At 41.8% G+C, this 71,623-nt stretch overlaps 3 protein-coding genes across 12 annotated transcripts in view; all 3 read right to left on the reverse strand.

Moving 5' to 3' along the window:
- Positions 1-3,573: 3,573 nt before the first annotated feature.
- Positions 3,574-44,940, reverse strand: Zc3h11a (zinc finger CCCH-type containing 11A). 7 transcript variants are annotated; one of them, XM_028764603.1, is made up of 18 exons: positions 44,779-44,940; positions 38,874-38,927; positions 37,520-37,579; positions 31,653-31,847; positions 29,922-30,041; positions 24,563-24,686; positions 23,118-23,321; positions 22,912-23,028; positions 22,603-22,683; positions 21,445-21,555; positions 19,889-19,948; positions 18,013-18,111; positions 10,464-10,967; positions 9,680-9,765; positions 8,319-8,646; positions 6,857-7,023; positions 5,932-5,999; positions 3,574-5,542 (listed from the first exon to the last, which is right to left on the reverse strand). In XM_028764603.1, the coding sequence occupies exons 4-18, from the start codon at positions 31,704-31,706 to the stop codon at positions 5,284-5,286; spliced, it is 2,382 nt and encodes a 793-aa protein (XP_028620436.1). In that variant the 5' UTR covers positions 31,707-31,847; positions 37,520-37,579; positions 38,874-38,927; positions 44,779-44,940; the 3' UTR covers positions 3,574-5,283. The 7 variants fall into 7 exon arrangements, with proteins under 7 accessions (XP_028620436.1, XP_028620437.1, XP_028620435.1 ...); XM_028764604.1 differs by lacking the exon at positions 38,874-38,927; XM_028764602.1 differs by lacking the exon at positions 38,874-38,927 and having other exon boundaries at positions 37,520-38,000.
- Zbed6 (zinc finger BED-type containing 6) lies at positions 39,254-44,874 on the reverse strand. 2 transcript variants are annotated; one of them, XM_028764597.1, is made up of 2 exons: positions 44,779-44,874; positions 39,254-44,166 (listed from the first exon to the last, which is right to left on the reverse strand). In XM_028764597.1, the coding sequence occupies exon 2, from the start codon at positions 43,142-43,144 to the stop codon at positions 40,202-40,204; it is 2,943 nt and encodes a 980-aa protein (XP_028620430.1). In that variant the 5' UTR covers positions 43,145-44,166; positions 44,779-44,874; the 3' UTR covers positions 39,254-40,201. The 2 variants fall into 2 exon arrangements, with proteins under 2 accessions (XP_028620430.1, XP_028620431.1); XM_028764598.1 differs by having other exon boundaries at positions 44,798-44,851.
- A 19,296-nt stretch (positions 44,941-64,236) lies between the features above and the next one.
- The window catches only part of Lax1 (lymphocyte transmembrane adaptor 1), an 11,083-nt gene continuing 3,696 nt past the window's right edge, over positions 64,237-71,623 (reverse strand). For 2 of the 3 annotated variants that reach the window (XM_028764696.1, XM_028764697.1), the window contains exons 3-6: positions 69,456-69,559; positions 68,976-69,080; positions 68,419-68,489; positions 64,237-65,796 (exon numbers count right to left, since the gene is read on the reverse strand). In XM_028764696.1, coding sequence (XP_028620529.1) covers positions 64,939-65,796; positions 68,419-68,489; positions 68,976-69,080; positions 69,456-69,559 — 1,138 coding nt within the window. In that variant the 3' untranslated portion in view covers positions 64,237-64,938. Of the gene's footprint in view, positions 65,797-68,418; positions 68,490-68,975; positions 69,560-71,623 lie in introns of all 3 variants that reach the window. The other variant, XM_028764698.1, reaches the window with a different exon arrangement.

The raw sequence follows: 71,623 nt of genomic DNA on the forward strand, positions 1-71,623 counted from the left end.
AGGATTAAATCCAAGGTCTTCTGCATGAGGGAAGTACTTATAAACCAGATTCTTTTGGGGGGTGGGCAGACCATGGAAACAAGGTCTCTACATAGCTCTGACTGTCTTGAACTTACTATATATGTAGACCAGGCAGGCTTTGAACTCACCTACCTCTGACTTCTGGGTAGCTGAGATTAAAGGTGTGTACCACCATGCCCGGCTGGTAAATAACCTTCAAAAAATATAGGGTAAATGAAGTATATGCCTGGTAAGATACCTTGTTTGAGGAAAAAGGAGAATTTCTGGAAGAAGTCCAATGGTCATGGCCTTTCTTCTTTTTTAGGTAGATGGCGACAAAAACAATGAAGACAGGGACTGAAGAGATGTCTCCCAGTTAAGAGGTACTAATTTTACTTGCAAAGGACCCAGGTTTGGTTCCTAGCACCCACGTGATAGCTTACAACAATCTGTAACTCCAGTTTCAGGGCATCTAACACCCTCTTCTGGTATCTACAGGCATCCATCATACAAATGGTGCAGACATACATGCAAGCAAAATACATTAAAAATTTTTTTGACAAAGGGGCTGGGTGTAGTAGTGCATACCTTTAATCCTAGCATTGAGACAGAAGCAGCCAGAACTCTTGAGTTTTAGGACAGTCTGGTCTACAGTGAATTCCCAGACAGTCGGGGCTATGATAGAGAACCTGTACCAATAAACAAACAAACAAACAAACAAACAAATATTCAGAGGGCAAAAGACAGATCACATGTTTGAGAGTTGAGGCATTAGCAACTTTAAGCTCATCACTCTGTGGCTTAGATCATCTGTTTAAGATGAGGTGTTGGGAGAGTGTTTGCCTAACATGTTCAAAACCCTGGGTTTAATCTCCATAGACCAGACATGGTAATGTACACCTGTGATCCCAGCATTTGAGAGGCAGAGGCAAGAGGACTAAGAAGTATAAGGCCATATGAGCTCTCTTCTCAAAAAGTAAACTAAGAAATAAACAGAAAAAAGCTACTAACACTCCAGCTCATTATCTACTTAAAACTTGTATGTTAAACTGGGCATGATGGTACATACCTGTATCCTAGGATTAGAGGCAAGCAAATCTCTTAAGAGGCCAGGACAGCCTGACTTACATAGCAAGTCTCCTGCTACCCAAGGCTATGTGTAGTAAACCCTTGTCTCAGAAAATACTAAAGTACTACTCCATTCCTTATTACTCTCGTTTTTCTGAAATTCTCGTACACAGGCTAGCCTTGAACTATCCTTCTGCCTCCCTAGTGTTGGACTTACATGCATGGGCAACTAACTACTCTGGCTGACTCCTGTTTTACAATGTTTCCTAATGACACTTGCTCTTCCAGAGGACCCAAGTTCAGTCCTTAGCACCTGTGGCAGGCAGCGCACAACTGCCTGTCACTCCAGGTCCAAGGCATCCTGTGACCTGAGCTCGCCACAGGCGTCCCCACACAAGTGACATTCACACCCTCTCACAATTGTTTACAGACTTCAGGAGCAGGAATCTGACTTAAACTCATCTGTCCCTAGTGACCAAAATTAACTAATCACAGTGTAAGTTCAAAATTATTCTATGCATCCTCAAGGATGGGACTCCAAAATCCTTATGACAGTCAATGCCAACACAAAGAACTTTTCCTTCTGCTAGCCTTTCTAAAAGACAGACCAATGAGAGCTCGCCATGGCTGCTCCATCAGGTAGGAACCCTCTCTTGTTCAATGTTTCCCTAATCTGTTTAGTTCCTTATGTTATACACACAGCACCTTAAAAAAAAAAAAAAAAACAACAAAAAACCTCCTCTAGTTCCCATGACAGCAAACCAGTGTTAAGTTCAATGGACTACTGTTTCACTGCAATGAGAACAAAGTAAAAGTTTTTGTTTTTTGTTTTTTTTTTTTAAAAAGGAGAGGCAATATTGTTTTACTTCACTGCTTTTTACTTACTGTAACACTTACCTCTTCATTTTAGGAATCAAGTCCAACCAAATACTGAATAATAGACCTACTCATTAAGACTCTTGAAACTTTTCATCAAAAAAAAAAAAAAAAAAGCCAAAACCATAAAACCCCAGATTGCTGACGTGGAGTCACTGCATGTTTTGGTCATTTTACTGTAGTCTTAAGAAAATGGTAAAGATCAAATGATTCCTTTGTGCTTAGGCCCTTCAACAGTTTAAAAACTACATGTATCTCTGTGTGTTTATGGGTATGTACATGTGCCACAGCATGTGTGAGGAAGTCAACATGCAGCAGTTCAGTTCTGTCCACTGCATGTGTCTGGAGGGACGCACAAGGCCTGGGAGGCATCCAGCTGAGTCACTGGCTCTAACTTTTCTTCTTTTTTAATTTTTAGAAACTTATTTTGGGGGCAAGAGGCATGTGACATGGCACAAGCATAGGGAGTGAGAGGACAATGTTGGAGGGTTGGTTGCCTCTTTATTGGACTCTGGTTGCCAGGATTTTGTGGCAAATGCCTTCATCGGCTGAGCGATCTCTCCAGCCCCCACAGCCCTTGACATCACTTTTAAATGAAAAGTCAGCTGCAGGGTTTGGGCTGCAACTTAGCACCACACTCTGGGTTTAGTTCCTAGCACCACATGAACCTGGCCTGGTTCATGTCTTCCATCTAAGCACTTGGTGGTAGAGGCAGGAGAATCAGGAAAGCCTAAGGCCAGCCTGAGCTACACAAGCTAGTCTACAAATTGTTGGGTTTGAGCAGATGACCTTAAAAGCTAGCAGTAACCTTTCTCTGTAGCTTCAGTTTAAGAATGGGTTCCCAAAAACTGCTAATGTTAGTTTTATCTGCAAAGCATTCACACTGGAGCCCATGCACTTTCTGCTGCTAAACTGCCAAATTCAAGGGCATCACATGTTAAAAAGCTACAGAATTTTTCAGACAAAATGAACCATTAATTTCAGAGCAAGATCACAGGAATCTAATGCAAATAACTCAAGCTTCCTGTGTGACCTGCAGTTCTGTAACTTTTAGCTTCTCCCTATGGGAGCTCCTGAGACTGGCAGAGATGAGAACACACATGTAGCCATGAGATTCTACTGTTAAGGTCAGAACTTCACATTTTAATGTTTTCTTTTTTGGCCTAGAACTCAGAGATCCTTCTGCCTCTGCCATGTGCCACCACATCTGGCCTAATCTTGAAAAGATGTAAACACTAAAACTATCTCTATACTTTTCAGCAGATCCAAGCTACAACATCTGGTCCGTTACCTTTGAGTATGAAAATTGTCCAGCTTGATAGGACTTTGGGGAAAGACAGCATTAGGTTGGACTGAGGCCTCATGTACACTAGGCAAGTGGTCCACTGCTAAGCTACAACCTCAGTCTGGGGACTATTAGGCTACTAGTAGGAAAAACTCCTGTTCTTTGGTTGCTAACAACTGTTAACAGTAAGAAGTCACCATACACATTGAAAAACCCTGTACTCTTCTAATCTTTTCTTTCACCTTCATGCTTGAAAATTCTCAATCATTGACCATTTCTAGACTTTTAGACCTGCCCTCCTTTACAACAATTCATAGTATCACCTTATAATGATAAGAACCAAGTATTTCCTATATCAGTTTTATTTAAAACACAAATAAGTATTTCTCTTTCGTTAATGGCAAATGGTTCAAATAATGCTGAACACAAATCATTGACTAATACAGGGCATTAAATATGAACAGACTTTTTTTTTTTAAAGCAAAAGAATAGAGGTTATATACAAAAGAGACCTACAATCTATAGGTCAATTCAAAAAAGGAAATGTGTTTATAAAATGTGTGGTGAAACCAGAACCTTCCACCTTTGCTTTGGAAAAGGGCTATCATACAACATTCAGTCAACTGAAGATGGATTGGTACAAGTGTCTCTACAGAAACTTCAAGTCATTTTTGCATGTGCAGAATCATCCAGATCTTCCCAGACTGAACTGGCAGTCCTGTGGCTTTCTTCCTTTTCCATATTCCCAACAAGGCTACATGAACTTCAACTCTTGATGAGCCGCTTACAACAGCAGTTCCTTAGGAGCCAACATGACAGGTGATCCAGGATTTCCCTATGAGAAACAAACTGGCCACCTACAGAAAAAGTATTACAATGAACAAGTCTTTTCTTTCCTTCTTCCAATTCTGTACAGTGTCTCATTTCAAGACTATTATCCTCATCAGACTCGTTCCTTCACAAGTCTAAACCTTGAGGTGATATGAAGAAGACCAACATTAAGAAAACTCAATCCAGAAATGAAGAAACTGGAGGTATCCAATACCCCCCAGAGCATCTTGCCATCCCTATGACGGTCCAGCCCAGTGTACTGATGTCTGTAGATCAATACTGGCAGCTTGAGGTCATCCCCCGTCCCCCATGGTTAAAGCACATCAAATAAATACTAGGCAAGAGGAGTTTCCTGGGAGTTAGAAATTAAAAAAATTTACCAATTTTCTGTCTCTGTGATAATTCAATGCCAGTAAGAGAAAGGTATTGAAGGGATAGTTTTCATACTAAAAAAAGGAATTTCCCTAGTCATGTCACCATCTCTTATAAAGAATCCAGGGAATCCCAGAAATAGAAAATTAGTTTCAGGGGACCCCTGAGGCACTTTAAAGCCTTTAAAAAATTACAGTAATAATAAATTAGCTATTGCTCTTCAGAGGCTTACGGGGCAGCTAGCACAACAGGACCAGGTCCAGAGTTATGTCCATATCTCAGGTTCTCGAGCTGCCCGGCCCTCTTTAAAGCTTAGACGAATCTCCAAATATCTTTAAAAAGACATACAATTTTACACAGACTGAGTGGGTCTTTTGTTTAGTGGTAGCATGACATTTGGTCCACAATGGTTAGCAGCTGTCTTCATTTTAAATTCTGATAAAATTAAGACAATACATAAATAAATACAGCAGGGGAAGCTAGCCCACACTGACAAACACCTCAAGGACCACTGAGTACTCGTGCACCGTTTCATTTGGAGCTCAGTCTCATGTGGAGAGAAGGGCATTACAGAACTTTCTTCTCAAAGATGCTGAACAATGGCATCAAATGGACAAAACGGTTATTTATCAAGGGATGTAAAAGATCTGACCCAGGGAATCCAGGACACACACAGGTACTTTAGAGGTATACTTTTGATTTGGGCAAAATTTGAGACTTAAAGAAATTATCACCTCAGGTAAATAGATGAAACTAAGTCCAGTTTTTGGTGAGGGTTTTTTTTTTGTTTTTTTGTTTTTTTTTTTTTTTTTTGTTTTTTTTTTAAAGTGTCCTCATTATCCCCTTCAGCTTCAGCTGTCAATCATCTCTGAGAGCTCAAGCAGAAGGTCATCTTCATCTTTCCCAGGATCCAAGTCGATCTCAGCTTCTAATTTGCCCCCTGAAATTTCCCATATTAGTTTCTCAAAATCATCTTCCACAGAAAGTGGAGGCTTTCCCGTTGAGGCAGAGCTCAGCCGGCGCGGTTTTGTTGCCATCTGGGATGAGGAAGGGCCAGATCCTTCTGGGAGCAAGGGTTCTGAAGAAGCTTGGGCTGAAGACAGCACAGAACTGTAAGTGAAAAACAGACTGTTAGATCAGGCTGTGCACTTCTTTCATGGCTAAACGGTCACAGCTTCAGCAGTTCAGGAAAAAGTGTTTCTGAAGACACACACAAGAACAGTGTCACTACTTTAGAATCAAATTTTGAATCTAGCCAGTTATCTAAAGTAGCTTTTCAACAGTGCGGTAAATATCAATAGCAGCACTGAAATGCAGCAACCCTGCAGCCCATACTTCTCTGCCCTCAGTTTGGAGCTAGAGGGGATAATCTGTAAATGTTCAGTGACTTCTCAGCATTTTATTTATTTATTTATTTATTTATTTATTTATTTATTTATTTGCTAGAGAGCAAAACCAGAAATGGAGTTTGGCATGGAGTTTGGTTAAGACGGCATTACCTGTCTTTTGGTTTTTCTGTCTCAGACACGGTGACGGCTTTATCCTCAGAGAGGAGTGGGACAACAGCCTACAAAGGAAGAGTAAGGTCAATCGCTGAGTTAGGCTTCATTCTTCTGGTGTGTCTGTGTGTTGTGTTGTGTGTATGTGTGCAAGAATGTAGAGTTCAGAGGAGGGTGTCAATGAGTCTTCTACCATACTCTGTCTGTCTTCCTTGGAAAGTTGGTCTCTTACTAAACCCCAAGCTGGTGGTCTACCTGTCTTCATCCCTCAGGGTTGAGGTTACAGGCAAGTGTATGGTCACACTGGCTTCTTTATGTAGGTATTAGGGGATTCAAACTCAGGTCCCCGTACTTGTGTAGCAAGGACTTACCCACTGAACCATGTCCCCAGAATTTTTGTTTGTTTGTTGTGGTTCGGTTTTTTTTTTTTGTTTTTGTTTTGTTTTGTTTTTTTTTTTTTGAGATAGGGCCTGACTATGTAGCTTTGGCTATCCCAGACCTCTACCTTCACCTGCCTCCCCACTGCCTGGCCTGGAGTCAGGTTTTTGTTTTGTTTTTTAAACTCCAGAGTTTTCTTTTGTTGCCTTGTTAGAATCATGACTGTAGTTTTTGTTTTGTTTTGACATGGTTGGAGATCTTTGATAACTGAGGACCTTTCAGGTTAGGTGGGCTCTACCACTGAGCTGTATGTTTAAATTTAAATTTACCATTTATCTATCTAATGGTAGCCTCTGATCCAGAGGTTGAGTATGTAAGTAAAGTACCTTGCCACCCCAAAATTAGCTTCAAATTTTCAACTAGAGTAACAGTCTATGAAACCAATATGCTTAGGAAATGACAGGAAATGTGAGTCAAAAACAGAGACAAAGCCAAAGGGCAATTGTCCTGTCACAGAGAAAGCACCACTGCAGTGGCCATCTCTTACCACTGCTGCTTTCTTGGTGGGGCTTTCCTGGAGGACACTGCTGGAGCTGAGTGGCTTCACGGCTGCGATGACAGCAGAGTGCATCTCCACAGCCTTGCGCTTGGGAGCCAATTTGGGAGCTGAGACCAGCTTGACCACAGATGGCTTCACATTTACTTTAGGTTTGGCTACAGGGGACAGAACATATCTGATTAGCAACTAGATAATCTCTTTCACATGCAGAGTAGCTCAGAATAAAATACAATGCCTTTAGTAGTAGGAAAAAAAAAAAAAGTGCCCAAGGATGGTGGTGTGTGACTGAAATCTCAGCACTGGGAGGTAGAAGCAGGAGGATCTCTGTGAGTCTGAGGCCAGCCTGATCTATATAATGGGTTCCTGGACAGCCAAGGCTATGTAGAGACCCTGTCTTAAAAACAAAGCAAAAAGTAATACCCAAAGAGCAAAGAGCAAACAGCATGAATAAAAATGAGGTCACATGGGTCACTGGGACACACTCTCCAATGTTACTATCATATTCTGAGGTATTTTCTTCTACAAAACAAGAAGAAAAAACTGAGTGCAGTTGCACACATTTGTAATTCAAGTACCCAGAAGGCTGAATACAAGACCAGCTGGGGCTATATAGTAAGACCCTATTTCAAAACACCAGAGGAAAGATACACCACAGACATTCTGGATGGGACTTTTATGTTTTTCTTTTTGTATGACAAAGTCGCATGTATCACAGGCTATCCTCCGATCATGCAGCTAAGGAACTTCTGATCCTCCTGTCTTCTTGTTTCATCACTTGAGAAGAGCAAAGATTTGATGACTCAGATTATAAAACTTGGAATGTTTGTGAGAAAGTAAAGAAAATAATGATACTGTTTGCTTCTAGCATCTTTGAATAAAGAGGAAGAGTGAGCTCCACGGTAAAACTACCTAGATGTATATGAACAATCCAGAGTTCAAAGTATGTCCTGAAAGAGAATCTTCTACCAGCCATAGGACTCAAGTGGCCAAAACTCAAACTCAAACCCTCATCACATATTGGCTGACTTACAGCACAGCACATGGTTAAGGATTGAGGTATTCAACCGAAGTTGGTGTCTCCGGTGTGAGACAGCCATTGTTGGACCAACCAGACTGTATCATGTAAGCCAATCCAATAGACCTCCCTCTGTCTACATTCCTTCTACTGGTTCTATTCCTTTAGACAACCCTAATACAACTGGGCTGGGATTACATGCTGTAATGGAACCCAGCCAGGGCTTTGTGCTAGATAAGTAATTTATGAGACCCCATAAGGCAGAAGACAGCACTTTTAAGTTGTGAAGAACTCTGCTTACATTATACATGCAGATAACTATCAGAAATATTACTACCTGTTGGTGTGACCTCAGTATACAGGAGATTCAATTCTACTGCTGTCAGTTACTGAAATCTGGTCACTGCACTACGATGAAGGTATCAAACCACTCACCTTTACTCCTTTTCTCCAAAGTCTGTGCTGCACATTTCACATTCAGTATTGAATCCCCAATTCCAGAGGTTTCTACCTCCCCTTTCTGGGATGACTCGGTGGGGAGCCGTTTTGCCAGGTGCCGAGCGATGCCCGATCCAGCAGTGAGCACTGGCTTCCCCACCACTCGAGTATAGTAGGAAGCTTCATCTCCCCGCACAGATGACAAGGCTGCTTTCTCCTTTTGTGCCGCTCCTCTCCCCTGCTGTCTCTGTGTGTGTTTCTCTTTGACAGTGTCACATCTGTTGACTGGAAGTTTTGTGGGATCACTTATGGTCTCATCTGAAGTCTGTGGACAAGTTCAATCAAAGAATTAAAACGTACAGTCTCATTTATAGTGCTGAGTGAGTTGGGTACAGTATTACATGATTCAGAATAAAGAGGAGGCTCACTATTTGATATTAGACAGAAGATATGCTGTTAAGTATGAAAGATTAGAACTGAAAATGTATGAAATTGAAAAACCCAGATTCTGTAGGCTATAACTACGACTCTAAGTAAACACTAATAACTGCTAGAGAATTAAGATGCCAAGTTATCATTTACAACTGTGAAAAAACCTCAGATGTCCAGAAAGAGCTTATATTTACAAATTATAATATAGTCAGTAAAAACAAATACCTTAAGGAATTACTAAAGCTACAGCAGGTTGCAAAATGACGAATTGTCAGCTTTCACCCAAGCTGAGTGTTAGATTCATTTCTGTTACAACAGATGGCTCAGTGGTTAAGATACCTGCTGCTCTTACAAAGAACCCAGGCTCAGTTCTGGACACTGGCATGCCAGCTCACATACATATAAAGAACAAAGAAAACTAACAGAATTGTAAGAATCTCCCACAGGTATGGTGGTACACAATTTTATATCTCAGAAATCAGGAGGCAGAGTCAGGCAGATCTGTGTTGAGTCAGAAACCAGTCAGGTCTACACAGTGAGTTCTAGGACAGCCAGGGCCACAAAGACACTATCTCAAAAACCAAAAAACCACCCCCCCCCCAAAAAAAACCACAAACCTCCAAACCAAACAAAAAATACAAATTCCACAGAAAATTATAACCACAGTCCTGGGTTGTAATCTAGCACTAAGGAATGAGACTCTTTGAGCCAGGCAGATTGAGCTACATAGTAAGAAATTGTCTCCAAAAATCTCAAAAGCCAATAAAAAACCTAAAACCAAACAACAAAAGCCATGAACCAAAACAATTAAAAACACACTCAATGTACCACTGAAATTACTGACAGAAATTCACTGTAAGCTAAAACTGAAAGCACATATCATTCACCTGACAAGGTCTGCCTAGAACATAAGATAACAAACTTACCTCATTACCCTCCATCTTAGTCACACTGCTCTGAGAAGGAGCGTCACCACTGTTTTCAAGTTCAAGCTTTTTCTCTTCTTTTGCACCTATATTCATATTAAAAACACCATTGCTTTAATAAGGCCACAAGCTCAGGAGAAATGAACTGAAATAAAACCTTTCTTAATGAATACAATTTTACTGGCCAGCTTTTATGTCAATTTAACATTGGCTATGGTCATCTAGGAAGAGGGAACTGCAGCTAAGACTAGCCTGTGGGGCATTTTCTTGATTGGTAATTGATGTAGGAGGGTCCAGTCCACTTTGGGTAGTGCCACCCCTGGGCAAGTGGTCTCTTGGTTATATAAAAGACAGACTGAGCAAGCCATGGAGAGCAGGCCAGTAAGTAGTGTTCCTCCATGGACCACACTTCATGTCCTGCCTTCAGGGTCCTACCTTGACTTCCCTCAAGGATGTACTTATGATCTGGAAGTGTAAATTATATAATATTCCCCAATTCAGGTTGTTTTTGATCAATGTTTTATCAAATCACAGAAAGGAAAGTAAGACAGTAATGGACAAGAAACAAGGAAAATCCCTCATAGTTAAGAGACTGGTCCTATAAAATCTCAAGATCCTAAGAATACACTGTTGAACTACAGACCACCATACTGTCAACAGCTTATTCTACTGAATCCAGTGACTCCAGTTCCTCCAGTTATGAAAAACCCTCAAATAACTACCCAGGCCCCTGTAGGTCCTGCCCAGTGCTGGAACGGTGCTGCAGTTTGGAGGGGCTACAAACCTGCTCTCTTGGTGATTCGGAGCAGCCTCTTTGCCCCTGGGGCAGTCTCAGCCTGAGGTCGGGAGTTGCCACTACTCTCAGAGCTTTGCTGCACCCTCAGGGCCTTCTCCAGCTTAATCTCCTCTAGCGTCTTAATGTGCACCTCCTGCATCGACCTGGCTCTTCCCGCAGGCTCCTCTGGTTGTCCTTTGCTAACAGCAACAGTCGGCAGACTCACTGTCTTTTTCACTTCAGTATCTTCTGTTAACATGAGGCAACTTGTATCCTTTTTGGATTTCTGTCTTTCCATTTCCTGTTGCCGATGTTTCTTCTCAGCCAGGACCTCAGAGAAGGTTTTGATCCGCACTGAAGAAGAACTTTTTGTTCCTGATGGAGAATCATCAGCCCCTGAAGGTTCTTCTGTCTTCAGTTTTGTTTGCAATTCTCCACGTTTCTGACTGGCTCTTTCTAGAAGAATTTCTTCTAAAGTTTTCACGTGGATCTCACCAGCTTTATGAACTCTTTCTGTATCAGGGAAGGACATACATTTACGCTCTCGTCATCTTAATGTTTTGTGATCTCTCCACTGTACAAGTACAACAATCCAAGGGGACATCAGATGTCCCAGGGATAGGATTAATGTCACCCTTAATTGTAGATAATTGCAAGAAAAACTCTTATAAATTATAATAAGAAAAAGTAACAATGAGCTCTCCATTCACTCATAATGTGTGTGTATAAAACTTAGCACAGGGTACTAAGCCAAGCATACTTCTGCCCAAGTGTGGCGTATAGTCCGACACACACCAGTGAGTAAATGAACTACGTGGAATGTGGCAGTGTTAACTGCTTTAAAGCACACTGTGGAAACATCAGCCATGGTCTAGGAACTGGTCAAAGCAAATTTCTCATGAAGTGACATTTAAAATAGGGAAAGAAAAAGGTAAACTAAAATAGGAGACAAGATAAACTAAAAAGGGGCCAGAGATGGCTCAGTGGTTAAGAGCACTGGCTGCTCTTCCAGAGGTCCTGAGTTCAATCCCCAGCAACCACATGGTGGCTCACAACCATCTGTAATGGGATCTGATGCCCTGTTCTGGGGGGTCTGAAGACAGTGACAGTGCACTCACATTAAAATAAATAAATAAATAAACAAATAAATAAAACAAAAATGCCCACAAAACCCAAAGGTCACAAACCTACATACTCAGCCCTCAAAAGAGCACTCACTCTACAGCTGTTTAAAATATGGAACACACTACACAATCATTACTGGAGAGCTAAGAAAATAATGAACTAATGTAGAATAAAAAAGGAGACGACAGATAGACACACCCACACACCAGTAAAAGATTTTAACTAAAATTCAAAAACATACAAAATATATCCCAAGCTCCTAAACATAGCATGTTCTGGAACTCTAGCTCAGGCTGGCCTGGAAGTCCTGATATAACATAGCCTAAGTTAACCTCAAATTTAGAGAAATCCTCCTGCTTTCTTGGATTATAGGCATGAATTGCCATGACCCACTAGTTTTGTTGTTCTTGTTTAAATAAAGAGTTCATTTAAATGGCTAATTTAAAGTAACTCCAACTTGGATTCTCATCCTCTATTCTAGTGAAATTCTGGTAAAAGCACTGATCAGAGTCCAGTAACTGTCTAATCCTCCAAACATATTACTTGCTTTTTGAGAACAGTTAATGCTATTTGGGTCCTTGAAATATTTTAGTAAAGTACTTATGACAAAGCAAGGACGCAGGTTTCAACTGGCTAAGTCTTTTGTGATAGGGGCTGTGCTAGAGTATGGGAGCCTCAAACTCACCGCTCTCTTGGCTCAGCCTTTTTGAGTACTGAGATCGTGAGGAGGGCTACCACATCTGAATTCTCATTAGACTTTTATATGATTGTACAGTTGGATGGAGAGATGGCTCAGTGGTTAAGAATGCTTGTTATTCTTGCAGATGGTCAGATTAAATTCCTAGCACCCAGATGGTGGCTCAAAACCATCAGTAGTTCCAGTTCCAGAGTATCTGACACCCTATTCTGACTTCTACAGAACCAGGCATACATGTGATGCACTTGCACACATAAAGGCAATTCATACATATACAATTAATAAATCTGGGAAAAAAATTAATTGTAATCTTTCCTTCCAGGTTCACAATGACAATCTAATCTCAAAATTATCAAAGAAAGTACATGGTTAATAGTAAATTGGGAGATTTCTCATTCCTACCAAAAATCATTAAAATGATAGACACTAATTAAAAATAGAATTAATCTACACTAACAATGAAAAAAGAATAATGCCATAGTAGAGCAATTTTGAGAATTTCTGAGAGGAATCTATTGCAGTAAAGTGTAAACACTGTAGATGTAACTCTAAAAGACTAGATAAACACTATTCTACTCAACAGCAGAGTTAACAGCCAGGCCTTGGTTAATAAACATCAAAAGCAAAAATGAACTATGAACTATGGGAGAAATCACTAAGGCAGATATTTAAGGACTGGGACAGAGGACACTCCTCACTGAAGACTACTTGCATGCACAGGCCCTGCTTGATTTCCAGCATCTCAAAACCAAATAGAGAAACAAAACTAAAGCAAGCAAACAAAATGGATTCATTAGAAAACTCCACAGCAGCCTACAAAAATTTAAGCTGTAGGGGAAGAAAAAAAAAAACAAAAAACAAAGAACCAGAACAAAAATCTTCTGAAGATAAATGTTAAAAAAAATTCATTTGAAAAGTTAAGTAATGCAAAAAGTCAATCAGCCATTTAAAACAGTGTAAGCAAACTCCAGCCCATAAGCCAAATCTGACTGTAACCTAGTTCTGTGAACTGTTTCCTTGGAACACAGCCACTCACTCATTACACACTCACATATGGTTGCTTTCACACCACAATGGCAGAGCTGAGTAACTGCCACTTATGGACCACAAAGCCTAAAATATTTGTTTTCAAGAGTAGCAGGGATCAAACCAAGGGCACCACCATGCCAGTCAAGTTCTCTGGCAGTGAGCTACTCCAGAGCTACGTGGACTTAAGAAAAACAGAGAAGACAAGTTAGATCAAAGGGCCAACTGAACTCTTGGCTTGCCAAGGAAGATCTGTGTTTGCATTCACCGGAGTGAAGTTATCCCGTGTCAGGGAGATAGACATGGGATAACTACAGTGTTTTGGAGAATAAGGCTGAGCATAACTCCCATCTGTAATCCCGCCAAGCACCTGGGAAACTATGACAGGAGAGTGGTGAACCTGAGGCCAGTCTGGATCTGGACTACAGGACTGAGAACTTGTCTTAGGAAAAGAGTGGTGATAGTGGTTGTTTCCTCACAAGAAAATAAGGAGATATCATCAGACTGTTTTTTTAAGGATGCTAACATAAAATAATACAGAAATCAGTTGAGGTGAGAACGAGAACATACAGGTTAACATTCAAAGCAGGGATATGAAATTTAAAACTGTCTTATACAAAAACTATCACATTGGATCCTGAATGGCATCAAGCAAAGCTAGAAGAACAATGTTACACAGATTATTTATCTAGCCTATCTAGCCAAGTGTGAAGCTCTAGGTTTCAAACTACAGCACCACAAACAACAATAAAAGCAGAGTATTTGAACACATGGATATTCACTTTATACAATACATAACACCCACACACCCACACACACTCATGTAGTTCCCACTATTAAACAGGAATTTGAGAATATAAAAAAAAAAAAAAATCCTTTATTTGTTTTTTGTTTTTTTGACATAGCCCTGCTGCCCTGGAACTCACAGTGTAGGCCAGGTTGGTCTCAAACTCCCAAAGATCTACTTGCCTGTCTCCCAAGTACTGGGAGTAAGGTGCCTATCAAGATGTCCGCACACAAAAACCAACAGGTTTGTATGTTGCCATAACAGATAAAGAGTGTCATGTGTTCTGTTCACATCCTTGTTATCTGATGAGATGCAACTAGTTTTATATTGCTTAGAAAATGACTTCTTTCTTCCCTTCCCAATACTGCTGATTGAACCCAGGGACCATGCACACCCTTGTGAATTGAGCTACATATCTAGCCTATTAGAATCTAACTTCCTATGACAGCTTCCTATGACAGCGATATAATATTGTATTCCCCCTTATTGGATTTCCTCTTAATATTTTAATGAACACATATTTTCCTATCTTTAAATAACAACACACACACACACAACACACACACACATCCATCCATAAATACAAGCTCTAACTTAACTGTACAGGTGAATCAGAAGAAAAAGAAGATAGCAGCAAGGAGTTTGGTCTTCTGTTTAAGGACCTGTTGCCTCCCCCGGACTAATAAGCAGACAGGCCTAATCACTCCTTCAGAGATTGGAAACTTCAACTATCAAAAGTTTCAAAATTTAAAAAGCTAAAATACAAATTTTTATAGGTCAAATATCTTTTCAATGTTTACAAATTAGGCCATACCTCTAATGCAATTAAAGAAAAAACTCTTGACAGGAAGTGGTGGCCTTAGTGCACTCTTAGTTCCAGCAGAAGCCAGCCTAGTATACGAATTGAGTTTCAGGACAGCCAAGGCTACACAGAGAAACCCTGTCTCAAAAAACCAAACCAAACCAACCAACCAACTACCCATCTCCAAGTTCTTAAATGTTTTTTTCCCTCAGAACTCTTCTGACTCCAAAAAGGGAGAAAAACAAGAACCTTTTAGGGCATTGTGTGGTTTAGCAGACAAAGCCTCACCATCCAAGTGTGACCTCCAGAACCCATGTTAGGGGGGAGGAGAGAAGCAAGTTCACACAGCTGTCTCTGACCACTACATGAATGCTGTGCCTGTACACGCACACATGCACACATGCATGCCTACATGTGCAAAAGCTACTGAATTCAGAAAATTATTACTATTGTACAATTTTCTCCATCTTTTTGTTTGTTCTTTGAGACAGGGCTTACTATGTAGCCTTGGTTGGCCTGGAACTTGCTATGTAGACCAGGTTAGCCTTAAGCTCCCAGTCTCAATCTTCTAAGAACTGGTATTAAAGGCGGGCAGGCTCCTCAATCGTTTCACTTCAAAAAATCTGTTCTAAATCTTTCTGCTTGGAGGTTGTAATAGGGCAGCACAGCTATTTGCACACCTCTTAACCAAAGAACATTCTTTTATTGGGGAAGATCATCCACTTGGATCAAGTGTGCATCTGCATATGGATGTGCAGGGAGTGGGGAAGGAGGAAAGAATGGCTGCTCAACTAGCTAGCTCAACCTGGCCACCAATGGGGTGGCAGTGGTGACAGTATGTATATCACAGACGTTATTGACTGCTTTCACACAATGCCAATTTAATTGAGATGTGGGTATTAGGTAAAGGCTCTGTACATTCTCCTCAGCACCCACATGGCAGTTTACAACTGTCTATAATTCCAGTTCCAGAGGATCTGATGGCCTCACACAAATATGCAAGCAAAACACCAACGCACATTAAAAAAAAAAAGTCTGCCCTGAGGACAGGTTAGTGCCACAATTCCTCCTTGTGGTCCTGATGGATCAGTATTAGGATATATGTTCAATAAACTACTCTTGCGGGGCTGGAGAGATGGCTCAGTGGTTAAGAGCACTGACTGTACTTCCAGAGGTCCTGAGTTCAAATCCCAGCAACCACATGGTGGCTCACAACCATCTGTAATGAGATACGATGCCCTCTTCTGGTGTGTCTGAAGACAGCTACAGTGTATTCATATATAATAAATAAATAAATCTTAAAAAAAACAAAAACAAAAAAACAAACTACTCTTGCTTAACTGAGACCAGTGATCGATGGTATGGTTTGTGTGGTAGTTCCTGAACCTCAACATTTACATACAAGAAAACAAAAACAAAAATCTCCATCTACTCCTCAGGCATTAATCCAACATTTCACTTAAGTCAGAAAAGTAGGGGGAAAAAATCTGCCTAGGACTTCTCTCCTTCTCAGACTGTAATACCATGAGTACCCTGACTGAAACACTCATCTGTACCATTATGTCCCTTTACTTGACCGATCTTAGATCTTTTCAAGGTTGACTTTTATCTACTTCTATGTCTATGCCATATATGTACATGTGCCAGCAGAGGCCAGAAGAGGGCATCAGATCCCTGGAAGCTAAAGTTACAGGCAGTTATGGGTGTTCTTAACCACTGAGCAATCTCTGCAGCCCTATTTGGGTTATTTAACAGCTCATATCCCAGCTAGCACTTTGCCTTCTACTGTTTCTCAATAACACAAGCCAGGTCTAAAATGCAAATCAGACCTTCTGATTCCTTCCTAATATTTTTTTTCCTTAGGATTTTTTGTTTGTTTTTTGTTTACTTGAGACAGAGTCTCTCTACATAGCTCTGACAGTCCTGGAACTCACTATATAGAATAAACTGGCCTCCAACTCCCAGAAATCCTCCTGCCTCTGTGTGAGTGCTAGGATTTAAAGGCATGTGGCACTACTCCCATGCCTTTCTGATATTTAATTTAGTTACTATTACTATTGTGTGTATGTGAATACAGGCACATGTGCCTCACTAAGGCCTGTGTGAGTCAGAGGACACCTTCAGCACCGGCTCTCCTCCCCATGGCTGCTGCATGGATTAAAACACAGGTCATCCACCACACTGTGGCAAGTGCGATTACCAGCTGAGCCGACTTACCAGCTCGATAACTGTAAAATAACCTTTAGTCTGTCATTGTACTTGATAAGCTCACATTCTTATAACATGGCTTTAAAAGACTATATAACCAATTCCTCTTTTCCCCTTGTTATCGATCCTTGAGTGTACTTCACTTCCTTGGCTCTCTGACTCTACACAAGTCATTCTTTACAAACCTGGTTGTTTTAGTTAGTTTCTACTGCTGTGATGAAACACCACGACCATCAACCACTTGAGGAGGAAAGGGTTTATTCCAGTTTACAACTCTCAGGTCACTCCACTGCTGAGGAAAGTGGGGGCAGGAACCTGGAGGCAGGAGCTGATAAAGAGGCCATGGAGGAGTGCTAGTTACTGGACTGACCCCCATGGCATGCCCGACTTGCTCTCTTATAGTAACAGGTACCACCAGCTCTGGGGTGGCACCACTCAACGGTATGGGCCTTCCCACCTAAATCGTCAATTTAAAAAAAGTACCACTTGCTTGCCCATGGGTCAATTTGGGGGGGACGTTGTTTATCTCAATTGAGCTTTTTCAAAACAACTCTAGACGGTGTCAAGTTGACTTAAAACTAGCAAACACTGGTCTTCTAACTTCACCTAGCCAGTTCCTGATTTTGAGTTTGAACCTCTGCTGAGTGCTCCCCATGTGCTCTCACAGGATCATGCATTTTCTCCTATGATAGTGTTTATCCTAATATCTTGAATATTCCTCTTTCAGGAGCCTATGAACTCCAGTGATTGTTGACAACTGTTTTGTTAAATGTTAGTTACTTAGTATTAGCAAACACTCAAATGTTTGTTGAGTAATAAATAGGTACCTAACGCCCCTGAGCAAAAAATGAGGATCCATACCTGTTATAATTACAAACAGGCACGAAATGTCTAAAAGAATCAAAGTACTTACCTTTCTTTGGTGCTTTATCAATGTTAGTTTCTGGTGCTTCCACTTTTTTTCCCAGCCTCTGTGCAAGGCTTCGCTTTAATGGGGGATCACTATCACCACCTACAAATAGAGAGAGACTCACTTTAAGATTTGATCTTGAACAAAGTAAAAAACAAAACCAAAAATAGACAATTTAAAATATTCTAGGATAGGCGGTGGTAGTGTACACCTTTAATCCTAGCACTTGGGAGGCAGAAGCAAACAGATCTCTGAATTCCAGATCTGGACTCTGGACAGCCACAGCTATACAGAAAAACCCTGTCTCCAAAACAAAAACAAGTAAACAAACAAACCACTGAAAGTTTTCTTCATTTAAATGGTGTTTGTCCACAAACTTCCTAGAATTTAATATTAAAACCAAAATGTCCCAGAAAGAAAAAAATTAGTAGATAAAAAACCAAAAACAAAACAACAACAACAAAACCACGAATAAATTTTGAAAACATTACTAACATTACACACCGAATCCTAAGCCCTGGCTGAAGCTAAAGCTCAAAGACAACAATGTCTTTACTGCCTGTGCTGGATGATTCTATGTCAACCTGACACTAGCTAGTTATCTGAAAGAAAGGAACCTCATTTGAGGCAATTTTCTTAATTACCAACTGAAGAGGAAGGACCCAGCCCACCATGGGAAGTGCCATCCCTGGGCTGATGGTCCTGGGTTCTGTAACCATGATGAACAAGTCACAAGGGGCAAGCCAGTAAGCAGCACCCTCCATGGCCTCTGTGTCAGCTCCTGCCTCCAGGATCCTACCCTAACTTCCTTTGATGATAAACAGAGATATGGAAGTGAAAGATGAATAAATTCTTTCCTCCCCAACTTACTTTTTGGTTATGGTGTCTCATCACAGCAATAGAAACCCAACTAAGATATTACCAAACTCTGAATTTATAGTAAATTTAGAAAGATAGTAAAATAATTTTTGAGTGCTAATTTTTCCTGGGGTATGAAAACTCTGAAGGTCACATTACAGATAAGAAATCCAAGGCTCTGGCCAGAGCTGTGGCTCTCAGGGCCTTATGTTCAATACCCAGCACTCCATAAACTGGGTAGAGTATCACATGCCTATAATCCAGCTTCTAGAATATGGTCTTTTTAGATGATCAAATCCTGCCCTAAAAAGAGAAAGTAGATGGAAAGATAGGAGAGGGAAGGAGAAAGAAGAAGGAGAAGGAGGAGGAAGGAGGAGGACACAACTAACCAACTAAAAATATCTAAGGTTCTGATTCTTTTGTTTCTATGATCAGTTAAGTTTAATCCAGACTGCTGCCTGACTATATAATACAATCAGCCTTTCTGTATTTGCTAGCCAAAAGGGGAGGAGTAATAGGGAAACATTAGGAAAACCATAAAAACAAAAAAAAATTCTCTCTGTTTTTTTTTTTTTTTTAGACTAGGGTCTCTCTGTGGTTTTGGCTGGCCTAGAATAGTTATAAATACCAAGGTGGCCTTGAACACACAAAGATCCTCTTGCCTCTGCCTCCAGAGTGCTGAGCTTAAAGGTACATGCCACCATACCTGGCTCAAACCTGTAATTATTAAACCTAGGACCTTCTAAAAGGTTAGCCATGGGCTGGACATGGCTTAGCCATTAACAGGCTCACAATCAAAAAGAAAAGGTTAGTTATAATCTAATTAAGTTATAATGCTTTAAACTGCTGTAGCGTCAATGAAAGGTATAACACACATATGAAATTTTACAAATGTTGTCAGTCAAAAATCCAGGCAGACCAACCAGTATGTCAGTACTGACGATGCTTGGAAAAAGAGTCTCAACAAGGAACATGTTAATCCACGAACACACAGACAGAAAGTACACAAGATCTAACTCACCTACTGCAAGTTTTCTTTTCCCCAGTCTCTCAGTAAGACTCAGTCTAACCAAGGGCTCTTCTGAAATGGCAGAAATAAAGAAAAAATTATTTGATTGAGGATACTACTTTACATTCATATGAGCCCATTAAGGATTTATTCTGAAAATCAGGTCTCAGTCTTATTTGACAAGACAATAATCAATAGTCTAATAAACATGCAACAGCATGGAATTATTAACAGCAGTCAAACACAAGGAAAGAGGCTTTGGTCTTGGTCAAGCTATCCTGTGTGTACCTTGAAAAGTTATCTAACATTATCACTAGAGAGAGTAAGCCTTCTTCCAAATGTTTGTTGTTCAAATGGAACATTTAAATGTACAATTTCTTCTGTGTTATATTACTGTACTAGATATTTTTATGTCAATTTGACACAAGCTAAAGTCACTGGAGAGGCAGGAGCATCAATTAGCAAAATATCTCCATAAGACCAGGCTGAAGGCAAGCCTATAGGGCAACATTTCTCAACCTGTAGGGTGCAACCCCTCCCTTGGTGGCAGTGATGGGGTCTAATGACCATTTCACAGGTGTCATATGAGATATTTACATTATGATTTGTAACAGTAGCAAAATTACAGTTATAAAGTAGGAATGAAAATAATTTTATGGCTGAGAGTCACAACAACATGAGGAACTGTATTAAAATGGTTTCAGCATTAAGAAGTTTGAGGGGGCTGGTGAGATGGCTCAGTGGTTAAGAGCACTGACTGCTCCTCCAGAGGTCATGAGTTCAAATCCCAGCAACCACATGGTGGCTCACAACCATCTGTAATGAGATCTGATGCCCTCTTGTGGGAGTCTGAAGACAGCTATAGAATACTTACATATAATAAATAAATTAAGAAAAAAAAAGAATTTTGAAAACCACTGCTCTAGGGCTTTTTCTTAATTAGTGATTGATGTAGGAAGGCCCAGCATACTATGGATGGTGCCATTCCTGGACTGGTGGTCCTGGGTTCTATAAGAAAGCAGGGTGAGCAAGCCACAAGGAGCAAGCCAGTAAGCAGCACCTCTCCAAGGCCTCTGCATCAGCTCCTGCCTCCAGGTTCTGCCCTGTTTGAGTTCCTGTCCTGACTTCCTTTGATGATGAACAGTGATGTGGAAGCATATTAAACTCTTTCATCCCCAAGTTGCTTTGGTCATAGTATTTAGTCATAGCAACAGTAACCCAAAACCAAGATAATTTCTAATTAGATTTTAAACAATTTATTAAAAAGATCTACATTTTTCTATCATTCTAAAGATGTAAAAACATTCTTTACTCAAAATGAGCAGTCAATAAACTTACTGAAACAAAGAGAAAATGTTAAATTAGATGCATATTGTGAGACTACCTGACTAAAAATTCCAACTTTTTAAACAACAGGTCAAATGTACCTATTTTTCAACGTCATATCTGATCAAAATGTTTCAAGTCCTCCTAAAACTCCAAAGTAAACAAATGTATCACCCAAGGCTTTTGTTTTTGTGTTGCCAAGTACCTAAAGCAACAACTCTTGAGACCTGCTTTTAGCTTACCTGGTTTGGTTGATAGAGTTACCATTCTCACCACAGTCCGAACATTCTCCTTCTCAGGGCCTGGATTGGGCTGAGGTTGCTGTAAAACACTGGGAACTCCTGAGGAGCCTTCTGAATGAAAAAAGGCAAATAAATAACCTGTGGGAAGTAAGGCTAATTCAAGTCAAGAGTCTGTTAATTGCTGTCTCCCTCAGGTAGACACTAAGTCTTCTGCTTACCTGTGAGGTTAACACTACTCTAGAGGTAAGGCAGAAGCATGGTTAGCTATCAGCCTTGGCAATCTCAGTGTTCCCACCTGAATAATTATCATCCTCAAAACAAAGTTCCTACAGAGTAAGCTTTAAGGACTAACTTCTCAGAACCAACTATTTACACTATGTAGTATATCTCTCTTTATTACCTTAGCTACAACTTTTCGAGTAGGAAATACACACTAACAAGGTTGAGACAAGAAAGCTCCAACAACAACAACAAAAAAAATCTTTGTAGATCTTAAGAAGCCTCTTGTGCCTAATGACATACATGTTCTTTTAGTAGGTTGTTTGCCATTTCTCCTCATTCCTCAGGAGGCAGTATCTTACAAGGACCTAGGGAATACTTAGACTAACTAGCCTGGCCAGCAAACCCAGCAATCCTCCTGCCACTAGAACCAGGATTACCAGCACACATCACCACATCTGGCTTTTGGGTTAGAGATAGACCAGATTCTCAGGCTTGTGTAGAAAGCACTTTACTCTACCAGCCCCTTAATATGGCCCTTAACTGTTGTCCTTTACAGTTAAATATTTCAAGATATTAGCCCAGCATGGTAGCACATGCCTTTAATCCCAGCACTCAGGAAGCAGAGACAGGCAGAGCTCTATGAGCGCAAGGCCAGCCTGGTGTACACAGTAAGTTCCAGGACAGCCAAGGTTACACAGAGAAACCCTAGCTCAAATAAACTATCAATCAATTTGAAGATAAACAGGTTTTTAAGTTATTATACAGACTTATCTCTGAACAGTGAGGACTGAAATACCTCTAATAGTCTTGTTTCACTTCAAACAAGCCACAGAAATAAGAGTCTATATTTGCTGAATTTGGCTGTTCCCAGAAGAATCTTTATTGTTCTTATCTGGTAACATGCAAGTATTCATGCCAAAATTTGTGATGACTTACCACCTTGCTTCTTGGATTTTTCCTTCATTTTCTTTGATTTAATTTCCTCAAGAGTTTTTATTCCAAAATTCAAACATTCACCTGAGAAACCCAAGGGGGAACCACATGAGGAACTACAGCCTTTTTCTTTGTATTTTGCTGCAAGCATTCAAGTAAGCTTTGAGTAAATGACTTACAAGAAGTACACATTCTATAAGCACAGCACATCTGCTAGGAAAAGAGAGCTTAATGGCTGTGCTCTAAATGCCAATGGTAGTTAACAACAGTCAGTGATACTTCAAGGGTTGAAACCTGACAGCCTCTTCCTACCTTGTTTTAAACTGACTCCGGGTTTGCGGGCAGAAGCCACTCGTAATCCATTATGAACATCAGGAGTTGGTTGCAGGGCAGGTGTTTTGCTTTCTTCGCCCTCCTCAGAAAACTGATCTGTATATGCACACGTAAGACAAACCTCCAATAAGAACAAGTCTAGAGCTTTGATCTTTCCTGTCTAGTTCATCACAGATAAAACATACCATCGTCATCTTCATCATCATCTGCAGCATTGATTACTACAGGCGGATGTGTAGGGCTGGGAACATTTTCTGAACTTTCTACTTTCATTACACTCCGCAGCTGAGGGGACGGGTTAGACTGAACAGACAATTTGTTCTGCTGAACCGTGAGCTGGCTAGCCTTTACTTCTTCTTCTTGTGATTCAGGCACAGTGGGTAACACAGCTAAACATACAAAACCAGACATAAATTTAGAACAGAGAACTATAATCTCTACTCAACAAACACCCCTGTCCTTTACAATAAATTTGGCACATTTTTCTTAGAGCCTGTATGGTTTTTTAAACCTAATTTTCCCAGTTTCATTCTAAAGTCTCCATGAAGATAAAAGTATTTTTGAACCAATGACTACTTTACTGGAGATAAGCAGATGGTAGGCAATGAAAGCAATAACCCCAAGAGTTACTTCTAAATACCAGACATCATTCCTTTTTATAATTGAGACTCTACAATTTATTTGCTCAACAGAAAAATGCATACAGAGACCACCTGTCTCCACCTCCTGGCTGGGATTTTTTTTTAATAGTCTTGCTATGTAACCCAGGCTGGCCCTCATACTTATGTTCCTCCTGCCATAGCCTTCTAAGTAATAAAATCACAGCCACCTTCCACTATCATAAATAAAAATTATTTTAAAAGGGACTTTGAAAATAAAGCACAGATTTCTGTGGATTAAGATTGATATTAAGTCTGGGGATGTAGTAGACTGGTAGAGGGCTTGTCTAGGATACAGTGGAGTGGTAGAGGGCTTGTCTAGGATATAGTAGAGTGGTAGATCCTCAGCCCTGGAACAACAGGAGAAACATATGTTTAGGTAGCCTCCATTAAGAATTTTTAATTTGCGATACCTTTATAAAATGCTGGACTAGTTAGTCCATGAAGTGCTATGGTGATGACTATAATCAACCCAGCACTCAGGAGATTGAAGCAGGAGGGTCACAAGTTCTAAGCCAAGTCAGGCTACAGTGCATAACCCTGTCTCCACACAAGAGCTGGATGGCAAGGACTTTTGGCTTTGTGGGTCAAACGGTCTCTATCCCAACTAGTTCACTCTGCAGTATTAACACAAAACCGGCCACAGAAAATATGGATTCACTAAATCTTCATTTTATACAACAGGCAGAGGACCCAATTTACCAACCCCTGGTCTGGAGATTTAAGTTTCTTTTTAAAACATCTAAAAGTTTGGTAAGAAAATAAAAATTAAACTAACTATAGTAATATGATCTGACATGACAAGAAACATTTGGTCCTCTCTGTGCATACTTATCACCTAATCTCTATAAGGTTTTGTTTCCACATTATACAATAGAAATAGTACAGCTCCCACCGGACTAACAGAAGTGTGAATAGAAGGTGCTCACTGAATAGCAACTGTTCTCTTTTAGAATCAAAACCAATCTCACTTTTGCTTGGAGGTAGGAACAGTCCATCAACATAACGACTTCTGGTGTGATGGAAAGCGCAGTTTAGTTTTTGACATCCCACTGGCTGATTTTCCCAATAACAAGGGATTTCACTTCGTTTTTTCTGTAAAAGAGAACACATTGTTTTCAAATAAAAAGTGAAGTGAGTCTTAAATTAATTTTGTGATTGGTTTTCTAAGAGTTCTAAAGTGTGACACAGGAGGCCACGTTTAGCAAGAGAGGCTGCTGAATGTGATGAGTAGGCATATGGAGAGGTAGAAGAGAGTGAGCTGGTCTTCCATCCTGAAAGCTCTAAATGCTCACATTTGATGAAGAAAAACAGGGTAATATAGTCATTTAGAATATGGAGTAAGAGATATTATAATAACTTTCCTTCCAGTTAAGTTACTTAAGGGCCTTTTGAGCACAGACAACCAAACGCCTGGCCAGCCTCATTTTCCTTTGCTACAAGTGTGAACTAAATGTGCACACATGTGCAGGAATTTGCGTGGAGGCTAGAACAGGCCAGGAGATATCGTCTACTGCACTCTACCTGACTACACTTTAGACAGGGTCTCTCTCTCACTAAAGCTGAAGCTGATTTCAGCCGGGCTGACCAGCCAGCCAATTCCCCAGATCCTGTCTCTGCTCCCAACACTGCACTTGTACCTAAATGAAGCCATGCCCACTTTTTATGTGGGTGCTGGGCATTCAAAAGCAGTCTCCATGCTTGTAAAGCACATACTAATTTACCCAGTGAGCCATCTTCCTAGCCCCTGAATTTGTGAATACTACACCAATGCTTCTAAGGGAAACAGCCAGGTTCCCATTCCTTCTAAATCTACAAAGCTTTCATTAGCCAGTCATACACCAATATGTAAATTTGTTTCATGTGTTGGTACAAATTTTTGATCTCAGCACTTGAGAGACAAGGGTAGGTGGATCTCAGTGAGACTGAGGTCAGCCTGGTCTACAAACTAAGTTTCAGGACAGCCAGGGGTACACAGAGAGACGCTATCTCAAAAAACAAGCAAGCAAGCAAATTAAAGAATTAAAGAGAGAGATTTCTCTATTTAATATGTATTTGAAACCCACAACCAACAGTACTACAAGACTCATCCCGAACAAGGCTTACTAATAGTCATATTGTCTAGTAAAGCACATCACAGCTTTTCTCTAATTAGAAACACTGTCTAGCATTTTAGCACTATTTGTTGGCCTGTTTCTCAGTCAAGGTGTCTCTTCTTTTTCTGCTACTAATTTCGAAAAGTAAAATAATCAACCAAGAGCATAGGAACAAGTAGCCAGCAATCAAGAACACTTGACTGTAGTATGGGAGCTCAATCAGAAAGCAGTTTGTCATCCATTCCACCTCAGCTGGAGACACACATCAAGGGCCTGGTGTGTTTAACATGGCTTGCACACACACTTTCTCGAGCAGACACATTAGTGACTACTGAATCCATCAGTAGAGAAAATAGACTGTAAGGATATGTTGTGAACAGAGTTCTTAGAGCTCATTCCATCTCCATAACCATGACTAAAGGTCTCTTTTATACTTCCAGGTAGTTTTTAAATACACACACAAACAAATACAAGTACAACTTTTTCCCCTTTTCTATTTTATTTAAAAGGGTTTTTTTTTTTAGACTTATGTATTTTGTGTATACGTTTTTTGCCTGAATTGTACATGCACCATGTACCAGCCTTGTGCTTGCAAAGCTCAGAAGAATCCAGAAGAAGGCATGGAAGTTGCCTTCCTGAAACTGGAGTTGAGACAGTTGTAAGCTGCTGTGTAGATGCTCAAGACTCTACAAGAGGAGGGCAGTGGTGGCACATGCCTTTAACCCCAGTACTTGGGAGGCAGAGGCAGGCGGATTTCTGAGTTCGAGGCCAGCCTGGTCTACAGAGTGAGTTCCAGGACAGCCAGGGCTACACAGAGAAACCCTGTCTTAACAAACAAACAAACAAACAAAGAACTAGTAAATAAATTTTAGCTGGGCGGTGGTGGCACACACCTTCAATCCCAGCACTTGGGAGGCAGAAGCAGGTGGATTTCTGAGTTCAAGGATAGCCTGGTCTACAGAGCGAGATCCAGGACAGCCAGGTTTACACAGAGAAACCCTGTCTCGAAAAACCAAAAAATAAAAAAATAAATTCGTGTCCACCTTTAATTCATTATTAGTGTTAACTGATGCCCACCCCCCACCCCCACCCCCGCCACTGGAAGCTACATTGTTTCCAGTACTTTACAAACTGCTGCAGTGGTAGTCCTGATATACTTAGTTCCCCACTTGAGAACAATGTAGAAGTATTTAGTTCTCATCAGACACAGGGAAATAAACCTGTGTAATAAACAAATGAATGAATGAATGAATGAATGAATGAATGAATGAATTTGCTTGGTTGACACCTTGACTCTTGGAGTATCTCCAAGTTAAATGACAGAGTGGGGGAAAGAGAGACTCACCGTGCCTAGACTTTTTGTACCAAGGATATGGTTTATGCTGAACATCTGAGTCTGGGATTTTGGTACAGAAGACAGATGGCGCATAATGAGTTTCTAAGTGGACTTTCCATCTTTCCATGGGAGACCACTGCAGTGAGGTGCTACCTTCCACTTCAGAGGAAAGAATACAGGAAGAAGCAAGCCTAGAGAGACCCACAACAACTCCATAGACCTCCAATACCTGTCTATCTTGTGATGTGAAGTGTATTCTTACTCTTGTGATAGCCCCTAGATGTGATATTTTAGAGACCTGGTCTTAGATTCTTCCTAGGAGTTATGCCAAGGTAGAATGTGAGCTTTCAAAAGCTGCAGAGTAGTATCTCAATTTAACGAGCACCTTACTGCTTGCACAGTAGGCAACTCAGAAAGCAGGTAAAAAACTAGAAACTGGGAACCAGATTGGAGCAGCTTTATAAGCCCAAGCATAAAAATTACATATGCACTCTCTTCCTTCTTTCCTAATCTCCTCAACAACTGAACTGAAAAACAACTCTGAAGGAATCACATATTCGTTTGAAAGAAAAATATAAAGCAGTCCAAACCAAGATTGTAAGGTGCTGCCCATAAGGGATTGGGAAGACACTGTAACAGGGATGGTCTCCTCAGAGGTTGAGTCAAGGAAGGCTTTTCTGCAGAAGGGGATCTAGTGCAGTGAAGAAAGTGTATTAATGCAAACAGTGTGGAATGAGGATCAAAGAAAGACAGAGTCCTATGAGAGAAACTGGTACCCAGCAGAAAGTAAACGGAGTAAGGAAGCATGTCACATTAGGGAGTGGCCCAGCACAAAGTACCAGAACCCAAGATGTGGAAAGAGTGAGATGTCCTCAGCAGAATGGTATAATCCAAGCATGAGGAAGAAGGGATCTTTACAACAGAGCTAGGGTGACACTATGAAGCAGTAGCTTCGTGTGACATCAGAATGGGAGAGGTAGAGGGGAGGAGGGGGTAGGGGGAAGAAGGGAGGGCAAGAACAGTTCTTGCTTTTGAGAAAACAATAACAAAGAAACCTACACTAAACCCTGGTACTGATGAGCTGAAAGCACCTATGTGAATTTGTGCCTTTCAATATGAAGACCCAAAGCAATGCATGCTCATTTATATCTCACCCACTTCTCTCTCCACTAAGGACTTGAAAAGCAACAGGGACAGACCAAAGCTTAGTGTCTATCTACTTTTCTTCACTGAAAGGAATCAATACATCTTTATACAGATTTTAGAGCAGGAGGAAGAAAATTACAAAAACTAAAAAGCCTGGAAAAGCTCTACTGACCAAAAAGCAAAGATGGAATAGTAAGGAATGCCCCTCCCAAATAAACAAGTCAGCTTGAAGGCCTCTTATGCGTTAAACTGGAATATAATGGGTATAATTGGAATATAATGGATAGAACACATTAAGCAAAAACAGAAAACCAGTAATTCACACTAACACAAACAGATCCTGGGGAAAATCCAGTTAGGTGGGAACTGGGCCATCTAGAGTATCTGGAGTACTGGGGCAGTGAAACGAAGGCCTCAGTGCTGAGGATGCCTGCTGTCCAGCCTGGTGATGAGTTCTATCTCTGTGGGCCACACGGTAGAACAAGTGACTCGTGAAGTCCTCCTCTGACCCCCACATGCACACATATATGTACACACTTACAAACATACACATAGTTTTTTTAATTACTAAAACTTTATAGTAAAGTAATGTAACTATACTGTGAAAAAAGTTAAACAGCAGTAATGGGCAATCTGAAATTGCATGCCACTTTATGATATATGTACAGTGAAAAGAATATTGCTTTTGTGATGTCCCATGAAATATATACCACCTAGGGGGCTGAAGAGATGGCCTAGAGGTTAAGAGCATTCACTGTTCTTGCAGAGAACCCAGGCTCGATCCCCAGCACCCACACCGTGGCTCCCAACCATCTCTAAGAGATCCAGCTCCTGACTTCTGCTGGCATGGCACCTATGTGGTACAGAAACATTCTAGCACATACACATACGATTAAAAAAGAGACATATTCAATTGTAACTTAATAATGAAAATGTAAAAATAAACTAAATCATGTTACAGAACAGCAGCCCTACAACTAACGATCATGAAAGATCAAGAAAGACTAAGCCCTGCCCTGGGATAAAGGCGAGACTAAGACATCACACACCACACGTTATCTGAGTGCAGACTGCTCCTTCATAGAGCATCACAGACCAAATGCAGTCTATAAGTGCAACTGTTCCTTCAATGTAAGATGTGACCAAACAGCCGCAAACCTGCATGACGACAAAAGTGTTACCAGTTCTCATTTTCTAATTTTCATAGCTGTGCTACTGTTGTATAGGAAAATGCCTTGCTTGTATAAAACTCTCAGTGTAACGGGAAATAGAAGATGATAGTAATTTATCCTTAAGTGGGTCGGGGAAAAACAAAACAAAACAAAACACCTTGTAAGTCTAGGAGGGCATCAGAGTCCTAAAAGTAGAGTTAGACGATTGTGAGCTACCAAAGGTGCTGGAAAACAAACTGTGGTCCTCTTCAAGACCAGCCAGCAAGTACTCTTAACCTCTGAGCCACCTCTCTAGCCCCTATAGCTGTTTTAAAACTCAGAAACATGGGTCAGCAGGTTAAGGTATTTGCCACAAACCGCAAGCATCTCAGCACAAGTTCCAGAACATACATTGTGAACTAGAGCTGACTCCTACAGGTCAGGGTAGTCTTTGACCTCCACATATGTGCAACAGTATGCATCTACCACAACCCCAACAGGCTTGGCAGTTAAGTGCTTTTACTGAGTCACCCTACCCTCACTAGCCCTCATATTTTTTATTGATTCTGTATACCTATGGTAACAAAAATTGGAAACTTACGTCAATTTCCATGTGGCGAAATCTGCACACCTGTCGAAAGCAACGACCTTCTTGCCATAGTGTGCAAACAGTTTCATTTCCTAGTGCAGCTTCACAGTGACGGAATGGGCAGCTGTCACCCTGTAAACAAAACAGGAAAGGACTGTGGCACATATCTATAACAATAGTGTCCAAGAACCTAAACAAACACACCAGTAAGCAAAGACCTGCAGGGCAGAAAATAAGATGTAATAATAACAATCATCTGAAAACAATCTATAATAGAATAACCTGTTGCTTTTTATTGTTTGACAGGGTCCCTCACTGGCCTGGAATTCCCCATGCAGATTTAGGTTGACTGACTGGGACTCAAGGACCTACCTTTCTCTACATCCCCAGAACAACTGCATGACATCATGCCTGGCTTTTAAATTGTAGATTCTGGGTATTGAACTCAGGTTCTCATGTTTACATGCAAATCCTTCGCTGACTGAGCTATCTCCTCAGCTTTAACCTATTTCTTTGTTGTTGTTTTTTGAGACATGTTCTCACTATGCAGTCTCTGTACATCTAGAACTCACTATGTAGACCAGGCAGGTACTGGACTCAGAGAGATCACCTGTCCCTGCCTCCCCAGTGCTGGGATAAAAGGCATGTGCTATCACACCCAACTCTCTTCAACCTACTGAGTGACTGACTAAGGAGCTGAAAAAGACAAGGACTCTCAGGAAAGAAAATATCCCCTAAAAACATCATGTAATTCATCTTCAATATGGCTTCAGATCCTGATGTCAATATTTTCCAGCTTTTGGTAGAAAATAAAAGGGAAGTTGAAAGGCTGTTGCAAGTGATGCAAGCATAATTAATATATGACTAATAGTTACTTTTATTATTGAACACAAACTGCTATTGTATAAACTGCTGATATTAAATGAAATTGCTGATATTAAAGTCTCACTTTTTAAACTCTTGCTTTTCTATTGCAGTGTCAGGAGCTGAATTCAGGGACCCGCATGCTTTCAAGTGCTCTACAGCTGAGCTACACACCCCTGGGATTTTTAAGACAGGGTCTGGCTTTATGGCCCAGGATGGACTTGCAACCCTCCTATTTCTATTATCATGCTTAGCTAGACTTATCCGTTTAAACACACTATCATAATGATTTTAGAACAAGCTATTATAATATACAAATTTACAGGATTAGCCTTAAAGAAATAAGAGAAAATGACATGCAGACCTAAATAGTGCTACCAAAAACTCAAGCAGACAAACAGGACATTCTGGACTCTAAAAAAGCATATTTTTAAAAATAGCGTTCTATTCTTACTAGCAGAAAACATGGAAGAGGTCAAATTTAATCCATAACAGCTCCCATAAGTATTATACAACTCACTCACTCAGCTAAACAAAATTTAAAAAAAAAAAAAAAAAAAAAAAAAACAAAGCTTCTGAGCCAGAGGCCAAAGTCTTTGGGAGGCACCTGGACTAGATTAATTATGGCAGAATGATGACTATACAACATGGGCATTTTGGGGTTTTGTGGCACATGGGAAAATTACAATTATATGTAAATGAAGAGGGGAAAAGATAAGTGATGTGTTCTTAGTACATGATTCTTTACTATAAACTGGTAGCGGGTAATATAACAGCTAAGCAAGATGCAACATAAAAACAGTTTAGAATGCAGTGAAATCTTAGCTAATTTTATTTAAGAAACTGCAGAAAGAACTGATTTAGAGATGCCAGTCTTACTTTGGTGCATGTAGAATAGAAATAAAAATAGCAGTCTTCTCCCTGATTAGGCATACTGGGTAAATTTTCAGGCCAAAAGTGGCTTCCTGGAACAAGCCACTGCTTCCTCGAGGTGAAGACCAGCTCCAAGTACTCTTGAAATGGACTTAATCTTCCAATGACAACAACCACAGAAATCGTCTTTAAAACGTAATCCTAAAAAGGGGAGACAGTGAAAGTACTTCAGGTTAATTCTTCCAACCTTTTCCTCCAATGCCTAACGATACATCTCTGTTAAACTAGATTTGAATTGTATTAGCAGGCGCTTACTACACAGAGCATTATAAACAAACTACTTATGAGTACTGGATGCTCCCATATGTGATATAAAATTTTTGCTGAGGACAGCTATGCCCTATTCTTTTGAATGTTCTATGGTGCTTGTTTCACTGTTTCAGTATAAAATTTAAGTAAGTATTGCTAAGCACATGAGCTGCATTTTAGAATAGAACACAGATTACTTGTAAAATACTTGCCAATGTTATTTTCACCTAAATGAAAACCTCAAACATCTTCATAAGCATGTTATATCAGAAGTATATAACTATCCCTGAATGGAGAGTAATTATTGAAACAATCATCTTTGGAAGATCTAGTGGTTAGTTTAGCTACTAAGATAGCAAAGGGGCAAAGAAGTCTTCCAGGGTAGACCCTGAGAATAAACAACTAGCATGAACCCACACAAAATATGCAAGAAAGCCACTGTAGAAGGAAAACATCCTGTAAGAGCACATGAGAATGTGGAAGGGGAGCGCTACAAATTCTAATGATACCAGCTAAACCCTGCCTTACCACTCCAAGCCCAAAGCCAATCTTATCTTTCATTAGTAAAGTAAATCTTAATCTAAGAATTGTTCATCAAAATGAAAGCTAACCTTCAAGCCAGTGATCTAAGTTAGCAACAAGAGTCATCAACTAATCATGCCACAAAATCTTTAAAATGTATATACCCATTATCAAATGATTCCATTCTACAATTACAATAAACACTCAAATAACGGCACAAAACAAAGTACACCTTCATCTTGCTTCTAACAAGAAATCAACACCTAGAAACCTTCAAGTTCAAAACCCGAGACTCTGTAATTCCACTAAAGGTGCTTCTGTAGGAATCAAAGCAAGGGGCTGGTGCGACTGCGCAGTGGTTAAGAGCACTAACAGCTCTTCCAGAGGACCTGATGCTTTCTTCTGGCCTGCCGACAGTAGCAGAGCACTCATAAATTTAAAAAAAAAAAAAAAAAAAGCATCAAAGCATATGCCCAAGACTGTCAACACAGATCAAGATTCTTTCAGAGGACCTGGGTTCAATTCCCAGCACTCTGCAGAAGCTCACAGCCACCACTAACTCCACAGACATCAGACATGTGATAGATGACATGCAGGCAAAACACCTCCCTTGAAAAATCAATCAATTAACTAAATGATAAATCAACATGAGACAAAAGGATGTATTATGTGAAAATATTTCAGGGAATTCAGTCCCCAGAACTGGAACCTGGGTAAGCAGGAGGAGTAGCATGGGCAGACATGGAGCTGCCTGCCTTTAGAGACAATGGGGAAGTGCTTGCTTCAGTGGCAGACTTCTAAACAAAGAAAGTGAAGCTCAGACTTTTCAGCTATAAGTTCAGCTACCAGGCAATGGATCTTAAAGGAGACTAAGACCAGAGACTCAGCCTTTTAAAACATTTCATGGAAATCTCAGGATGTAAAAGTCTTTAAAATATGAAAAAAAAAAATCTCAAAAGGTATACCATCAATGTACTCAATTCATTCTTGGAAAATACACTATTGAAGCAAATATTCTAATAAGAAAAAAATTAGCCGGGCAGTGGTGGCATACGCCTTTAATCCCAGCACTTGGGAGGCAGAGACAAGGAGATTTCTGAGTTCAAGGCCAGCCTGGTCTACAGAGTGAGTTCCAGGACAGCCAGGGCTATACAGAGAAACCCTGTCTCAAGAAACAAGCAAACAAACAAGAAAGAAAAGAAAAGAAAAGAAAAGAAAAGAAAAGAAAAGAAAAGAAAAGAAAATTGGCCGGGCGGTGGTGGTCCACGCCTTTAATCCCAGCACTTGGGAGGCAGAGGCAGGCAGATTTCTGAGTTCGAGGCCAGTCTGGTATACAGAGTGAATTCCAGGACAGCCAAGACTACACAGAGAAACCCTGTCTCCAAAAACAAAAACAAAAATTAGTAGAAGTAGAAAAAGAATAAAATCAAACATTTATGTTGTTGTTTGAGGTGAGGTCTTAATATAGTTTTTGGAGGCCAATAAAACTTGCTATCCTCCTGTCTCTACTTCCCAATTGCTGGGATCACAAGACATATTCAACTCAAAAAATTTTTTACAAAGAATTATGATAGAATGAAAATACTCTAAGTAAAGCATTAGCTAAGTGACTTATTATACAGTAAAAAGAGTAACACTGCATGACTTGAAAGGCTTATTTCAGAACTAAGAGAGTCTTAATATTAGGAAACACATTACAGTAATAAAAACCCAAAGTACTCAGGTGGTACACACCTTTAATCCCAGAGCTCAGGAGGCAAAGGCAGGTGGAGTTTGAGGCCAGCCAGGTCTGAGTTCCAGGACAGCTAGGGCTACACAGAGAGACCCTGTCTTAGTTAAGAGTCTTACTGCTGGGAACAGACACCATGACCAAGGCAATTCTTAATTGGGGCTGCTTACAGGTTCAGAAGTTCAGTCCATTATCATCAAGGTGAGAATATGGCAGCATCCAGACAGGCATGGGGCAGACAGAGTTAAGAGTTCTATACCTTCATCTAAAATGAAGGCTGCTAATGGAAGACTGACTTCCAGGAACCTAGGATGAGGTTCTTAAAGCCCATGCCTACAGTGTTACACCCATTCCAACAAGGCCACACCTCCAAACAGTGCCACTCCCTGGGCCAAGCATATTTAAACCGTGACAGACCCTGTTTCAAAAACAACAAAAACCAACAAAAATAATCCTTGGTCATCTTTGTAAGACTTGAAAACAGAAAGCTTATGATGGCATCAAAAAGAAAAGTATAATAGCTAAATAAACAAATCAAAATTCAACACTCATTTCCAATTAGGGCTAGGGAGAAGCTAGAAGACAGCTCAGTGGGTAAAGCCCTTACTCACACAAGCATGAAGACTTAAATTTAGATTCCCAGAAGCCAGTAAAGCCAGTCAGTCCCAGAAACCTTTAATTCCAGGTAGGAGGCAGAGACAAGAGAATCCCAGGAATCTCCTCTGGCATACAGAGGTGAACAAGAACCTATCTGAAACAAGGTTGAAAACCAAGACCAACATCCAAGCTTCTCCTCTGACCTCTGCACAGATTCAAGTGTATGTGCTACACACACACACACACACACACACACACACACACACACCACAAAGAAACCTTGGGGGGTTAAAAAGTCAAGTATGGTAATACATGCCTGTGAGCCCAGGACTGGGAGGTGGAGGCAGAAGACAGGTCATCCTCAGCTACATACTGAGTTGAGGCCAGCATGAGCTACAAGAGACTCCCTGTCTCAATAAAGACAAGACAAAACCACACAAAACTCCAAAGCAAACAATCCCCCTACTAGTAAATTACCTCCACCTCTCCCTTTGTTTCTGAGATAGGGACTAAGGGTTATTTCTGGTTGATCAAGGATCACAGGTACGAGACCCACACTTGGTTTATGCTGTTACTGGAGGCAAGCCATGACTTTATACATATCAGGCAGCCATTCTCCAAGGTAGCTACTACTACTACAACTACTACTACTACTACTACACACACACACACACACACACACACACACACTCCACAGTAAACTACTAGCTTGCTCAAGACAAAGGAATACTCACTTCACATCGCTCGGCTCCATTCCAGTGTCTAGTACATGGAGGACTTTGAGGAGCCCAAATATAAGACAGAACAAACTCTAAACCAGTCCATGGTATGAGGGTGCTCATCTTTTATCTCAGCACTCAGGAGGAAGAGGCAAATGGATCTATGAGTTGAAGCCAGTCTAGTCTATAAAAACGAGTTCCAGGACAGCTAGGGTTACACAGGCTATACAGAAAAACAATTTCAGGGGGCTGGGGGAAACCAAATCAAAAACAATCCAGTGCCTGCAAATTATATGCTTGCAGACTAGCAAATCTAAGAACTAACTAGAAAGTACTGAAAACAGCAGGACTATAAATAAGAAATATAACCCCAAAACTGGACAATTGTCCCATTCAGGTAACAACTGTTGAGTAGGGCTGTAAAAGATGAAGAAAATGAAGGAAGCAAAAGCCATATTAAATACAAAACCAAAAGCTGAGCAGTGACCAGGAATAGAAGACCTGAATAATTCATAAGGGACAATAAAGGATTAAGGAAATCAATTCACCACCCAAATAATAAACACCTTGAATTCAACTCAGAATACCAAAGGAAGTATCTCCCTACAATTTGAATCTGTAAAATCATTATCAATAGTTGAGAAAAACAAAGGTAATTTAAAAAAGAATAGAAGGGTTGGGGAGAAGGCTCAGGGGTTAAAGTGCTTACTATGCAAGCATTATGGCCAGAGTTTGGATACCCAGAACCCACATAAAATGCTATGTGGGCAAGGCAGTCCTTATCTAACAAGTCTATCCCTGAAATGTTCCGAGGAGCACCAGAAATGAGCTATCTATCCAGACTATCTCTAGACACAACCAGTGAGATCTAGACCAGTGAGATCAACATAATCTTGGGGTCTCCACATGCACCCCACATATATGCAAACATGCATACACACATACACACATATATCCCCCCCACACACACACACACAAACCAAAAATTAAAAAGAATGGAAGAGTTTTGCTCTACCTGATTATATGGTAGGTATAAAATGGTTAAACACAGAATATAAGCAACTACACAAATCAACAATGCAAAAAGGCAATATATTTGGTTGTAAGAAAGTTTGAAATTAACAATAAAAGTTATCACTTGAGAGAAAGTCTCCTTAAAGTGCTATAATACAGAAGTGTCAGATCCTTAGAGCACTTGAGTAAAGCACTTTCAGAATCCAGAAGTGCAGTCAGCAGAAAGATAAGCCCCATCTGATGGAGTCTTCCCTACTTGTAGAGTGTTATGTCAGGTTACTGTAATCCTGAAACAGCATCTGAATATACAGATATATTAAGTACATGAATATACAGTATATGGAAATCTTGATTTTTTTTAATATGCTGAGTAAAAATACCTTTCCTATAATACAAAAGTTAAAAACCATTAACAAAATAAGGCGAAAACATTTATACAACAATGATTTATCAACAAAGTGGCTGGAGATTTGCTATCTTTACTAAAAAGTACATAATCAAGATTTCCATAAATAAAGGAGGCCTCTGTTGTTCAGTAAATTGTTAGAAGTTCATCTGATTAATGTAACTATTCTGTGAATGAACTGGTTCTAAGTTCACACAGACATGTGCATCAACTTACTGGATGCAGGGCTTTTGTTAATGATGTCAAAGCCCCAAACCCCTCAATGTCTCCCAATGAGTGATTATGGCACATCCACATCGTGAAATACATGCTACTACAAAGACAAAATAAAGTCACTTATCTGGACAAGGAGCTATTCAGTAACAAATTAATGATTTTTTTTTCTTGAAGGAAACAGAATTATATATTTCACCTTAGCTCCAGGAAGAAAGGTTAGTTTCCACCCAAAAAATTAAAAGCTTATTTAAAAAATTACAAGAGATAAAAGTGTAGACAATGGCTTTTGAGTCTGTCACTAGCCCAGCATGCCTTAAATTACAGTGTACTCCTGTCAGGATAAGGTCCCATCCCCACTTACATTAGCTGGTTGCTCTCAACAGGGACATCTGTGTCTTCACTCAGTTCCAAGCTATTACGCCTGTAGGTCGAACCAACACTCAATCCATGAATTAATAATAATGAGGTAGAAAGAATTTTCTCCTCACATTGCCAAGGAAACCTCTCAGCCACAATTGAAACACAGGACGTGTTTTTAAAACATCTTTAAAACATCTCCCAACTCCTGGAAGATTAAGTCCATTTGTATAACCTCTGTCAGACTGGAGACAGCTAGCATTAGTTATCTCCTCAAAAAAATCAAAAACCAAAAAACAAAAATAAAAAAACAAAAAAAAAAAGTTCATTTAAAGATGAACTTAAAATTCAAAGAATAAAAAAAAAAATCCATCTTCCATAGCTGAGCAATATAATTTAAAAATAAAAAGACGAAAAAAAGAAAAAGTAAAAACACCACCAAAATTTCAATAAGATCCAATCTCTGGTCTTCAAGATTTCTTCACCTATTAAGAAAAAAAAACAGAAACCTTCCCCCATCTTTATTATCTGTATAATAAAAGCATACTGTATGTAAAAATATAAAGTGTTTTATGTATATAATATCCATATAATATATACTAACAGGCTTATACACACACAAATGTATAGAAATAAAACATTTGGTTAATTATCCTTTTAAAATATAATATAAAAGCCTTTAGATTTGGGTTCAATATAAAAATAGTGAACTTACTCTTATACCAAAGTACCATGAAGTTAATGTTACTAAATTTTACCCAGTCACAAAATCAAGATGAAGAGAAATCCATATATATGGATGTATTGATAGATAGATATATGTCAATGTTATGGTATGTTTAACAATCATCGTCAGGGAGTGTTTAACCAAAAAAGGTAGAAGTGTATAGTTACAGAGTAACTACAGAGTGGGGCAGCGAGCTGAAGAAGGCAGAGCAGCATTATTGCCATTCTGAACCAGCTCGGACGAAGCACAGAGATGCTAAAGATGCTTATCCTTCTTCCTTTATATCAACCCAAGCATCACTGGCATGGCATTCAATGCTGGCCCTGCAAAGGCTTCCTGATAACTGATGATTAGAGCTAAAGACTTCACTCCAGTCAGTAAAAGGGTAAATTTGGGAGAGATGAAATTTTACTTCATAATGAATGGTACGTTTACCATTTAAGAATTTAAAATAAAAAAAATTAAGTTATTTTAATACACAGAAATGAGTTTCAAAACCAGCCCAGTAACAAAGCCACTTTGCTTCTTATGTAATAAACACTATATACTTTCTAGGCTAAATCTTGCCAAATACTATCCAAGACAAAACTAAAATCAAGACTTAAAAAAAAAGTGGACACCTTTTACTCACACTTAATACTAGTCAATTTTCCAGGAATTTTTTGGGCAGGGAATATCCCCAAATCTAAAATGAAAAAAAGGAAAAATTGGGATCTTACATTAGTTATTCAGTCTGAAACGTCTAATAGACTTACTAAAAGTCATCATTTCTGGTCTCCCACTCAGTCACAAAATCAGACTCTCGGAGTGGAAAGGCACCTGGAGGGCCACTGAGACAGTTCACTCATTTCAGCAATGATGCCTAACATGGTAAAGTATCAACTGCTCATCTCAGTTAAAAATACAGCCGCCTAAACTGCAGTTAGGAACATCATGCTATGGACCAGAAGCATCCTTGAAAAAAATGAACAAGCTATAGAAATATTCTCTGGGAAACTCATATGGGGTCTGCCACATTCACAAGGCTTGCATTCTGAATTCTGTTTTTTTTTTTTTTTACAAACATCTAATGTTTTTTACTAACAGGTTATTTAAAGGCACCTATATAATCCCTGTTTTTTGTACTATATTATAAAAAGCAACTCAAAGACCAAAAATTTTTCTAATTGTTTTGTAATGTTCTCTTTTATATAGACCCAATCCTAAATATAAAAGACAATTCTATCATACCCAATAATATGACATTATAAACTGACTAGTGTGAGGCAATTGTTAATTTCTAAATATGAAACAATTTTCTGGGTTTTCATTCTGTCAAGATGCATCAGGGGTTTTAAAAGAAATTAAAAGACAGGGAAAGGAAAGAATATGTTAATGCAGTCACTAACACATTCTAAACACCTCTGTGCTCATAGAAGTCCTGAATCACTCACTATATTTATACAAATCGTAATTTTTGAGTAACCAAATCCTCTATGGTGGAAGAAGTTTTTACTCTAATCAATGACTAGCTCAATCTACCAACCAGAAATGCCTAAGTCCTTCAAGGCTGCACTGTATTTTCTCATTAACACTACCCTCTCTCAAGTAATACAAATGACACTTTGATAGGTATTAGTTACACTGAGTTACAACTGTGAAGTCTTCAAAGTTAACCTTCATTTTATCATCATTACACTGCCTTTGTGGAGTTTTCAGCCTTTCTGTAATTTTGGATTTCCCCAGGTTTTTCATTTTTGTAAGGCAGGATCTTAATATGTTGTCTGGGCTGGTCTCAAACTCATGAACTAAAGTCATAATCCAGCCTCAGTGTCTCAAATAGCCAGGACTACAGGCACTGTGACCACACCCAACTATTTTTTTAAAGGATAAATAGTATGACTACATATAGTAACAACAGCAGTAAGATATAGTAATATAGCAAAAGCTGCCCATTTTAAGTAGGAAAGGAAAAAGAAATTAAGGTAGTATTTCTTTTTCATTGTTCTGAACAGCCTTATTTTCAGGGTCCCAGCTCAGAATTAACGTAGAATAGTCATAGTTAACATTCTCCAAGTTCATTTTCAGAAATATGAGCTGTTCTATATTATCAAAGTCCATGTTCATGATCTGCTTTGGATGAAAGTGGCTATTTCTGGTAAACATGCATTCAGATTGCCAACTACACATGGGGCAACTCAGATACTGAATGGCAACTTGGGTCAAGGCTGGCCATATGCTCACCTTCCTCTGCCAGTAAACCAAAGGGTCATCACCTCCTGAGAGCTCTGAATACTTCTCTTTGAAGTACTCATCCACTACTGCTACCGCAGAGGGGAACAAGAAGCTTTTGCTCCCAACAGCAACACTGTCTGCGGCTGAGCTATCCACAGAACCTGCACTGGAGGTACCTTCTTTTATAGAAGTAAACGAATCAGTTCCTAATCTAACTAAAGACCCAGATGCTTCAGAGCTTGCAATCTGGCAGGCCCCAGGCGAAGATTCCATATAATTACAAACCTCTTCTGCAAGGATCTGTTTGTAAGTTTCTAAATCAGCACCTTGAGGGAAAAAGTCCTCCAAACTGTTCTTAAAACAAGGATCTAACAAAGTAGCCAAGATGCAATGCTTGGATTTGAGCATGGCACTTAGTAAGGCATCACTTTCAAGTTTCAAAGATAAACTGTCCACCAGATTGAGGGCCTGAGTAATACCTCTGACTTGAAAATCTTCTCTGAGTCTCTGAAGGGAAAAGAGGAGATGGTGGATTAGGGGTAGCACCTGATTCAATCCTGTTGTCTTCACACTCACTCTCTGGGTAGCCTCCTCAAATGGCTTAAGAATATCACAAACGTATGTCATTAGAGTCCACTGAAGGGAGGTAAGTACAACTCCACTGGCTCTGCCCAGACTATGGTGAACAGAGTAGCAATGTTCTAAAAGCCATTTTAACATGTAAAAGGTAGAAATCCAGTGGCCAGCTTCATCCTGCTTCAGATTCTTCCATGGAAGCTGGTGATCATTTTGGAATTCTTGCAGTATTTGGCGGGCTTTGACAGAATGGCTAAAATGATGGCAGGTTTTCCTAGCAGCCACTAACATATTCTCAATGCTTTTGTGCTCACAGAAGAAGTCCTGAATCACTATATTTAGACAATGCAGGAAGCATGGCACATGGGTAAAGCCACCACCTTTGATTGCATGTACCACATTAGAAGAATTGTCAGAAACAATGAAACTAGGGATAAGGAAATTAGGAGAAAGCCACAGACCAATCTGGTCATTTAGTTCTTGTAAAATGTTAGTTATCAAACAGTCTTTGGCTAAACCTGTAACGCAAAGTACTGCCCACTTTCTAAAATTGGGAGTCCCACCATTACTGGGAGAAGATGCAGTTTCCAAAGAGACCCAGTGTACAGTCACAATGAAATAGTCAGTGGAAGGGTCATGAGTCCATATGTCAACAGTCAGGTGGATCTTTTGGCTTTGAACATTCTCTAAAGTTAAGAAAATTTTTTCTCTAACAGAATCATATAACTGAGGTACAGCTTTGGTGAAAAAGTAAGTCTCTGATGGCAATCTATAGTCAGGAGCAACAATCTGTAGAAACCTTTGGAAAGCTGGGGTTGAGAAATACTTGTAGGGATGTAGATCCTCCACAATCATCTGAATAACTGCTTGACTTATCTGATTTGAGGCTGCATTTTCACAATGTGTCGCTGTTTCGCTCTCCTGTGCGTGCACCAGATTATCTTGCTCTGCAACAGGAACAGGACTCTCGGATCTATTTTCAACCTCTAAAATAGGAGGTTCATCTGTATCAGAATCACTGAGGTCCTCCGTTGTTAAATCCTGGCTGCCTGATGACTTCTCTCCATGCAAAGTATCATTCAAGAGATCACTGCTCTCTGTCTCAGTCTCATCCAGTCCATTTCCAATAGCACCACTGTCTTTGTTGGCAACAGCCCAATGGATGGGATGTGTAGCCTGAAGATGTCGTTGAAGTGTTGAAGTTCCTAAGTGGGAACCTGGCCTACCACGGCTCACACTTCTTTTACATATGTTACACACAGCTCTTGAGATGTGCTGAGGATCAGTATAAAAAAAATTCCAAACTGCAGATGTCTTGGCTCTCGTTCCGGGAATTAAGGCATGCTTGACAATGTTGCTTTTGATGAGAAAGCGCCCTCTTTTTGCCCTCAGAGCATCAGATGCTGATTTATCACGTTTCTTACCCATTCTGTTTTCATCTAATGAATCAGTAGGAAGATACTCAAAGCTCCCATTGCTTCCAGGAGAAGAAGGAGATAATGATAAGTCCAAGGTAAAGTCCTCTTCCCCATTAGTGACTCCAAACTTGTTGGCCCTAGTCCAGTGAGGAGAATGCCTTGCCTGAAGATGTCTTTGAAGAGTAGATGTACCAAGATGGCTGCCTGGCTTACCCCTGCTGACACTTTTCTCACACAGGTTACAAATAGCTCTCCAGGTGTACTGGGGATCAACATGAAAGAAGTGCCACACAATGGAGGTTTTGGCTCTGGTACTAGGCAGATAGATCTGCTTTTCTATATTGCCTTCAAAAAGACTTTCTTCATCTTGCTCAGGGTCACCGGAAGCTAACGAAGCAGGGGGATCGGCAACAGGTCTCCCAGATCCCAAATCCTTACTAAACTTTTTGGCAAGAATCAATTTTTTTCGGCGTCTTTTCCCCTTAATTCGCAAACCCTTCTTTCTTTTCTTTTTTGCAGGCAATTTTGTTTCTTTATTCGCTCCTTCTGCCACCATCTTTCCCTCTACCACATCATCTTCATCTGTATTTGAATTAATGGAAACACACCCCAGAATCCCAGCATCACCATAAGTACTGCATCTTCTGCCAGGTGAGATTGAGGAAACTGGTACACTTAAAGTACATACACTCATTCTCTTTATGTCTCCACAATCCGTACCAGAACCTTTCGGTGGGCTTAATACTCTGGCAGAAATACAGCTGTCCCTCTTCACTTGTGTCACCTTTCCTCCAGTTTCTATGGGGAGTCAAATTCCCTTTCAACCAATGACTTCCAAGCCAGGTTATTTTTGGAGGAAAAATGACAGCAATGGGGAACATTCCCGAACTCTGTCTTGCAAGGCTTTAGGAGTTCTTTTAACTTTCAAATTCAAATCGTCCAGTGTCCTTATGTTATAGAAAAGAGAACTGAGGCCCATTTTCCCACAGTCATGGGATCTGGAGCAGCTAAAGGTCAAGTCTTCCAAATCACAGGTTCATGTTCCTGCTGCCGAATCAAGAACTTCATCTGCTGGAAATGCCTTCAGTTCTTAAAATATGTACTTTTAGTGAATCCACACGACAACAACACTGATTTCCCCTTATTTGTGGGGATATTTTCAGGAAATTTCACTTAAGTGTAGTGCATCACTCAACAGTCATCATTTGAGACTGATCTGCCAATACAACCCAAAAAGTCAATTCTGGAAAACTAAATCAGATTCCACATACTAGGCATTAGCAGTAAATACTAGCTGTGCCCTTTCTGTTCTGATATTTTGAAAAATGTAGATGGCTGGAAAAAAAAATTAACTGGAAATAAAATTTCAAAACAAGGTAACAAGCTATATTCTTCACTTATGGTTTCTATCAAGAGTTCATATTTTTAGACTGAAACATTACATACAACCTGTAAATAACTCAAAAGTTGACATTCTATGAGCAGCCAAACTAAAATGAGCTTTAAACCACTTCCATTCCTGTTCCGTGGATTCCCTCCCCGCCCTCAACACCAACACGTTTACCCTACGAAAGCATGGCTATCACTAGCTCCACAGCCGCCTTCTCTGGGTTCAGAACCAAAGCCTGGTAGATGTCAACAAAACGAGCCTTCCCCATGGGGATCCGCACCGATTATGGGCGTCTAAGGGGTGTTCTTCGTACGATCTCACCAATCCTATAAGAACGAAGAGTCCCTGTAGCTCTTGACTTCGATGATGAGGGTTTGGGCGGGAGAGTAACAGGGTGGGGAATGGGAATAGGACACCAGGATTCGACTATGTATGTGGAATATGAGAAAATCTCCAAAGTAGTGGGACCCTAGAGAGGAAGGAGAGTAGGTAAACTCGGGTCCAGGCACTTGTTCTGATCTAGGGAGGAAGGGTCAGCTAACTAAAGAAACTGACTCCGGGAAGAAAGCAACCTAGTGTCAGTTCCCCCTCCGGGTCCGAAACAGTCGCTTTTCGGGGGCTACCCGGGGATCCCGGTTCGGGAACACCGGATGTGGGGGGAGGGGGAAGAGGTTGGTAAGTAAGGGAGCGGGCGCCGTGGGGGTGGGGCGGAGCGGGTGGGGGCAGGGAGGGTGGGAAAGTAAGCTGGAGTCTGGCTAGGAGCCCAGCAGGCCAGGGCCGCCGGCGGGAGTCCCGGTAGCTGCCGTGCTGATGGGCCTGGCTCAGACTTCCCGGGCTAGGCCGAAACTCGGGCGAGGGGAGGCCGCTGCCACTCCCCTCGCCCTCTTCTCCCTCCCAGGCCCCAAGTCACCCGGGAATCAAAAAACAGGTCTAGTTACCAGAGAACAGAAACTTTACCGAACCGATGACAATGTCTCCGACTCCCGCGTGCTGCCACGTCTTTCTCTTTCTTAGCTGCGGTCGCCCGCCGTCCTCACAGCAGCCGAACAAGCAGAAACCCAAGACTGCCAGCGTCAAAGATGGCGCCCGGCTACAGGCTCGGCTTTAAGGCTGGGCCAGTAAAAGTGCCAGCACGACGCAAAGCGCAGGCATTCTGGGAGGTGTAGTTTCCTCTATGAGGCGAGCCTTAAGATGGCTTCTTGGGTCATAGGGTCACGTGTCACGGAGGCGCGGGCAGCCGACTTTCTTTCTGTGGACCCGGATGCCTCTCAAAAAATTATTCTTCACGAAAGTTTTGTTTTGTTGTAAAATCAAGGAGATAAGCAAAGAAACCTGTCTACCAGATATCAAACATTCAATTTATGTTAACCAGAGTTTGTGTAATAAGTCTTCCAAACCTGATATGTATTTAATTAAAAATTACCGCTGAACTGGCTGGTTGTGGCAGTGGCGCACGCCTTTAATCCTAGTACTTGAGAACCAGAGGTAAGCAAGTCAAGTCTCTGTGAGTTTGAGAACAGCCAGGTTTATACAGTGAGTTCCAAAACAGCCAGGACTATTTAGAGAGTCCTATATCACACACACACACACACCCCAAAAACAAAACAAAACAAAAAACCATACTTCCATTAAAAAAAAAAAAACCCTACTTTTCTTTTGCAAAGTTGAAGGACTTCCATAGCAGAAGTTCTGTTCTGAATGCTTTCCTTTATTTAATTACATTTATCTGTTTGTTTTGGTTTTTTGAGACAGAGACACATGATGAACCCCCTAGCTTGGAACTTGTTCTGTAGACTAGGCTAGCCTCCAATCTGTAGCAATTCTTCCTCTGCTTCTTGAGTGCTAGGGCCACAGGCATCTGCTATCATGCCTGGCTAGTTTTGTTTGTTTTCTTAAAATAACCTGTGTTAGAAAAATAAAACATGCCAAGCGGTGGTGGCGCAGGCTTTTAATCCCAGTACTTGGGAGGCAGAGACAGGCGGATTTCTGAGTTCGAGGCCAGCCTGTTCTACAGAGTGAGTTCCAGGACAGCCAGGACTACACAGAGAAACCCTGTCTCGAACCCTCCCCCCCCAAAAAAAGTTACAAAATAATACAATGTGTAAAATACTTTCCATGTATGCCTCAGTTAGATACCCAGAATCCGTAAAGTTGTCCTCTGACATTTAAAAGTATACTGTGGCAAGCACACCCATCAGACAACAATAATTTAAAAAATGAAAATAAAATTGTAAAGGGATTCTAAGTTCAACCCTAAATTCAATTCTAAGTTCAAGCCCCAAGTTGAGGGGTCAGGAAGGTATGAAAGGCAATGGGGAAGGAGGGATTTATTAAGGTTGCACGTCAAGAAGGAAAAATATGAGCAATTGCCTCTTATTATTCATGTTATCTTGTACTTTTCCTTTTAATACGAAGACAGAAACACACACACACCCGAGACAGACAAACACACACACATGAGCACGTGTACACGCACACACACAAACACATAGATAATTTTAAAGAAAGATACGACCTCTGGGCATGGTATAATAGTATACACCTATCCAACTCTCATGCAGCAATAGCAGTAAGATCACCACAGGCTAGTCAAGGCTGTGCAATAAAATCCTGTCTCAAAAAAAAAAAAAACCACTCAAGGCATGGTGGCAAGTACCTTTAGTCTCAGCACTGAGGAGGCAGAGGCAGGCGGATCTCTGAATTCAAGGCCAGCCTGGCTACAGAGAGAGTTCCAGGGCAGCCAAGGCTACACAGAGAAACCTTTATCTGGAAAAATAAAAAAACAAACAAAAAAATGACATCTGACCTTATAACTTTAGGTCATAATGACAGACAAGCCTATGCAGGCACAGCCAGGGTGCTCTCAAAACCTTTGCTTTGTTTATTGTTTTTGCTATTACTGGGTTTTTTTTTTGGAGGGGAGGGGTTGTTTTTGTTGTTGTATTTTGAGACAGAATCTCAGTCTGTAGCTCAGGCTGGCCGTGAACTAGTTGTTCTGCCCCAGTTTCCCAGCTGCAGCCCTTACAGGCGTGTGCAGCTGGCCTTCAGCTATATTTAGATAACTATACTAGGTAAGCATTGGAGAATTCCAAAATAGGGTATGTTCCTTGTCCATATGGCAGTTGGGAGTTCTCCTGAAGATGTGGTATTTCCCAGGCAGTGCACATCAAGCATCAAGCGGTGGTTTAGATGGAAGTTACAAACTCAATTCTTATGCGAAACCAGATAGATGTATGTGTGAGTGTGGGGAGACTATAACTCAAGCATGCTTTAAGTGAAAGGGACAGCTGTTATTCTTCACTCCAGCCCATTTGGACCTAGAAGGGATGGAATGCAGGCTAAGTATTGGCATGGCTTCTGAGGTTTTTAACGAGAGCAGGAGAGAAAGGAATAGAGTGGGTAGGAACGTTCACCAGAAATTTAGATTACTGGGGGCTCGGGGTGCACAGGTGTGGACCTGTGGAAGTTAGAGGACAATTTCAGGGGTCATCCCTTAAATGCCATTGTCCCCTCCCACCTTCTCTCACAGTCCTGGATCCGCAGACAGGCCAGCAAAGTCCCAGGACCCAAAGTGCTGCAGCCTCACCAGTGCTGGGATTGTAACCCCACTGTGAGACTATGAAAGGTAGCTTGGTCCCCAGTTGAGCTAAGGCTTAAAACCCTAGAGACCCTTAAGGGGTCCTGTCCTCAATAAGTGGAGGGGTTGAGGTGTTGCCCTTATGTGACTGATAGCCACAAATCTATGGGTGGCTTCGGCTAGTGACAGGGGTCTGGTGCCCGGGAACAGGTGAAACTTCTACTATCCCTTTCAGGGTGTCTGAGGATTTCAAGCCTTAGCTCAACTGGGGACCAAGCTACCTTTCACAGTCCCACACCCCATGGGGGATGAATTTTAAGAATTAAGCTTAGGGCCTTGAGATCCCAGGGTCAGCATTTACTCAAGAAGCTATCCCTTCAGTCCAGAATTCAGGTTTTTTGGGGGGATGGGGGGTGTGTGAAAAGCCTCAAACTTTTGGAAGCTCCTTCAAAAAACTTACTTTGTGGGCTAATTTGCAATCTCTACCTTCCAATTTGTGTGGAGGAATGAAAGAAAAACCCAAGCAATGAAGGAAACCAACAACGGGAAGTTGATGCTATCGAAATTGAATAAAGGAAGTCACACTCCAGCTCCAGCAAACAGCAGAACTTGGCAGCTTTTGATGAGTGAGTCTGGCTTTAGATTCAGGGATTGTGGAATCTATCTCTGGGAGGAGATTCCCTTGGTGGACTCCCTCCATGTCCCTGTATGGCCCAGAGAAGCCATTGTGCAAAGCTGTGAAGGTAAGGCCTGGATTGTGTTGGAGTCATTGGATACCTACCTAGGGAAGATGCAGACCCAGGTGGAACCAGCACAAGAGAAAGAAGTGTGTTGTACTTAACAAAGCTGAAAGGAGTTGGAGATATTAAGAGGGCTTCGACATCAGACATGGAGAATACAGAACTTGGAGTTTACCCTGCTGTTTTTTTTTTATCTTGCTTTGGTTCAGTATTTCCTCTCTATGCATCCTTTCCCCACTTTTGGAATGCCGGTGTACATTCTATCGTACTGTATGTTGGAAGTATGTGATCTGCTTTTTTATTTTGTTTTTACAGGGATTACAGTTAAGGGATTGCCACAAGTCTCAGAAGGGACTTTGAACTTTGGGTTTTAAACCCTGTTGAGATTGTGATAGATTATGGAGACTTTTGAAGTTGAATTGAATACATTTTTGCATTATGAATGCTACAGCCTATGGAGATCACTGTGTGGAATGCAGTGATTTTAATATGGCCCCCATAGTCTCATATATTTGAATGCTTACCCATTTGAATCAATATCATTGAATCAAAGTAACTGAATCCAATAGTAGCACTATTTGAAAGTATTAGAAGGATTAAGAACTGTGCTCTTTAGAATGAAAACCAAACCAAAGCAAACCATCCAAACAAACAAAACATGCCTTTAATCTCACCACTGGGTTGTTTGGAGGGCAGAGGCAGGTGGATGTTAGTAAGTTCAAGACCAGCCTGTTCTACAGAACAAGTTCTGGGATAGCCAAGGCTACACAGAGAAACCCTGTTTCAAAAAAACAAAACATAACACAACAACCAAGTTGGTATGGCCTCCTTGGAAGAGTGTGTCACTTCTTGGTCCTCACTAGAGATGAGCTTTGAGCTTCCTAAAGTCCACACCAGGCCAAGCATGTTTCCCTCTACCTCTCTCTGCTTGTGGATGAATATATTAGCTCTCAGCTATTTCTCCAGCACCACGTTTGCCTGTATTCACCATGCTACCCACCATGATAATAATGGCCTAAACCTCTGAAACTGTAAGCCAGCCCCCAAATAAATGCTTTTTTTCATGTGTTGCTTTGGTCATTGTGTCTCTTCATAGCAATGGAACATATGACTACAACAGAGTTTTTCTCTGGGGTGTTGGTCTTAGTAAATGGTATCAGCCACCATCTGCCCAGATGTTGAAGCCAGGAAGCTAGACAATATCAAGGACTTTATTCAAACAGGACATCTTACTGACTTTACTTCCTACCTATATATTTTTTCTGTGCATCATCAAACCAAAGACTCACACATTCTAGACGAGCACTCTGTCACTGAGCTACATACCTATTATGGCGTGTGCCATGACATTTGACTTAATATTTTTTGAAGAAATTTTTCTATGAACAAGTTTATGTATATGTATTTGCATTTTTACAAAAAAGAAATTTTGAGCCGTACCTGTAGTACTAGACAACTCCATCACTGAGCTACTCTCTATTACGGTGTGTAGCCTACATCCCCAGCTCATAGTTGTGCATAGGTGTACATAGGAAGAACACCTACATCCCCAGCTCATAGTTGTGCATAGGTGTACATAGGAAGAACACCTACATCCCCAGCTCATAGTTGTGCATAGGTGTACATAGGATGAACACCTACATCCCTAGCTCAGCAAGTCATGAATTAACTTGTTGTGAATCCTTAAGACAGAGTTTCATGTAACCTAGCCTTGAACTTTCCATGGAACAAAAGCTGGTCTTAAACTCCGACTTGTTTCCATCTTTCTGATGCTGAGGCTGCAGGTGTGTGCCCCTGTCTTTCAGATGCTGGGATTGTCCCCATGCCTTTCATCTGCATTTCTGTCAATACTCCCATTGTAGCTACTGAGTGCAAGCCTTTGACACCCATTTGCTTACTGCTCACATTGCTGCCATCTTGGTTTTCCAGCCTCTTCTTGCTCTCTCCTTAACTGCCTTTCAATCACAGAAAACCTCTGCCTCCTCTTCCCCTCTCTCTTTTCCCTCTTGTCTTGAAGTTCAGGCTGGGTTTGAACTCACTATGTAGCCAAGGATGACCTTGAATTCCTGATCTCTACGCCTCTCTCTCAAGTATAGGATTAAAGGTATGGGTCAAAATTTCTCTTTTAAAAAATGCAAATATAAACAGTTTTCAATATAGACATACTAACTTGTTCATAAAAAATTTTCTTTGGGGGGGACGGGGGAGGAGAACATGGAGGCGGATGTTCGTGTGTCTCTGCCAGTCAAAGATAGTTGGCATAGCTATGTTGGGTATTGGGTTATACTTCTGATTGTATGGGCATCTTGTTATTGAGCATTACCAAACTTATTTATTTATTTATTTATTTATTTATTTATTTATTTAATTTTGGTTTGGTTTTTCGAGACAGGGTTTCTCTGTGTAGCCCTGGCTGTCCTGGAACTCACTCTGTAGGCCAGCCTAGCCTCGAACTCTCCCAACTCTCTCGAACTCAGAAATCTGCCTGCCTCTACCTCCCAAGTGCTGGGATTAAAGGTGTGCGCCACTACTGCCCGGCTAGAGCATTACCAAACTTATAAAGCCTGTGATTAACATTTTAAAATTAAAATTAAAATTAAATCACTATCTTTAATCCTAAAAAAAAAGAAAACAAAAAAGAAAAATTTATTTTAAAAAATAGTAAGTCAAATGGAGTGGCACACACCATAACAGTGTAACTCATGCCAGTTTTATGAGATTTATTTATTTACTATTATTTAACAGGCCAAAAGTTCACTGCAAAAAATGAAGCCAGCCTGGTTTACATAGTGAGAATCTTGCCAGCCAAGGAGTCAGAGTGAGACCCCATCTCAAAAGCCAACAAAGATCTACTGTAATAAATCCACAGGAGGCCTGGCAGTGGTGGTGCACACCTTTAATCCCAGCACTTGGGAGGCAGAGGCAGGTGGATTTCTGAGTTTGAGGCCAGCCTGGTCTACAGAATGAGTTCCAGGACAGCCAGGGCTACACAGAAAAACCCTGTCTCAAAAAACCAAAAAAAAAAAAAAAAAAAAAAAACCAAACCAAAACAACAACAACAAAAAGCATCTGTAAAATAAATCCACAGGAGAACAATACAGATTATTACATTAATCAAGCCAGTTAAAATTATAAGAGTCTTAATTTTGACCAGTGACCAAGAGTGGGCTCATGCCAAAGCTCAGGGGTAAAATATTTTTAAAGGCAAATCTCGCCGGGCGGTGGTGGTGCACGCCTTTAGTTTAATTCCAGCACTTGGGAGGCAGAGGCAGATGGATTTCTGAGTTCGAGGCCAGCCTGGTCTACAGAGTGAGTTCCAGGACAGCCAGGGCTACACAGAGAAACCCTGTCTCGAAAAACTGAAAGAAAAAAAAAAAAAAGGCAAATCCCATAATAATCACAATGACTGTTGGAGGTGTGGTGTAGAAGACTGAGAAGTGTCTAAGCAAACACAAAATGGAGTCAGGACAAGATGGTGTTACCGTAGTCTCCTTATACTAATACTGGTTAACTATTGGTTAACTGGCGAGAATGTGGAGGGAGGGGGGTGAGGGAGAGCAGGGTATGTGGATGTCTGAGGCAGAAGAATGTTTACATTTTATTGTTTATCATCTTGTTGTGTTTCTAATCTCACTTTACTATACATGGGTTACTTTTATTATAGGAAAACTGATTTTTAAAATCCCTTTTAAGTTAGCAATTCTACACTGAGCAGTTTTCTTTTATAGCTGTAGCCACAACATGGGCAAAAATAATATATAAGAACATGGTGTCCCTAATATTAAATATTATAGCCAGGCTGGAGAGATGGCTCAACAGTTAAGAGCACTGGCTGCTTTTCTAGAAGATCCAGATTCATGGTGGCTCATAGCCATCTATAACTCCAGTTCGAGGAGATTCAATGCCCTTTTCTGGACTCCAGGGGCACCAGACATACACGTGTTACACAAACATACTTGTAGACAAAATAACCATAAATACAAAAAATAAAATTTTTAATTAAAAAATACAACCATAAAATGGGGTTCTGTGCTGTTATTAAAAATATTCACATTAAAAAAAATAGTCAAGTTAAAAAAAAAAAAAAACACATTGAATTGCCTGGCGGTGGTGGAGCAGGTCTTTAATCCCGGCACATGGGAGGCAGAGGCTGGTGGATCTCTATGAGTGCATGGCAGGGCCTAATCTATACGGTGAGTTCCAAGACGGCCAGGGCTGTACAGAGAAACCCTGTTTCAAAACAAAAAAACTAAACTAAAAATATTCATGTTAAAAGCTGGGTATGGTGGGACACACCTTTAATCCCAGCATTCAGGAGAAAGATATAGGCTGATCTCTGTGCCTTCAAGACTAATCTGGTCTATGTATTAATTCCAACACAGTCAGAGCTATGTAGAGAGATGATGTCTCAAAGACAGAGAAGGAGAGAGAGAGAGAAAGAGAGAGAGAGAGAGAGAGAGAGAGAGAGAGAGAGAGAGAGAGAGAAACAAGGAAACAAAGAAACAAATGAAAAGAAAGTTGATGTTGCCACAGACGAACACACAGGGGTATGTGACCCTGGAGTTCTAGACCACAAGCCCAACTCTGAGAATCCCAATAAATCAGGTTCAGCAACTTGCCCAAAAGCTAAACGCAAAAAGTAAAGGAGGAAGCTGGAGAGATGGCACAGTGGTTAAGAGCACCAGCTGCTTTTCCAGAGGTCCTGAGCTCAATTCCCAGCAACTACATGGTGGCTCACAATCTGATGCCCTCTTCTGGTGTGTCTGAAGACAGCTCCAGAGTACTTAAATAAATAAATAAATAAATAAATAAACAAATCTTAAAAAAAAAAAAAGCTGGGCAGTGGTGGCGCACGCCTTTAGTTTAATCCCAGCCCTTGGGAGGCAGAGGCAGGCGGATTTCTGAGTTCAAGGCCAGCCTGGTCTATAGAGTGAGTTCCAGGACAGCCAGGTCTACACAGAGAAACCCTGTCTCGAAAAACCAAAAAAAAAAAAAAAAAAAAGGTAAAGGAGGAAAACAGGAACTTGAATCAGCATCGCTATCTTAGAAAGACAAGGGAGCAGTGTCCTTAGCTCTGACATGAGCTCCCAGATTGAAGGAAAGGAACAGTGGGCAGGCAGCACGTCAGTTCTCTCGGTGGTCCTGTTCAGAACTGTGATCTGCTTGGTCTGGAGGGCCTTGTCCTCCATAAGAAGGCAGTTGTTGCTTCAGGGGAAGATTCCATCCACCCTGATCATAAGATGTTTATCCAACGTCAGACCGGTAGCTCCTGGACTCCTCGTGACTGCAGAACAGAAGAACAAAGAAGAGGGAAACAAAATGGAGGCAGAGGAACCAAAGGTGGCTTCCCCCTTCTCCCCACCCTCCACCCCCTTCCTTTCATGATATGCTTGGATTTATGGTAGGGCTATAAACCCGGCCCAAGATTCAAAACTTGGACAAAGCAATTCATCTTATCAACAGGCTGCAGGGTGATAACTCCCACTCCAAATAAAAGCTCTAAATAACTTGGGATGGAAACTTGCTGAACTGGATAAGGAGTATCTACACAAAACCCTGTAGAAACCCTCCAGCTAGAAGGGCCGTTCTGAAGCAGCAATTTTCTTGGGGTTTTACACCTTCGCTATCATATTTCTATCCTTGTTTGTTGGCTTGTCTGTTTGAGACAAGGTTTCTCTGTGTACCCCTGGCTGTCCTGGAACTCACTCTGTAGACCAGGCTGGTCTCAAACTCAGAGATCTGCCTGCCTCTGCCTCCCAAGTGCTGGGATTAAAAGCGTGCGCCACCACTGCCCGGCCTGGCTTTGGCTTCTTATTCAGTGTCACACTGGAACATCTTGCAAGTAGGAAGAAAAAGGGGAAAAGGGACTGCAGATTAGGAGACGGGCTTGGTATTTACTAATAATGTTTACCATGAGAATCCTGAGTAATCTACAAAACATCTTTAGGTACAGATTTCTTAGTTTATGCTGAAATAACATCTCTGAGATATTTTTTTAAAAGGAGGAAGACTGGGCAGCTAGGGTACAGCTCAGAGGTAGAACCAATCCATGCTTGGCACTTGCAAAATCCCCTTAGGGAATCAAACCCTGAGTCTTGTGCATGCCAGACATGCACCGTGAGCTATGCTCTAGGGTACATGGACTATGTGTTGGGTATGGTGACTCGTTGCCTAGAACAGAGTGGCAGTGAACATGGCTGAGCAAGCATGAAACCTATTGCTGCTCTATTCACGTTAGTCAGGAGTGGCAAACACCCTAGATGTTTATAGACTGATGTCTAGATAATGAAATCGTGGTATATTTCTGCAATGGGATATACCCAGGGCTTATAAAAATCAAATCAAATCCAGGCAGCATAGCAGGAGAGGAGGAAGACAGACAGAGATCTGCAGACCTCTATGTCACTGACAGACCTGCCTTCTGGTGGGCTGTGAGCCTTAGGCAACCACTTGCTGGAGGATATCACCTAGGGCCAGCCTGCAACAGGAGCCACCACAGTAAGGAAGTATTTGGTGGTCAGATGGGAGAGAAAGAGAAGTGGAGCAGCTTGAGCATTGTGAAGAGAGGTGGAGTTGGAGAGTGGAGAGGAGGAGCCTGTTGTGAGTGACCAACCCTGCCACCTGGGGTCATGGTGAGGTTCCAGCCCAAGCGGCCATCTTAGTTTGTGGCTAAGCAGCGGAAGGGTCAATATCCTTGGCTTATATTACTACCAGAGAACATGGGGGCATCCTTAGACAAGTGAGCTGTCAGGGACCATGTGGAGATTCAGGGGATGTGCAGAACTGACCCAGCACCATCACCAGACATAGCACTTGGGAGACTGGGCTCTGCATTTCCCCTAGGCAACACAGTAGATCTGGCTTTGATGGTGAAGGCACAGGTGAGCCAGTCCCAAGGGTGTGAAAACAGGAGAGCTGTCCCAGTCCCTCACTGGCTACAGCACTTGGGAGAGTGGGCCCCACGCCTCAACTGAGTAGCACAATGGAGCTGGCTCTGGAGGCACGGGTGCTGGTGAGCTGCTCTGAGGGCCCAAGAACCAGAGAGCTGAGCCGACCTCCTGTTGATGGGGGCATTGTGTGGTCTAGCCAGAGCAGTGCTGGAGAGCTTACCCTGGAGGTGCTGATAAGGGAAAGCCTACATGCTGACCAACTCAGCTGCCACCCAGACACAGATCCAGGGCTCTGAGTTGGTTCATCCCAAAATCTATGTTATCTGTGAACAGTTGGGATGCATGAAAGGCTGGTCCTGCTAATCCAAAGCTGCAGGATCTCCATGACAAGGAGCAACAACAGGATAACCAGGAAGAGTCCTGGTGGGGATCCGATATTGATGGTGTCACAGAAGCCAGAGACCTCGAAGGAGACCAATGACTCCTTGAAATGAACATCTTCAAGTGAAGGCGTGTGGACAGAAGGGTATACTGTGGGACACGCTGTGACATGTTCTAGCTTCCATGATGAGAGGTTTTCTATACTTTGTTGTTGTTGTTGTTGTTTTGGGGTGTGTGTGTGTTTAATTAGGGGGCAGATTGCAAGGGCGAAGGGCAGTTATGAGGAGAAGGGGAGATGATGAGTGAAACTGAGGTACATGATGTGGAAAGTTGTTAGCACAATGTTAGAGGAGTAACCAACCACTTTTTACCTGGACCTGTCCTTGCTAGTTTTATGTCAACTTGACACAAGAAAGTATCATCTGAAAGGAAGAAACTTTAATTAAGAAAATGCCTCCTTGCTGGGCGGTGGTGGCGCACGCCTTTAGTTTAATTCCAGCACTTGGAAGGCAGAGACAGGCGGATTTCTGAGTTCGAGGCCAGCCTGGTTTACAGAGTGAGTTCCAGGACAGCCAGGGCTACACAGAGAAACCCTGTCTCAAAAAACAAACAAAAAAAAAAAAAAAAGAAAGAAAGAAAGAAAAGAAAATGCCTCCTTAAGATCCAGCTGTAGGGCATTTTCTTAATTAGTGATTGCTTGGGGAGGGTCCAGCCCATTGTAGGAGGTGCCATGCCTGCACTGGATGTCCTGGGATCTATGAGAAAGCAGGCTGATCAAGCCACATTGAACAGGGCAGTAAGTAGCACCCCTCCATGGCCTCTGCATCAGTTCCTGCCTCCAGGTTCCTGCGCTGTTTGAATTCTTGTCCTGACATCCTTCAGTGATGTAATGTGGAAGTGTAAGCCAAACAAACCCTTTCCTCCCCAACCTTCTTTTGGTCATGATGTTTCATCACTGCCACAGAAACCCTAACTGAGACAGGATGTAAGACCCACTTCATGAGAAGGAACCCATACCTGATAAATTGGGTCTTTAGTCTTGTTTAGGCAAGTGTTAGCATCATTTATATGCTGGGTCCTTAGGGCAGAATGGTACATTGGTAACTCTTACATGGCATCCATTATGCTGAGGTCTGGGGGCCTGTTACTAGGGAGAAACTACTACTGTAACTCTGCTAAAGAAATGGCAATAAAATGACTCCTAGTGACACACTGCCATGTCCATAGAACAGTGCCTCACTCAGCCCTCATTTGAGAAGAGACTTGCAGTAAATGGGAATTAACACAGAGACCCACAACTGGCCAATGAGCAGACAGTAAGCGACTTTGCAGCACTCAGTCCTAAATGGGATGAATTCAAACCCCTCAAAGCTCAGGGATCTATGAGGAAGAGAAGGCACAAATTGTAAAGGCCCAAGGTGATGGATGACTCCAAGGAAATGGTGTTTTCCAGATACAAGAGGATGGTAGCACATGCGAACATCAGCTTTTCTGGGCTCACTGAAGAGCCTTTTTATTTCAGTGACAGAAGATTACCTGACCAGGCATTGCTAATCAAAGTCCATTAGACCCTTAAGCTCAATAACATCTTTTGTCTTATCTTAGCTGCCTTCTTCTTCCTCTTCCTTCTCTCCCTCCTCTTCCTCCACTTCATCCTCCTCCTCTTCCTTCTCTTCCTCCTCATCTTCCTCCTCTTCCTTCTCTTTCTTCTCTTCCTCCTCCCCACTCCTCCTCCTCTTTCTCCTTCTCTTCTTCCTTCTCCTCCTTCTCCTCTCCTTCCTCCTCCACCCAACCCTTTTTCTTTTTCTTCTATAGTGCTGGATTGGAACTCAGGACTTCACACATGACAGGAAATTCCTCTGCTACTGAATTATATCCATAGCCTGAATACAGTTGTTGTTTTTTGTTGTTGTTGGTGGTGTTTTTCTTTTTTTTTGAGACAAGGTCTTACTATGTAGCCTTGGCTGCTATCTTACTTTTCTACTGCTATCATGCAATACCACTGAAGACAGTAGAAACAATAGAAATAATAGATGAATTATTTCAAAGTTACCTTTCTTTCCTTCTTTCTTATTTTATTTTTGTTTTTTTTCTTTAGAAACAGGATCTCTCTACCTAGCCCTGACTTGTCCCAGCACTTACATTGTACACCATGCTGGCTTTGAACTCACAGAGATTCTTCTGCCTTTGCTTCCCAAGTACTGGCATTAAAGACATATGCCACCATGCTGCCTTTGTTTGACTCCAAAGAACTTTTAAAAATTATTCATTTCTGACAAGACTCCAGGTGTTTCTGAGGCTCTATTTATGAGATTAATGAGAAGTTGTAACATTTCCTGGGGATTAAATTTCTTTTATTTATTTATTTTTTATTGTTTTTGTTTTGCTTCCCCCCCTCCCCTTTGTTTGAGAGGCCTGGCTGGCCTAGAGCTCACAATGTAGACCATAGTGAGTGGCTTCAAACTCAGAGACCTGCCTGATTTTGTGCTGGGATTAAAGGCCTGTCCCATCACACCCAGATTAGCCCCAGTCACAGTCTGTTTTTTCAGTCTCCTGAGCTTTACTCTGAAATTTCTGGTCTCTGAAGATGATGCTTCTGGCCTTGACTCCAGCCAAGCCCAGTCAAGCACCTGCTGGCGCTGCTAATAATGGAAACACATATCCACTGCTCAGCAGAATGGGAAAGCTGTTGAATGCTTTTAAAAATGTTTATTGGCTGTTTGTGCTTTCTATTTTTTATTTTTTTTTTTGAGAACTACCTCTTCAGTTCATCAATTTGTTTATGGACTGGCAGCTTTGTTATTCTACATATTAACCTCTTGTCTGAAATAGCTACCAAAGATTTTCTCCAACAAAGATCTGGTCTGCTCACTTTGCTGTACTGAAGCTTTTAATCCCATGTAACTACACTTCCAATTATTGAGATTATTTCTTGTGCTATTGAAATCCTATAGAAGATTCTTTTGTTTGTTTGTTTGTTTGTTTGTTTTTTGTTTGTTTGTTTGTTTTTGAGACAGGGTTTCTCTGTGTAGTCCTGGGTGTCCTGGAACTCACTCTGTAGACCAGGCTGGCCTTGAACTCAGAAATCCACCTGCCTCTGCCTCCCAAGTGCTGGGATTAAAGGTGTGTGCCACCACCACCCGGCAGAAGATTCTTGCCTATGCCAATATCTGGAAGTGTTTTCTCCTGGAAGTTTCTGAATTAAACTACAGTTTTTGATCTATTTTGAGTTGGATGAGCAGGGGGTGAGATTTGCATCACAATATGTGTATATATGTATATATGTACATGTGTGTATACACACACACACACATTGGCCTTTGAGCCAGGACCATGCTGTGCTTGTCACTATCACACTGTAGTGTAATTTGAGGTCCGGCATGCTGGTGCTTCTAATAGTGTTCTTTTTACTTAGGATTCCTTTGACTGTCTGTGATGTTTTGTATAGAAACATGAATTTTAGAAATTTATTTCTAGTTCTATGAAGAATTTCATTGGATTTAATGGGCGCTGTATTGTTAATCCTGTGGATTAACTTTGTGATGAGTGATTTTTCACAATATTAATTCTGATAATCCAGGAGTATGGAAGGTCTTTCCAATGTCTTGTGTCTTCTTCTTTTTTTTTTATCGTCTTGAAGTTTTCAATGTAGAGGTGTTTGATTTTGTTGTATACAGCCCTAATGATGTTGCTGTGTCTTCTGTTCTGTACATCCCTAGTTTCCTCCGGAATTTTACAGTAAACACATGTTAAACTTTCCCACATCTATCAAAATGATCATAGGACTTCTTTTCTTAAGTAAATCTGCAATCGTTTGGTTTTCTTTTTCTCATCTCGATCCGACTTTGCATTGCCGGGATACAACCAATTTAGTTGTGACTTATGATTGTAATCATTAATTTTATCAACTTGACAAGGTCTAAGATAACCTAGTGCCCTGGCCCGTGGGGGATTTGACGAGAGCCTAGGGAAAGGGGCGAAAGAATGAAGGGACAAGAGACACAAAGAATGAGAGTTAGTCTGGGTTCTGATCAAGCTCTGAAACTTTAATTTTGGGGGCAGGTTATAAAGACACAGCAAACTGGGAAGTTTGGGCGAGGGTCATTGCTTAGGGCTATCTCACTATTAAATAATCATTGTCTAAGACCATCCCACTGTCATATCCTTATTGCTGTAGTCCATCCCATTGTTGTAACTGGCTCCCAGGAAATGCCAGACGTTCTTTAAGTTCCTGGGACCTGAGACCGGGAAATGTCCTTTCTTAACCTTGTATTGACTAGGTTTCCCAGAACAGCAGGTAATTTCCTGAGGTTCTCTTAGAACAGCAGGTAGTTTTGTGGGTTTGGCTCCCAGCAACCTAGTAGACAAACTTCTGGACATATCTGCAAGGGAACTTGTATATTAGGCTGAGCTGAGTAAGCAAACCCCTAATTAGGGCAGAGTATCTATGGCACGGTGTCCCAAACTGAGTATCTAGGAGAAAGTAAGCTGGGTGCCAGTGTTTCTTGCTTTGCTTTCTTGTTGTAGCAAACAGTAGCTACTTGTGAATGGAGATAGGAAAGCTTATTGTCTGTATCTTCTCTTTATCTGTATCTTATCTTCTCTTTGTCTGTATCTTACTGAGTTCTCCACTGTCCCACTGGACTGCAGTCACAAAACACAAGTTCAAAAGTAAGAATTTCTTTCAAAGTTAAGAATTTCAAGACATCAGGCCAGGTAGCTCAAGCCCCTGCAAGGTGGAGGCAGAAGGAGCACAAATTAAATGTCATTCTTAGCTACACCGTGAGTTTGAGGCTGCTCTGGGCATATTAGACCCAGTTTTGGGGGCTGGGGAATGTATTTCAAGGAGGTGGCAGCAGATTGTTAAATTCTGGTCCTGCTTATAGTTGTGTGCTTAGGGAATGGCCCTACATGGGAAATTCCTTTCTTGTCAAAGTCTCAAGTTCTTTCCCCGGAGGGTGTCTGAGGTGGGAGGAAGAGTCCTGCCATGTTATATTCTTCTGAAAATATCCTAATCTCTCAGGGTTGAAAAGGACGTCTACCTACCCAGTCTGGAGTTGGGAGTGCTGAGGAACACTGTTGGCAAGAGGAAAGAGAAGTGACTTTCTGGTAACTCTAGGGGAGCAGGCCACCACAAGCATATTCTAGCTTCTGGAAGTATTTGCAGGCCCTGTATACTGGACCACAGCACTAAGGGATCAGGGAAGACAGATGCCGGAGGCACAGAGAAACTTGTCTTCAGCTCACCACCATGGCATGGAGTCTTTTTTATCTAAGGTAGTATTCTGAAAAAGGAGACAATAACTACAAGGTCATGTGATGATGGTCATTCTTGGTTACTGACTTTATTGCAACCACAATCAACTAAAACTCAACTGCTGGACATTCCTGAGTCTTGATATTTGAAGTAAGAAGACCCATAAATCTGAATTACAAGAATAGCTTCAGGCATTCTCATACATGTTTTATGGCTCTTCCTCTAATATTGATATGTTACATGATCATTTTATAGCTGTAAAACTGAAGAAAACCAACACACACACATTGTTACTAACTAAGATATGGGCGTTTGGAATCTCATTTGGTTTTCTATTGTAGAATCCAATCTGAGTCATCGTGTTACATTTGGTCCTGTCTCTTTAGTTTTCTCTCATTTGTGACAGCTTCTTCATCTTTTCTGGTCAGGCATCTGTGCAAAGACTTTCAGTCTGGATTTTTTTTCTCTTTAAAGATTCATTTTGTCATTTTTAATTATATGTCAATGTGTGGGTCTGTGTGTAGGTATGTGTCTGAGTGAGCAAGTGTCCTTGGAGGCCAGAGGCTTCCAATCCCTGGAGCTGAAGTTACAGCTAATTGTGAACACTTGACACAGATGCTGGGAGTCAAACTCAGCTCCCTGCAGAAGACTGTGTGCTCTTGATCTCCCAAGACAAAGGCCTCCCAAGCCTTTGTCTGGATGTCTGATAAGGCTGGAGTTATGGAATTTTTTAATAGTGTTCTTGGTCTTATCAGGGGCACGTGACATCACTGTGACTTAGTGCTGGTGGGCTGACTGACTGCAACCACTTGATGAGGTGGTATCTGCCAAGTTTTTCCACCGCAAACCTAGTATTTTCTGCTTTTCATGTTCAAAATGTTAGAAATGAGTCATTACATGTAGCCTGGATCATTTAATACAGTCTGCATCCGAGGAGAGAAGGCTTAAGCTTCAGGAGGATTATGGAAATTTTGTGAACACGTGTTAAAACCACCACAATAATGAAGAACTGTTTAGGGAAGAGCCTCTGTGGTTCTGTGACCTTGCCTCCTGGTGTCACTCACTAATCTTATCGTCCGTCAGTGGGTTTCCTGACAGCAGTGTTCCGCGTGCCTAATGGCAATTTGTCTGTTTGCCTTGTCCTTTCTGCTCACAGTATTTGGACTTCACCTATAGCTCAGATACATCCTTTCCTTATAGTGGATTTACTTATTCACCCTTGGTATGGATTAATATATTTTGTGATTTATTATTCCATGACTACTAGTCAATGACCATTTGTTTTTCATTGCCTGTTAGCATAATGTTATTGTGTACTGTATAAAGATTATCTTTGTATGATTCAAATGATATCTACGCCCCCATATCTAGTTGTGATCAGAACATTCGCTGTAATGCTTAGTCTAAGAATCTCCTGTCTTAATGTTGTGTAAACATTGCTCCCTAGTTATCTCTGATTGGTCAATAAAAAGCTGATCAGTCAATGACTGGGCAGAGGAGAGAATAGGGCTGAACTTCCAATCCTAGCCTGTAGAGGAGAGAGAAGAAGAGAGGGCCTCCATAGGAGGAGGGTCCAGGGGTCTCCATGAGAACACACCTGGAGCAGAGAGAGCCAGAACAATACCAAAATGCAAGTATCTCAGGGACTTTGGCTGCCAGATTGGCTTAGAGGATTGGAATAGGTAAATATCTGTTCTGTTATCGTGCCTTAAAGCTTGTTGAAAAAATCTAATAGTCTCTGTCTCAATTACTTTAGAGCTAGCTGGGTTAGAGATAAACTGCCACTTTTAAATTTGCACTAACAATTGTCCAGGTTTTAGAACTGGGAACTCTGCAGCTGCCTCCTTTGGACATTCTTTCTCCCTGCCTCTCTTTCCCTTACTCCCTTTCTACTCTCTATCCTTCCTCCTTTTACAATATGCACAAGCAGCATTAGAAATGGCCACTTCGCCTTTTTTCCTTGGATTTTCAGATTGTTAAAAACAAAATGTTATCTTTAGAAAAAAGTAATAACGTAGCCAGGCGGTGGTGGCGCATGCCTTTAATCCCAGCCCTTGGGAGGCAGAGGCAGGCAGATCTCTGAGTTCGAGGCCAGCCTAGTCTACAGAGTAAGTTCCAGGACAGCCAGGGCTACACAGAGAAACCCTGTCTCAAAAAAAAAAAAAAAAAAGCCACTTCTCCAGCAAGTTCTTGTTCCTTTTCCTGGAGAGCAGTACTTGGGGACAAGGATCTGAGTGATCCGTGTGCTCAGGCTTCCTCAAGTGACATAGCCTAGGTTATGGGTCATCCAGGTGGACACACACTTCATCCATTCATTCATTAATAGAACTAATGAGAATAATAGATACTTTTCAAAAGGTGAAGTACAGATAGCCAATAAGCACATGAAAAAAGTGTTTACCATCACCAGCCATCAGAAAAATGCAAAGTAAAACCACACTGAGATTTTATCTGACCACAGTCAGTACTACACTGATTAAGAAAACAAATATTATGTTTGCTCTCCTTAGTAGGCCCTAGATTTTAAATAGGTACATAAAATCGTTTGTGTACAGATGACAGGAAAGCAGAAGTGAGACTGTCTAACAGAAGGCAATGGTCTGGTGAGAAGAAGAAATGAGACGGGAAAGTCGTGGGGAATAGGTGGATATTTCAGAGTACGTTCTATGCTTATATGAAAATAGCCATATGGAGAGGCCCACCCGCAGCCATGTGGTATGGGCAGGTGGAAGACACTCAAGAGGCCTTCCTTTAGTGGTGTGGCCTGCCCTCAGCGGGGTCCACTACAATGTACGAGTGTGTGGTGGTCAGATGGGAGAGAAAGAGAAGTGAAGCGGCTTGAACACTATGAAGAGAGGTGGAACTAGAGACACAAGGATGGAGAGGAATGGCATGTTGTAAATAGCCTGTCATGCCACCTGAAGCCATGGTGAAGTCTTGACCCATGCTGCTGCTGAAGGGCCAGGTCGGGGTTCGTGGCCATGTAGCAGTAGGGGGGTCTGTGTCGAGGTCCATGGCTCATATTATCACCAAAGATCATGCAGACATCCCTGCTCTGGGCTGTGGCCTAAGACCATGTTGGTGTCCAAGGACTGCACAGAGCTGGCTCTACCCCTCAGTGGCTGCCACACTCAGAAAGAGAGCACCTTGCCTAGGTAACACAGTAAAGCTGGTCCTGGAGGCATAGGCACAGGAGAGCTGGCCCTGCCCCTTGCCAGCTAAGCTCTCCATAGTGGGATAGAGAGCTGGCAGGCTGACCAACTCAGCTGCCACCCAGGTGCAGCTCCAGGGCTCTCAGTTGCTCCACCCCAAGATCTATGATCTTCTGGAGTGTGTGAAGTCCAGCCCCGCAGATCCAACACTACAGGATCTCCATGACAGGGCAATCACAGGATATCCAAAAGGAGTCCTGGCGAGGACCTGGTGTTAGTAGTGTGGCAGAATCCAGAGACCTCAAATCAGACCAGTGACTCATTGCAATGAACCTTTGCATAAGTAAAGATGTGTGGACAAAAGGGTGTGCTGCCGGACACACTACAGCTTCTACAGTGATTTTTTTAAATTTGTTTTTTATTTTCTTTTGCTGGGGATGTTGCAAGGGCTGAGGGCAGATAGAGAGGGATGGGGAGACGAATGGCATTGAGGTGCATGATGTGACTTCACAGAGAATCAAAAGTTAAAGAAAAAGAAAACGGCCATATATCACTCAGGCTAATAAAATAAAAACAGTTTAAAGGGAACCTGCCCCTCCTTATCTACAACAGGTTAACTTATTTGTACAACTCTAGTATAGGTTAAAAGTAGTTTCAATGTAAGGGTGAAATGGACAGCTCCTATGGCAGGATATCTGATTTGTAATCCACCAGCAGCGACAGGGCTCCTGTAGTTCTACACCCTTGCCAGCTCTTCTTAAGCTGGAAATTGCCCACCCTACCCCAGCCTGCTCCTCCTTTTGACCTGCCCAGGCCATAGAATAATCTACTCTCCTGCTTGGCAGGCAGCTGGAGTTTGTGATAGTGATTATTTCCTAACACGTCATGCTTCCACTCTAAGTGCTATGTGCCTCCCTGCCCCCAATGTCCCCATAACATAGTGTCACTAATTTTCTTCAGTTGGCCTGAGAGCTAACAGCAATCTTGATCAAGAAGAATTCTCTGGACTTCCTAAATTTTTGCTTTTCGGAAGACTGTTAGTGCCCTGTTTCTCTTGGGCCTCCTCAGCCTAACCAAGTGAGTCCCACGATGCTAGGGCATTCAGTCATCTTCACCAGATGTTTCAGTGGCTAAAGACCCAGCAGTGTAGGCCTCCTCACAAGGCTTTCCAGCTAAGTCACCTGGTGTTCCTTCATCAGAAGGATGCCGAGTGCCAGATCCCTGTTTCCAGTCCCTGCCTTCTAACTCGGCAACCAGCACATTCTCATAGTCACTAGATTCTTCACTTGACTGCTCTTCTCTATGGACCATGGCACTGTCCTTGCTCTGTGCAGACAGCTGAAATGCCATATAATACACTGAAGATAGGGTCCTCCAGACAGGATCCGAATGGTCTGTAGTTGACGATGTCACTTCTTCCAGAGTTTGCAGCTGGCTTTCATTGGTATCTACTGATGGGACATTTTCATAATCTCTGCAGCACTGAAAAGCTCCCCTGGGCTGATTCTCTTGGGTGTCCTCAAGATCCAACCCTGTCATATTAATGTAGTCATTTGAAGTCTGAGATGAGTTGTCACTGTCACTGAGTGAATCACTGCACTTGGGTCCTGGAGCCCACAAACCAGTGTGGTCAGTGGCATTCTCACAGCCTGCGTGCCCTCCTTTGGCAAACTCCAGCTGCTGGGCACTTGGAAGACCAAGGAGATATTCAGGAGTGCTTTCGGTGCGAGGTAGAGTCTCACTGGAGTCCTCTGCTGTGGGGATATTGACATAATCGTTTGACTCCTTGGAAGAAATGCTGGGGTTATTTCTGGAAGTTTTGACACACACGTGATGTGCAGAGGAGGCCAGGTGCCCACACATCTGGGGCACAGTGTCATTGTTGTAGATGCCTACTGTGTACTCCACAGCATGAACGGACACTCTATGCATCTGAAGGGAACTACTGGCTCGGGGGGCCTGTGAAGAAGAGAGAGTGACAGGATGAGAGCAGAGACAGGGACACAGCTGCTCTTCCTCTCCGCAGTGCCTGGCATTCTGGACCCTTCATTCTGTCCTGTGGCTTAGAGCTAAGCTCCAAGTCAGGGCTCACACTGTAAGTGTTTGAGTGCCAGGTCTGTCTGGGGGATGGATGAAGTGGGCTGAGAATAACAATAGCAATGCCAGGCCTGAGGCTCAGTGGTAGAGCGCCTGTAGCATGTACAAGGTCCCAGATCCAACCGTTAGTACTGCAGACACATTAAACAAAACAAAACAAACAAACAAACAAACAAACAAACAAACAGCAGCTGAAGTGAGATGTTAAATCACAACAGATTTGGGCTATGGTAGAGAGGGAGGACTCAATGGGGAGGACCATAAAATGCTTCTGAGAAAGTACGCTTCACCAAAGCACACAGGAGGGCCAATGCAGTATGGGCTAAAGATAGAGACTTAGATTCAGACTGGGAAGGCAATCCTAGCTTTGCCGCTTTGTGCTGAGTGAATCTAAAAGGCTTACCTTGGTGCCTTCACCTCCTACTCTATGGATTGAGGATCCATGTCTGTGTTAAAGGGTTTTTGCTTGTGGTAAAAGAATTACTATATACAATGTATTCAGAACAGTGTTAGCATATAGAAAACACTAAAAAAAGGAAGAATATTAGTTTCTAGGACACCAGAAATTTCAAGAAAAGCATATGCACCTTTAATAGGAAATCTACCCCTACTCCCCAACTTTTTTTTTTTTTTTTGAGACAAGGTCTTCCTCTGTGGTTTACAGTCATCTGGAATTTGCTAAATAGCCCAGGTTAGACAGCGATGGCCAATCCTGCTTTAGGCTTCTGAGTGCTTTTGCAGGAACAAACCTCCTCTAGTTTTTGTTTATTTTGTTTCTGTTGAGATCTGCCCCCCCAAGCATAGCTGTAGCCATTTTGTTCCATGCCTGACACAAGATGTTTTCTGACCTCCAGATTCACATGGTAACGTGAGCACACCCTCACACATGCACACACAAAATGAGCAAGATATAGCACGATTTCTTTCTTTTCCCCTCCAAGAGGGTTTCTCTGTGTAGCCATGGCTGTCCTGGAACTCACTATGTAAACTAGGATGCCCTCAAACCCAGAGATCAGCCTGCCTCTACCTTCCAATTGCTGGGATCAAAGGTGTGTGCCAGTATCGCCCAGCACAGATCTGGTTTTACAGCAAGTGAGTGTCATTGGCATACGTCCGGCCTAACTTTTAAGAAGAGACAAATAATGTTAATACAAAGTGGACTAGATGGAGTGGTGGGATCCTGGTCAAATTGATTTTAAACTGTACTGCATGATGCCTTGTGCCAGGTTACGACTGCATGAAAGCCTCATCAGCTGCATCCCTTGGCCTTGACTTTCCAGCCTCCAGAATGGGGAGCCAAATACATTTGCACTCATTATCTACTGCCCTGAGTGACCAGCATGCTCTCATTGACCAAATACACTCTACATCAGCTTCAGTGCTGAACAGCTTTTTGTTTTGTTTTGTTTTTTGCTTTGGTTTTTAGTTTTTGGTTTTTCAAGACAGGGTTTCTCTGTGTAGCCCTGGCTGTCCTGGAACTCACTCTGTAGACCAGGCTGGCCTCGAACTCAGAAATCCACCTGCCTCTGCCTCCCAAGTGCTGGGATTAAAGGCGTGCGTCACCACCACCCGGCAGTGCTGAATAGCTTATGGAAATCTCTGCTATTTAGGATGATTGAAATGGTTTGGCATAAACCCTAGAAGTAATTCCCAAAAGCAGGTTTTAGGAGCTGGAGAGTACACTCAGCAGACAAGAGAACTTGCTTTCAAGTCCTCTTTCAGAGGACCCAGGTTCAAGTCTCAGCACCTACATGGTAGTTGACAACCATCTGTAACTCCAATACCAAAGGATCCAACCATCTCTTCTGACCTCCCTGGGCAACAGGCACACACATGGTGCTGGTATATACATGCAGGTAAAACACTCACACATACAATAAAATAAATAAAAGTGTAAACATTTTTTTAAAGGATGGGTTTAAAGTGTGGTTTGAACACCGACAGCATTGTTGGTATAGCTATGGCATCCTGGAGTGACCACTCTGAATGAAGCAACATTTATTTGGATAAACAAATTGCCATGTCTTTATAAAAAGAATCACTTTCAGTTCTAAGATCGCATTACTTGAATGCATGTGCCTTTCTTCAAATCCTAAGTGCTGGCTTCTCACTGCACCTCTCTCTTGGCATGAATTCCCATATCATCTAGGTAGGCTTGGAACTCAATGTTCTTCAGACTAGCCTCTAAATGTCAACCTGCCCTCTGCCTCTGGAGTGCTGGGTTACAGGAATGTGTCACTATACCAGCCATAAGTTAAAATGTTACTTCTTTTCTTTCGAAAGTAGGAAGTTGTGCAGGATGTGTGCCAAATGCCACTCATCGGCTATAGAGCTAGCTCAAGCCCCGTTCCCCTCCGCTCCCGTTCCCCTCCGCTCCCGTTCCCCTCTGCTCCCGTTCCCCTCCACTTCCGTTCCCCTCTGCTCCCGTTCCCCTCTGCTCTCCTGCCATTCTCTTGGATCTCTATCTTTTCTCTTGGCTCCTACCTCAGGCTCAGGGCTGTCAGATGCTCTGGAGAGGAGGCTCTCGGTACTGAAACCACTTGACTGATGTCTCCCTGCAACAACAAAATGAATCCAGAAGACAATGGGCTTTAGGATGCTTCAGTCCCAACTATCTCTGCATAGATGAATGGGGGTTTTATAAAACCTGTGAGGACCTGGAATCCATGTCTGGCACTCTGTGGTGAGAGGGTCAGAGTTACAGGATGCTGTTCTGAGACCTGAACACATTCTAGGGCATGCCTGTGGAGAAATCCCCATCCCTTGCTTCCAATGCTGGTATCATGGTCTTATTAATGTCTTCCCCACCTATGATGTAACTGTTTATCCTCTGCTGCCTATGGCCAAGAGAAAGCAGATCCCATGCCTAGCTGACTCCTTCTCTCTGTTCAGAGCTCTCTAGCACCCCACTGGAGCTTCAGAGCACTCAGTTCTATTCCCCAGCCTGGACACTTAGAGAAAGTTGCATCTGAATGGCGAGAGATGAATCTTGGGAGCCTAAGTTTAGAAAGTCAGGATTCCATGGATTAGGAGAAACCTACCCAGCTCTGCCTGTTGCCGGGGCAAGAAGTCATAAATATTTTTGGTTCGCTGTCTGGCTGGAGGCAGAGTCAGTGATGGAGCTACTTGGAAGTAAGGAACGTGCCCTGAAACACAGTGGGAGAATAGGTCAGAACACAGGCCATGGGGAACTCTCAGGATCAATAGTCCCCAGCAATAGTCCCTACCCTCACCAACTCTCATCGAAGATATATTTCCAAAGATATATTTCCAATTCAGCCAAAGGACAAGGAATTCAGTGGGCAGAGGCAGGAAGAGGGAACAGGACTCAAGGTCACCAAAGCAACATCTTCTCAACGGCACTCAGATCTATGCTATGGCTACAGATTAGGACCCGAGCATCAGAAAAGGACATAGGACTCGAGGGAGGTGGCTTCCCATTAGGAATTTCCCCAGGGTTTAAATGCAGGGCTGGAAGACTGATCCTACTGCAGCTTAACTGGAGACACACACAGACTCACGCTTCTTCTGCTTTCTCCAGCTCCATAGGATACAGGCAGCTATGATGACCAGGAAGATTGTCAGGAGTACCACAAAGCCAGGGAAGATGAACTGGCCTTTCTCTCTAGGAGGAAAACCAGGTGTCATGCTCCAGGTGGCCACAGGATTTGGGTTTGGGAATGTTGGAGATGACATTTCTTTCAGGAGACAGAACCCAAGTGATACCAGGGAGGCAAAGACTTAGATACAAGGAAACGGAGGGAAACGACCCTGGATCTTAGTTGATTCCCCTGATGGTTAGATGCCCCACTGTGGTTAAACATCCTTGAATTTGAAGTTAAGTTGTTCCTGTTATATCAGAAACCAAGGCACCCTGGCATTTTCTTATACATGTGCACTCAAGAGACTGATGTTAATATATCACCTGCATTGCAATTTTGAGCTCCTCCACCTTTTGTAGGGATCACGAGAAAAAGCTACTCTAAAGGTGAAACCATGATTTGGGAAGAAGAAAAGGTCACCTTACTCTGTGACTAAGCCACCTACTTCATACATAATCATACAATTTTCCTTTAAATCAACAATGCAGTATTTATTGCGCTGCTCCTTTTCTTGGGGGTGCTCACTCCAATCTTTCTTTAGAGTGATGGCTTTGTTTAGCTTTGCTAAGTAAACCTTGGTTTAAATTATATAAGTCTCTTGCCTGGATTCTCTCCTTCAAGAAGATTCCTCTTGAAACACACGGATTTAGAGTGGGAGCCAGATGAAGGGTGTCCTGGTGGCTTGACTGAAAATGGCTTCCATAGACTCACAGGGAGTGGCTTTATTGGAGGTGTGGCCTTGTTGGAGGAGATGTGTCATAGGGGTAGGGATTTGAGGTTTCAGAAGCTCATGCCAGGCCTGGTGTCACTCTCTCTTTTCACTGCCTGCCAGTCCTGATGTAGAACTCTGGGGTCCTTCTCCAGCATATATCTGCCTGCATGTTGCCATATTTGTGCCATGACAAAGATGGATTAAATCTCTGAAGCTGTAAGCCAGCCCCACTTAACTGTTTTCCTTATTAAGAGTTGCCATGGTCATGGTGTCTCTTCAGAGCAGTGGAGGAGACAAAAATCATTTCTGAGAAAGTCATCTCAGGGGGTTGAAGAGATGGCTCAGTGGTTGAGAGTGTTTGCTGCTCTGCCAGGGTTTCCCGGTTCAGTTCCAGCATCCACTAGTGTCTCGCAAACCGCTGCAATTCTAGTTCCAGTGGATTCTATTTCTCTAGTCTCAGAGTGTACCCACATTCACACTCAAAACTATACATAACTAAAAATAATAAAAAGAAAAGAACATCATCTATGAAGCACAACTTCATGGAGAGAGGAGCTTTGCACATGCGTAAGGGAGCCATTCCTCTGAACGCCTTTCAGGTGCTAGGGGGCTGGCATAGGATATTTACTAATAAGATTTAATTTTCACAAAAATCCTATTCTGCTCTGCGCCTAAGGATCCAGAGACTCAGAAAGGAAAAGTAACATAGCTGAGATCTCATAGGTCAGAAGGGGCAGAGACAGAATAAGAATCTAGGGTAGTTCAGGCCCAGAGACCATTCTCTTTCTGTTTTCACACTATCAGCAAGCTTTCAAAGCCAAACACATCTGGTCCAGCATCCCCTTGTTTCTGCTCCCCAGTTTTCTGGCTTGCTGGAAGAGACTTACTCAACCACAAATAGGGAGTGGCTCTGTGACTGAGTCCAGCTTCCATGAACTTGAGTAACCCCAAAATGTTGGAGCTGGTCTCTAAGCAACACTAGACTGTTGGGTGAAATTTAACCAACACTAGCTCTGAACAAGCTTGCGATTCTCTGGCAGACGGCAGTCATGGCTCTGCTTGGGGGTTGAAATGAGACCAGATGATTGCAACATCAGGCAGCCACACCCACTCTAGCAGGAAGTAGGCAGTGGAAGTCTGGCAGGAACAAGCAGCTGACCTCCAAATATTAACACCAGACAATACCTGGAAAGATCTTTGTCCTTCTGAGTTCTGGGCTTACTGATACATCTTTCAATTGGCCATTTCTCTTAGGTTGTCCAACAGATATCTCAAATCAAAATAGGGCTCCTATTCTGCCTTCATATATTGGCTTTCCTCTAGACTTCCCACCATCAAGTGGTACAGTCTAAACCCTTGGCATCACTTCTGACTG

The sequence above is a fragment of the Grammomys surdaster genome, unplaced genomic scaffold (assembly GCF_004785775.1).
Source record: "Grammomys surdaster isolate TR1022 unplaced genomic scaffold, NIH_TR_1.0 145, whole genome shotgun sequence".
In the NCBI taxonomy this organism is placed as follows: Eukaryota; Metazoa; Chordata; class Mammalia; order Rodentia; family Muridae; genus Grammomys; species Grammomys surdaster.

Excerpts from the sequence above, each read along its gene's own strand:
- Zc3h11a (XM_028764599.1), bottom strand. The coding sequence starts at position 31,706 with ATGCCTAATCAGGGAGAAGACTGCTATTTTTATTTCTATTCTACATGC. Across the intron at positions 21,556-22,602 it reads AAAATCCAAGAAGCAAGGTG|AAGGCTCCTCAGGAGTTCCC; the intron begins GTAAGTCATCAC and ends TTTTTCATTCAG. Across the intron at positions 6,000-6,856 it reads CCACCAAGAAAGCAGCAGTG|GCTGTTGTCCCACTCCTCTC; the intron begins GTAAGAGATGGC and ends CTTCCTTTGTAG.
- Zbed6 (XM_028764597.1), bottom strand. The coding sequence starts at position 43,144 with ATGAGTGTATGTACTTTAAGTGTACCAGTTTCCTCAATCTCACCTGGC.